The sequence below is a fragment of the Triticum aestivum genome, chromosome 7D (genome assembly GCF_018294505.1).
Source record: "Triticum aestivum cultivar Chinese Spring chromosome 7D, IWGSC CS RefSeq v2.1, whole genome shotgun sequence".
NCBI lineage: Eukaryota > Viridiplantae > Streptophyta > Magnoliopsida > Poales > Poaceae > Triticum > Triticum aestivum.
Window position 1 is genome coordinate 194,406,141 of NC_057814.1, and position 72,089 is coordinate 194,478,229.

Genomic DNA, 72,089 nt, shown 5'->3' on the forward strand with positions numbered 1-72,089 from the left:
TTACCGGCAAGTCTCTTTACTCGTTTCGTAATGCATCATCCCGTAACTAACTCATTAGTCACATTGCTTGCAAGGCTCATAGTGATGTGCATTATCGAGAGGGCCCAGAGATACATCTCCGATACTCGGAGTGACAAATCCTAATCTTGATCTATGTCAAATCAACAAACACCATCGGAGACACCTGTAGAGCATCTTTATAATCACCCAGTTACGTTGTGATGTTTGATAGCACACTAAGTGTTCCTCCGGCATTCGGGAGTTGCATAAGCTCATAGTCATAGGAACATGTATAAGTCATGAAGAAAACAATAGCAATAAAACTTAACGATCAATATACTAAGCTAACGAATGGGTTGATACGTCTCCAATGTATTTATAATTTTTGATTGTTCCATGCTATTATATTATCAGTTTTGGATGTTTAGTGGGCTTTAATATGCTCTTTTATATTATTTTTGGGACTAACCTATTAATCGAAGGCCCAGTGCCAGTTTCTTTTTTTTTGCCTATTTTAGTGTTTTGCGGAAAAGGAATACCAAACGGAATCCAAACGGAATGAAACCTTCGCAATGATCTTTCTTGGAACGAAAGCAATCCAGAAGACTTGAAGTTGAAGTCTGGAACTCCGCGAGGCGGCCACGAGGCAGGAGGGCGCGCTTAGGGGGTAGGCGCGCCCCCACCCTCGCAGGCCCCACGGAGCAGCACCGACGTACTTCTTTCGCCTATATATACTCTTATACCCTAACAACATCAGGGGGAGCCACGAAAACACTTTTCCACCGCCGCAAATTTCTGTACCCGTGAGATCCCATCTTGGGGCCTTTTCCGGCGCTCTGCCGGAAGGGGAATCGATCACGGAGGGCTTCTACATCAACACCATAGCCTCTCCGATGAAGTGTGAGTAGTTTACCACAGACCTTCGGGTCCATAGTTATTAGCTAGATGGCTTCTTCTCTCTCTTTGGTTCTCAATACAAAGTTCTCCTCGATGCTCTTGGAGATCTATTCGATGTAATACTCTTTTGCGGTATGTTTGCCGAAATCCGATGAATTGTGGATTTATGATCAAGATTATCTATGAATATTATTTGATTCTTCTCTGAATTCTTATATGCATGATTTGATATCTTTGCAAGTCTCTTCGAATTATCGGTTTAGTTTGGCCTACTAAATTGATCTTTCTTGCAATGGGAGAAGTGCTTAGCTTTGGGATCAGTCTTGCGGTGTCCTTTCCAAGTGACAGTAGGGGCAGCAAGGCACGTATTGTATTGTTGCCATCGAGGATAAAAACATGGGGTTTATATCATATTGCTTGAGTTTATCCCCCTACATCATGTCATCTTGCTTAATGTGTTACTCTGTTCTTATGAACTTAATACTCTAGATGCATGCTGGATAGCGGTCGATGTGTGGAGTAATAGTAGTAGATGCAGAATTATTTCAGTCTACTTGACACGAACGTGATGCCCATATTCATGATCATTGTCTTAGATATTCTCAGAACTATGCGCTTTTCTATCAATTGCTCGGCAGTAATTTGTTCACCCACTGTAATACATGCTATCTAAAGAGAAGCCACTAGTGAAACCTATGGCCCCCGGGTCTCTTTCTTATTATATTGCATCTCTTTTATTTACATCGCATCTCGTTTACTATTTTGCAATCTTTACTTTCCAATCTATAAAACAAAAATACCAAAAAAAATTACTTTACTATCTTTATTAGATCTCACTTTTGCGAGTGACCGTGAAGGGATTGACAACCCCTTTATCGCGTGGGTTGCAAGGTTCTTGATTGTTTGTGCCGGTACTAGGTGACTTGTGCGTTGTCTCCTACTGGATTGATACCTTGGTTCTCAAAAACTGAGGGAAATACTTACGCTACTTTGCTGCATCACCCTTTCCTCTTCAAGGGCAAACCAACAGATGCTCAAGAGGTAGCAAGAAGAATTTCTGGCGCCGTTGCCGAGGAGATCTACGCTCATGTCAAGACATACCAAGTACCCATCATAAACTCTTCTCCCTCTCATTACATTATTTGCCATTTGCCTCTCGTTTTCCTCTCCCCCACTTCTAAAACGATTTTCGAAAACCTTTGCCTTTTCTTCGCCCTCCTTTAGTTCGATCTTGTGTTACCATGTGCCTTCTTTTTGCTTGCATCTTCGCTTGCTAAAAGTTTATGGATCCTCATCCCCTTGCTAATCTTCTTAAGAGATCCAATTATGATGAACCAATTTCTAGTGATTTGAGTGCACTAGATTATCTCTATGAGGTTTTGCTTGAAATTTGTGAATCTGAAAATTGTGATGAAGAAATTTATGAAGAGATTCACGATAGCTCCTTGAATAAAAAGCATGATTGCAATGATTTTACTATAAATTCTCTTGATGTCAATTGTGCTAATAATATACAAAACCCTAAGCTTGGTGGTGATAGTTTTGCTATGTCTACTACTTGTTGCAATGATCATGATTGGGGTGATTCTTCTTATGATCTTGAAAATTTATTTAACCCCATGATGAATATGAGATTGGTAATAGTGTTTGCAATAATATTGAAAGTGGGTTTGTAAGAGTGTCAACTTTAGATCCCACATATTTGGAGAATGTTCAATCTTACGGTATTTGATAAAAGTGGGTTTAGAGAGGTCATGACTTTAGCTAATGATAATCCCACTATTTTGGAAGAGTGTCAACTTCGCATGCATGTGGATCGTGTTGAGAATATGTTATGTGATAGCTATTTTGTTGAATTTGCCTATGATCCTACATGTAATTATTATGAGAGAGGAAAATATGGTTGTAGAAATTTTTATCTTACTAAATTACCTCTCGTCATGTTGAGATTGCTATCGTCTCTTTCTCCTTCCTTGCATATGCTAAATTTTGCTTGCTATGATAATTTGTTTGCTTATAAAATGCCTATGCATAGGAAGTATGTTAGACTTAGATGTGTTTATCACGTGTTCTATGATGCTCTCTTTGTGCTTTAATTCTTGTCTTTGATGTGAGCATCATTAAAATTATCAATGCCTAGCTAGGGGCGTTAAACGATAGCGCTTGTTGGGAGGCAACCCAATTTTATTTCTGTTCTTTACTTTTTGCTCCTGTTTAGTAATAAATAATTCATATAGCCTGTGGTTAGATGTGGTTTTATGTTTTAATTAGTGTTTGTGCCAAGTAAAACCTATAGGATCTTCTTGGGTGATAATTATTTGATCTTGCTGAAAAAGACAGAAACTTTGTGCTCACGAAAACAATTGTTAAAAATCACCAGAGAGTGATAAAATACCAATTCCAACTGCAGTAGATCAATAAAAAAATTACCTAGGTCTTCCTATTGTTTCAGAATTTTTGGAGTTACAGAAGTATTCGTATGAATCAGATTGCTACAGACTGTTCTGTTTTAACAGATTCTGTTTTTCATGTGTTGTTTGCTTATTTTAATGAATCTATGGGTAGTATCGGGGGGTATGAACCATAGATAAGTTGGAATACAGTAGGTTTAATACCAATATAAATAAAGAATGAGTTCATTACAGTACCTTAAATTAGTGGTTTATTTTCTTATACTAACGGAGCTCATGAGATTTTCTATTAAGTTCTGTGTTGTGAAGTTTTCAAGTTTTTGGGTAAAGATTTGACGGATTTTGGAATAAGGAGTGGCAAGAGCCTAAGCTTGGGGATTCCCAAGGCACCCCAAGGTAAAATTCAAGGACAACCAAATGCCTAATCTTGGGGATGCCCCGGAAGGTATCCCCTCTTTCGTCTTCGTCTATCGGTAACTTTACTTGAGGCTATAGTTTTATTCACTACATGATATGTGTTTTGCTTGGAGCGTCTTGTATGATTTGAGTCTTTGCTTTTTAGTTTACCACAATCATCCTTGCTGTACACACCTATTGGGAGAGACACGCATGAATCGGAATTTAATTAGAATACTCTATGTGCTTCACTTATATCTTTTGAGCTAGATAATTTTGCTCTAGTGCTTCACTTATATCTTTTAAGAGCACGGTGGTGGTTTTATTTTACTATTGATCTCTCATGCTTCACTTATATTATTTTGAGAGTCTTTTAGAACAACATGGTGATTTGCTTTGGCTATAAAATTAGTCCTAATATGATGGGCATCCAAGATGGGTATAATAAAAACTTTTATATAGAGTGCATTGAATACTATGAGAAGTTTGATACTTGATGATTGTTTTGAGATATGAAGATGGTGATATTAGAGTCATGCTAGTTGAGTATTTGTGAAGTTAAGAAATACTTGTGTTGAGGTTTGCAAGTCCCGTAGCATGCACGTATGGTAACAGTTGTGTAACAAATTTGAAGCATGAGGCGTTTCTTTGATTGTCTTCCTTATGAGTGGCGGTCGGGGACGAGCGATGGTATTTTCCTACCAATCTATACCCCTAGGAGCATGCGCATAGTGCTTGGTTTTGATGACTTGTAGATTTTTGCAATAAGTGAGTTCTTTATGACTAATGTTGAGTCCATGGATTATACACACTCTCATCCTTCCACCATTGCTAGCCTCTCTAGTACCGCGCAACTTTCGCTAGTACCATAAACCCACCATTTACCTTCCTCAAAACAGCCACCATATGTACCTATTATGGCATTTCCATAGCCATTCCGAGATATATTTCCATGCAACTTTCCACCGCTTCGTTTATTATGACACGCTTCATCGTTGTCATATTGCCTTGCATGATCATGTAGTTGACATCGTATTTGTGGCAAGGCCACCATTCATAATTTTTCATACATGTCACTCTTGATTCATTGCCCATCCCGGTACACCATCGGAGGCACTCATATAGAGTCATATTTTGTATCGAGTTGTAATCCTTGAGTTGTAAATAAATAGAAGTGTGATGATCATCATTATTAGACATTGTCCCGTGTGAGGAAACAAAAAAGAAGAGAGAAAGGCCAGAAAAAAGAGAAGGCCCAAAAAATGAGAGAAAAAGAGAGAAGGGGCAATGTTAATATCCTTTTTCCACACTTGTGCTTCAAAGTAGCACCATGATCTTCATTATAGAGAGTCTCTTATTTAGTCACTTCCATATACTAGTGGGAATTTTTGTTATAGAACTTGGCTTGTATATTCCAACAATGGGCTTCCTCAAAGTGCCCTAGGTCTTCGTGAGCAAGCAAGTTGGATGCACACCCACTTAGTTTCTTTTGTTGAGCTTTCATACATTTATAGCTCAAGTGCATCCGTTGCATGGCAATCCCTACTCACTGTGACGCCCCCGATTTGACCGTACACTAATCATGCACGCAAATGTGTACGACCAAGATCAGGGACTCACGGGAAGATATCACAACACAACTCTAAAACATAAATAAGTCATACAAGCATCATAATACAAGCCTGGGGCCTCGAGGGCTCGAATACAAGTGCTCGATCACAGACGAGTCAGCGGAAGCAACAATATCTGAGTACAGACATAAGTTAAACAAGTTTGCCTTAAGAAGGCTAGCACAAACTGGGATACAGATCGAACGAGGCGCAGGCCTCCTGCCTGGGATCCTCCTAACTACTCCTGGTCGTCGTCAGCGAGCTGCACGTAGTAGTAGGCACCTCCAGTGTCGTAGGTGTCGTCGTCGACGGTGGCGTCTGGCTCCTGGACTCCAACATCTGGTTACGACAACCAGATAGGAAGGAAAGGGGGAAAAGAGGGAGAAAGGCAACCGTGAGTACTCATCCAAAGTACTCGCAAGCAAGGAGCTACACTACATATGCATGGGTATATGGGTAAAGGGGCATATCAGTGGACTGAACTGCAGAATGCCAGAATAAAAGGGGGATAGCTAGTCCTGTCGAAGACTACGCTTCTGGTCATCTCCATCTTGCAGCATGTAGAAGAGAGTAGATTGAAGTCCTCCAAGTAGCATCGCATAGCATAATCCTACCCGGCGATCCCCTCCTCGTCGCCCTGTTAGAGAGCGATCATCGGGTTGTATCTGGCACTTGGAAGGGTGTATTTTATTTAGTATCCAGTTCTAGTTGTCATCAGGTCAAGGTACAACTCCGGGTCGTCCTTTTACCGAGGGACACGGCTATTCGAATAGATAAACTTCCCTGCAGGGGTGCACCACATAACCCAACACGCTCGATCCCATTTGGCCGGACACACTTTGCTGGGTCATGCCCGGCCTCGTAAGATCAACGCGTCGCAGCCCCACCTAAGCACAACAGAGAGGTCAGCACGCCGGTCTAACCCTATGCGCGCAGGGGTCTGGGCCCATCGCCCTATGCACACCTGCACGTTGCGTACGCGGCCGGAAGCAGACCTAGCCTAGTGGCATTCCAGTCCAATCCGGCGTGCGCCACTCAGTCGCTGACGTCACGAAGGCTTCGGCTGATACCACGACTCCGGGATACCCATAACTACTCCCGCGTAGATGGTTAGTGCGTATAGACCAAATGGCCAGATTCAGATCAAATACCAAGAACTCATTATGCGTGTTATGTCGAAGTAACCGCGGACGCCGTCCAGGGCCAGGCCCACCTCTCGCCTAGGTGGTCTCAACCTGCCCTGTCGCTCCGCCACAAAGATCCACTTGCGGGTACTCCTACGAGCCGACCCAACTTTAGTCATCACATGTGTCATGTATATAGTATATAAGTATATACCCGTGATCACCGCCCAGGTGATCACGGCCCGATAGTATAGCACAGCAGACGGACAAGAATGTAGGGCCACTGATGGAAAACTAGCATCCTATACTAAGCATGTAGGACTGCAGGTAAAGGTAACAACAGTAGTAGCAAGGATAGGCTATGCATCAGTATAGGATTAACGGAAAGCAGTAACATGCTACACTACTCTAATGCAAGCAGTATAGAGGAGAATAGGCGATATCTGGTGATCAAAGGGGGGGGGGCTTGCCTGGTTGCTCTGGCAAGTAGGAGGGGTCGTCAACTCCGTAGTCGAACTGGGCAGCAACAGTGTCGGTCTCGTAGTCTACCGGAGAGAAGAGGGGGAAGAAACAGTAAATACAATGCAAACATAAACACGACGATGCGTGACATGACAATGAGCAGTGCGAGGTGTGTCCTAACGCGACAGTAGGTGGTACCGGCGAAGGGGGGAACATCCGGGAAAGTATTCCCGATGTTTTGCGTTTTCGGACAGATGGACCGGAGGGGGAAAGTTGCGAGTTCGATAGGTTAGGGAGGTGTGGTGGACGAACGGACTGCGTATCCGGATTCGTCTCGTCGTTCTGAGCAACTTTCATGTTGAAAATATTTTAATCCGAGTTACGGATTAAAAGATATGATTTTCTAAAGATTTTATTAATTTCTGGAATTTAATTAATTATTTAATTTAATTCGAAATTTAGATTTATGACATCAGCATGATGTCATGCTGACATCAGCAGTCAACTGGGGTTGACTAAGTCAAACTGACATGTGGGTCCAGTGGGACCCACCTGTCATTCTCTGTTTAGGTTAATTAGGGTTTAGCTAAATAATTATTGTTTAATTAAATTAACTAATTAATTAGATTAATTTAAACAGGATTAATTAACTTAATTAATTTAGTTAATTAATTAATTAAATTTATTTTATTATTTTTTATTATTAATTTTATTTTTATTTATTTATTAATTTTTATTAACTAGTTTATTATTATAATTATTACTATTATTATTTTTTTATCATTTCATTTTATCATTTTTTTCTTTTTCTTTTCTTTTTTCTTTTTTTGTTCTGTGGGCTGGGCCCCGGCTGTCATTGGGCCACGGGGTTCGGGCCCAAGGGGGCAGTGGCTCAGGGGGGGGGCGAGGCCCACCTGGCAGTGGCCCAGGGGCCGTAGCGGGGGCGCGAGTGGCCGGTGCGGGCGAAGGGTGCCCGCACGCCCGAGGCGACCAGGGGAGGAGGCGCGGCCGCGGTGGCTGCCGGAGCAGGGCGGCGCGACGGGGCCAGGCGAGCACTGGGGCGGCGCTGGAGGGCGCGGGGAGAGGCGGTCGACGTCCGGCGGAGCACAGCCGCGCGTGGAGAGAGAGGGGGCGAGTGGCCGTGGCCGAGCCACTCGGGCACGGCCCCGACGCTCTGGTCGCGGCGGTGGCGGACGGGCGTGGTGCGGGCGCGGGCACGGCGAGCAGGGGCCCGAGGCGTCGGCGGGGGTTAGCGCGACGAGGGGGGCAGGCGGGGCGTGGCCGAAGCGGGCGCGCGGTCGGGGCGCGCGCGGGCGACGGCCGTGCGGGCGCGCGTGTGTGCGGTCGGGGGCGTGACCAGGGCGAGCCCAGGCGCGGCCAACGGGCGCGAGGACCACGGTGAGCGCGGGGGCGAGGGAGAGAGGAGGACGAGGCCGTGGCCTCACCGGGGGTGTAGGGTCACGCCAGTGGGGCTCGGGGAGGAGGTCGAGGACGTCGCGGCGGAGGGGAAGAAGGCTGGCAGGGGAAGGAGGAAGCAGGCCGGTGGGGGGGGTGCTCCGGCGAGGGCGAGCTCCGGGCGGCGACGGCAACGGGGCGGTCGGCGACGGTGGTCTCTTCTCGATCCCGTTCTGGATCGGGGGAGGGAGGAGGAGATATTTGGGGGGTGGCTGTCGGTGAGTGGGTGGGGTGAGGGGATAAGGTGAGAGGGGTGGGCCGGCCGGCTGGGCCTGGGGGGTCGGCCCAGTTGGGCCAGCGTCCAGTAGGGGGGGCGGCTTCTTCCTCCTTTTGTTTTTTTTGTTTGTTCTGTTTTCTTTTGTATTTTCTTTTCTGTTTTAATTCATTTAAACATATTTAGGCATTTTATAAAAATGTGTTTACTTCACCATAATTACCGATGCAATAATTGACATAGCCCGAACATTTTTATTTTAATATTTGAAAACTTTTGTCGTTTGACTTATCTAGGGTTTAAACTTGAAACGGTTTTGATTTAACCCGAGATTAATTACAGTGACAGAGGTGACGTGGCATCATTAACGTGAGATTACTGTAGCATGATTATCCGGGCGTTACAAATCTCCTCCACTACAAGAAATCTCGTCCCGAGATTTAGGAGGTAGAAGGAAAAAATGCGGGGTATTCTTCGCGCAGACGATCCTCTCGTTCCCAAGTGGCCTCATCTTCAGAATGGTGCGACCACTGGACCTTGAGAAACTTGATCGCCTTCTGACGTGTGCGGCGTTCAGCTTGGTCGAGAATGCGGACCGGATGCTCCTTATAGGAGTGGTCCTGCTGCAATTCAAGCACTTCATGATCCACTGCTCGGATTGGGTCCTTGAAGCAACGGCGGAGCTGTGACACATGGAACACATCGTGAACCTGAGAAAGGTTCGGCGGAAGCTCCAGTTGGTATGCCACTTTTCCACGCCTTTCGAGAATAGTGAATGGGCCAATATAGCGAGGAGCTAGTTTGCCCTTGATTCCGAAACGGTGAGCACCCTTCATTGGTGTGACTCGAAGATAAGCCTTTTCGCCAGGTTGATAGACCATGTCTTTATGATGACGGTCATACTGACTCTTCTGACGTGATTGAGCAGTCTTGAGATTCTCACGAATAATGCGGACTTGTTCTTCGGCATCTTGGATAATATCCGGACCAAAGAGTGGACGTTCCCCAGTTTCTGACCAGTTCAGAGGGGTTCGGCACTTTCGTCCATATAACACTTCGAAGGGGGCCATCTTCAGACTAGCTTGATAGCTATTATTATAAGAGAACTCAGCATACGGGAGAGATTCCTCCCATTTCTTGCCGAAGGAAATAACACAAGCTCGAAGCATATCTTCGAGAACTTGGTTGACGCGTTCAACTTGCCCTTGCGACTGAGGATGAAACGCAGTACTGAATGACAGATGAGTTCCCATGGCTTCTTGGAAACTTGCCCAGAATCTTGAAGTGAATAAGCTGCCACGGTCTGAACTGATAACCAATGGAATACCGTGGAGTGAAACAATCCTGGACATATAGAGCGTTGCCAGCTGACTAGCAGTGATCGTTTCCTTAACCGCCAGAAAATGTGCAACTTTGGAAAGCCGGTCAATGACGACAAGAATAGCATCATTACCTTTCTGTGATTTGGGAAATCCAGTGACGAAGTCCATCTCAACATGGTCCCATTTCCATTCAGGAATAGAGATAGGTTGCAGAGTTCCAGCAGGCCTTTGATGTTCTGCTTTGATACGACGGCAAACGTCACACTCAGCAACATAACGAGCAATGTCTTGCTTCATATTAGACCACCAGAATCTCTGACGGATGTCTTGGTACATCTTTGTACTACCGGGATGGATACATAGAGGCGTATCATGAGCTTCTTTGATAACTTCCTGTGTCATATCCAGGTTTTTCTCTGCACATGGCACCACTAGGCGGCCCTTAAAGTATAGGGTGCCATCTTCAGCAATGGTGAAGAATGAGGGCTTTTCTTCTGCGAGGTAGCGCTTAATCTTGTGGGCTTCAGAGTCATACTTCTGTAGCCTTTTGATGCTGTCCACGAGATCTGGTTTAGCAACTAGGGTATTGAGGGAACCCTGGGTAACAACGTGGAGGTTCACCTTGCCAAACTCCTTAGGAGGGGGAGCGAGTGCACCCGGAGGAACAATATGGAGGTTCAGCTTCCTGAATTCTTCAACAAGCGAGGGCTGAACTTTGTGAACCTGGAGGTGGTTGCAGTAAGACTTGCGGCTCAAGGCATCAGCCATTACATTAGCCTTGCCTGGCGTATAGGAAATACCCAAGTCATAGTCTGCAACAAGCTCCATCCATCTCTGCTGACGGAGGTTCAGATCTGGCTGAGTAAACAGATACTTCAGACTTTGGTGGTCAGTGAAGATCTCGCAACGATTACCGAGAAGGTAATGTCGCCACTGCTTCAGCGCATGAATGACAGCAGCAAGGTCGAGGTCGTGAACTGGGTAGTTCTCTTCGTGAGGGCGCAATTGCCGAGAGGCATAAGCAATCACTTTGCGGTCTTGCATTAGGACACAGCCTAATCCTTGACGGGAAGCGTCGCAGTAAATGACGAAGTCCTTCTTAGTATCAGGTGGAGCTAGAACTGGGGCAGAAGTCAACTTGTCTTTGAGTGCCTGGAAACTTTCCTGACATTTGTCTGTCCATTGGAACTTGACGCCCTTATGCAACAGATTAGTCAGAGGCCTGGCGATCTTGGAGAAGTTCTCGACGAATCGACGGCAATAGCTGGCGAGACCGAGAAAACTTCTGACTTGCTTAACATTCTTGGGAGGAGTCCAATCAAGAATAGCCTGAACTCGCTCGGGGTTGATGGCAATACCATCCTTAGAGATCACATGCCCAAGATAGGTTACTTCCGGTAGCCAGAATTCACATTTGGAGAACTTGGCATATAGTTGATGCTCTCGTAGCTTTTCCAGCACAAGTCGAAGATGTTCAGCATGTTCTTCTTCGTTCTTGGAAAATACCAGGATATCATCCAGATAAACCACGACGAACTTGTCGAGGTAATCCATGAATATATAGTTCATCAGACGAGAGAAGGTGGCTGGAGCATTGGTTAAACCGAAAGACATGACGGTGTACTCGTATGAACCATAGCGAGTCACGAAGGCGGTCTTTGGGATATCCTCTTCGCGAACACGGATCTGGTGGTAACCCAACCTCAAGTCGAGCTTAGAGAACATTGACGAACCCGCCAGTTGATCATACAGATCATTGATCCGAGGAAGAGGGTATTTATTCTGAATGGTAGCTTGGTTTATAGGACGGTAGTCTTGAACTAACCGGTTTGTCCCATCCTTCTTCTTGACAAAGAGAGAAGGTGCTCCCCAAGGAGAGCAACTTGGGCGAATGAATCCTTTGCGAAGAGATTTGTCGATTTCCTCCTTAAGCTCAAGGAGTTCATGCGGCGGCATTTTGTAGGGTCGCTTGGCTATAGGAGTGGTGCCTGGTTTCAAGTCGATGATGAATTCGACAGCTCTAGCAGGGGGAATCCCTGGAAGTTCTTCAGGGAAGACGTCGAGGAATTCACGCACGACGGGAATGTTTTCAATGCCCTCGAGTGGTGCAGCGTTCAATGCATTCAATGCATAGAGCCTGGCCTCGGCATTTTGCACCAGATGAGCTTGGTAAGCAACTATTTCATCTGAAGGGTGTAGCAGATGGACGGTTTTAGTGGCGCAAACAATAGAAGCAGTATGCGCTTTCAACCAATCCATACCCAAAATGAGGTCGATGTTAGACGACTTCAGGATAATGGGAAAGGCATAGAATTCCAGCCCTTCGATTTCCACGGGGACATCGATGCCAACCAAGGAGGTTTGACACTGTCCCACGGGGGTTTTGACCAGTACCGAGGTGTTCATCTCCTCACATTTAACGTCGTGCTTGTATGCAAAATCTTCTGACATGAATGAATGCGATGCACCTGTATCAAATAGAACGGAAGCTGGTACTGAATTTACGAGGAGTGTACCCATCACAGTAGCAGGCTGGTCTTGAGCTTCGTTGAGATCAACGTGGTTGGCATGAGCACGACCATAAGACTTAGCATTGTTGTTGCGGGGCTGGTTGTTACCACGGCCAGTTGCTGGAAGGGCTAGTTGATTCTGGTTCTGGTTGCATTCTCTAGCACGGTGTCCTGGTTGACCACACCTGAAGCACAAGCCATTATTGGGAGTGGGAACAGGAGCTTGGGACGGTGGAGCTGGAAGTCTTGACTGCCTAGATGGTGGTGGAGGCAGACGAGGTGCAGCATAGGTCTGCCTTGGGGCAGATGCATTTGGACGGTACATGCTGTTCGGGATCCATATCTTACGCTTCTGGGAGGGCGAGCCCGAAGATGAGCCCGTGTCACGGTTGCGCCTGTGAGAGCTCTGGTATTCTTGCAGACCAGTTTCAACATTGATGGCCTTATTCACCAAGGTGGAGAAATCAGCAAAGTCATGCACTAGAAGTGCGAGCTTGATGTCAGCTTGAAGGCCATCATGGAACTTCTCATGTCTGCGTGCATCAGCTGCAATGTCTTCTTCAGCATAGCGGGACAGGTCCAGAAACTCCCGTTGATAAGCTTCAACAGTTTTGTTGCCTTGGGTGAGGTTGCGGCACTCACGCTTCTTCCGGTCCATGACTCCTTGAGGAATGAAGCGGGCACGGAAAGCATCTTGGAAGTCTGGCCAGGTGATGATTGTCCCAGCTGGCAGAGTACGCCTGTGGCTGTCCCACCATTGAGCTGCGGGTCCCTTCAGAAAGAAGGAAGCAAAGTTGACGTAGCTGGCAGGGGCTACATTGGCAGACTCCATCTCATAGGTGATGTCACGGAGCCAGTCATCAGCATCCAGAGGCTGAGTTGAGCTGCGGTACACAGTTGGATTGAGGCGCATGAATTCCTGCAGAGTTACTGGGGTTGGTTGCTGGTCCATATTGGGGCGAGGAAACTGAGCCATCATATTTCCATGAATTGGCGGTTCCGTTCGAACTGTTGGATCATACCAGCCATGTACTCAGGTGGTGGTGGGGCATTGCCACCACTACCACGACCACCTGGTCTAACCATCCTGCTAATATATAACAGGGGGTTCAGCATTGAGAAATTTGCAAAGACAAGGATCATTCATGATGAAACATGCATAATGAAAGGAGCACGATAGCTACTACATAGTAGTCGGCATAACTTACAACAGGGGTCATGCATAGAGTTCAGTACACAGAGTTCAGTACATAGACTAAAACATCATAGGCGGCACACAGGCTCGCGGCGAATGCATCTAATACTAACTAAGCAAGACTACATCAGTCCCAAGAGGTACTGTGGAGGTAATTGTAGCCCGACAGCTGGTAGTGAGGCAACGGATAGCCCTCCACGTCAGCAGACTGGGGGCCGCGGATACTCAGGTGTAGAGCCCGACGCTCAGGTGGCAGAAGAGGACCAAGTGCGGGAGAGTAGCCTCCCACCTCTGGCCAACCGACACCGTGGGGCATCACGGTCCTGGCTGGGTAGATCGCAGTACGCGGTAGCTGTCCAGATCGGACAAAGGGGTGCAGCAGCGTCAGAGCACGGTAAAGGTGCTGACGGGTGGTGTACATCTCGTGGCGAAGAGCTCGGTTAGCTCGATCCAGCCCATCAGCATGCAGAACCAGGTTCTGATGGTAGAAGGGCTCTCGGGTGACAGTGGAGTAGGCAGCAGTATAGTATCCCTCCGCACCAACATCAGATGCGATAGCAATGTGCCTGAAAGGGGAGGTGTCCAACTCCCGATACTCTCCACGAAGACGTGTCAGAGCAGCATAGGCAGCATCGTGGACAGCCATATCGATGGTGACACCAACACCATGTGCGGTGTGCAGCACAGTAGTGGAGTCATACTCCCGTGAGTAGAGGTGGACGATGGCACGGTACTGCTCCTGGTTAAAGTCCTGGTACTCCTCGTAGACTGTGTACTCAGGGTGCCAGCAATAACCCAGATAGGTCATCATCTCGGCTAGCACCGCCGGTGATCCCGAGGCACCAATGGCCGTCGTGTGGCGAACGACCTGCCTTGTGGGTTCCATCTGAAAGCAAAGACGTTTCAAAGGAGTCAAATGACAGTGTGTGAATTGTTCAAAATACTATTCTAAGAAACAACTATGGCTTATCCAACTTTGGGGTGAATGCGGTCACGGGATCCTAGTGTTAGAGTTAGTAAATTCGTTAACCCGAGTAGAAGAGAGTTCATAGTCCCAGAGAAAAGGTCGAGGAGTAAAAGATCCTATTACCACCCAATGGCGACGTGGGCCCGTAAGACACACAACCATCTTAGTAAAAAGTTTTGTAATGTCTAGACTCGACTTCGGCCAAGGAGTGTGGAAAGGGGGATTCCTACAGGCAGTCGGCTCTGATACCAACTTGTGACGCCCCCGATTTGACCGTACACTAATCATGCACGCAAATGTGTACGACCAAGATCAGGGACTCACGGGAAGATATCACAACACAACTCTAAAACATAAATAAGTCATACAAGCATCATAATACAAGCCTGGGGCCTCGAGGGCTCGAATACAAGTGCTCGATCACAGACGAGTCAGCGGAAGCAACAATATCTGAGTACAGACATAAGTTAAACAAGTTTGCCTTAAGAAGGCTAGCACAAACTGGGATACAGATCGAACGAGGCGCAGGCCTCCTGCCTGGGATCCTCCTAACTACTCCTGGTCGTCGTCAGCGGGCTGCACGTAGTAGTAGGCACCTCCAGTGTCGTAGGTGTCGTCGTCGACGGTGGCGTCTGGCTCCTGGACTCCAACATCTGGTTGCGACAACCAGATAGAAAGGAAAGGGGGAAAAGAGGGAGAGAAGCAACCGTGAGTACTCATCCAAAGTACTCGCAAGCAAGGAGCTACACTACATATGCATGGGTATATGTGTAAAGGGGCATATCAGTGGACTGAACTGCAGAATGCCAGAATAAAAGGGGGATAGCTAGTCCTGTCGAAGACTACGCTTCTGGTCATCTCCATCTTGCAGCATGTAGAAGAGAGTAGATTGAAGTCCTCCAAGTAGCATCGCATAGCATAATCCTACCCGGCGATCCCCTCCTCGTCGCCCTGTTAGAGAGCGATCACCGGGTTGTATCTGGCACTTGGAAGGGTGTATTTTATTCAGTATCCAGTTCTAGTTGTCATAAGGTCAAGGTACAACTCCGGGTCGTCCTTTTACCGAGGGACACGGCTATTCGAATAGATAAACTTCCCTGCAGGGGTGCACCACATAACCCAACACGCTCGATCCCATTTGGCCGGACACACTTTCTGGGTCATGCCCGGCCTCGTAAGATCAACGCGTCGCAGCCCCACCTAAGCACAACAGAGAGGTCAGCACGCCGGTCTAACCCTATGCGCGCAGGGGTCTGGGCCCATCACCCTATGCACACCTGCACGTTGCGTACACGGCCGGAAGCAGACCTAGCCTAGTGGCGTTCCAGTCCAATCCGGCGCGCGCCACTCAGTCGCTGACGTCACGAAGGCTTCGGCTGATACAACGACGCCGGGATACCCATAACTACTCCCGCGTAGATGGTTAGTGCGTATAGACCAAATGGCCAGACTCAGATCAAATACCAAGAACTCGTTATGCGTGTTATGTCGAAGTAACCGCGGACGCCGTCCAGGGCCAGGCCCACCTCTCGCCTAACCTGCCCTGTCGCTCCGCCACAAAGATCCACTTGCGGGTACTCCTACGAGCCGACCCGACTTTAGTCATCACATGTGTCATGTATATAGTATATAAGTATATACCCGTGATCACCGCCCAGGTGATCACGGCCCGATAGTATAGCACAGCAGACGGACAAGAATGTAGGGCCATTGATGGAAAACTAGCATCCTTTACTAAGCATGTAGGATTGCAGGTAAAGGTAACAACAGTAGTAGCAAGGATAGGATATGCATCAGTATAGGATTAACGGAAAGCAGTAACATGCTACACTACTCTAATGCAAGCAGTATAGAGGAGAATAGGCGATATCTGGTGATCAAAGGGGGGCTTGCCTGGTTGCTCTGGCAAGTAGGAGGGGTCGTCAACTCCGTAGTCGAACTGGGCAGCAGCAGTGTCGGTCTCGTAGTCTACCGGAGAGAAGAGGGGGAAGAAACAGTAAATACAATACAAACATAAACATGACGATGCGTGACATGACAATGAGCAGTGCGAGGTGTGTCCTAACGCGACAGTAGGTGGTACCGGCGAAGGGGGGGGACATCCGGGAAAGTATTCCCGATGTTTTGCGTTTTCGGACAGATGGACCGGAGGGGGGAAGTTGCGAGTTCGATAGGTTAGGGAGGTGTGGTGGACGAACGGACTGCGTATCCGGATTCGTCTCGTCGTTCTAAGCAACTTTCATGTTGAAAATATTTTAATCCGAGTTACGGATTAAAAGATATGATTTTCTAAAGATTTTATTAATTTCTAGAATTTAATTAATTATTTAATTTAATTCAAAATTTAGATTTATGACATCAGCATGATGTCATGCTGACATCAGCAGTCAACTGGGGTTGACTAAGTCAAACTGACATGTGGGTCCAGTGGGACCCACCTGTCATTCTCTGTTTAGGTTAATTAGGGTTTAGCTAAATAATTATTGTTTAATTAAATTAACTAATTAATTAGATTAATTTAAAGAGGATTAATTAACTTAATTAATTTAGTTAATTAATTAATTAAATTTATTTTTATTATCTGTTTTATTATTAATTTTATTTTTATTTATTTATTTATTTATGAATTTTTTTAACTAGTTTATTATTTTTATTATTATTACTATTTTTTTATCATTTCATTTTTTCTTTTCTTTTTTCTTTTTTTGTTCTATGGGCTGGGCCCCGGCTATCATTGGGCCACGGGGTTCGGGCCCAAGGGGGCAGTGGCTCAGGGGGGGGGGGCGAGGCCCACCTGGCAGTGGCCCAGGGGCCGTAGCGGGGGCGCGGGTGGCCGGTGCGGGCGAAGGGTGCCCGCACGCCCGAGGCGACCAGGGGAGGAGGCGCGGCCGCGGTGGCTGCCGGAGCAGGGCGGCGCGACGGGGCCAGGGGAGCACTGGGGCGGCGCCGGAGGGCGCGGGGAGAGGCGGTCGACGTCCGGTGGAGCACAGCCGCGCGTGGAGAGAGAGGGGGCGAGTGGCCGTGGCCGAGCCACTCGGGCACGGCCCCGATGCTCTGGTCGCGGCGGTGGCGGACGGGCGTGGTGCGGGCGCGGGCACGGCGGGCAGGGGCCCGAGGCGACGGCGGGGGTTAGCGCAACGAGGGGGGCAGGCGGGGCGTGGCCGACGCGGGCGCGCGGTCGGGGCGCGCGCGGGCGATGGCCGTGCGGGCGCGCGTGTGTGCGGTCGGGGGCGTGACCAGGGCGAGCCCAGGCGCGGCCAACGGGCGCGAGGACCACGGTGAGCGCGGGGGCGAGGGAGAGAGGAGGACGAGGCCGTGGCCTCACCGGGGGTGTAGGGTCACGACAGTGGGGCACGGGGAGGAGGTCGAGGACGTCGCGGCGGAGGGGAAGAAAGCCGGCGGGGGAAGGAGGAAGCAGGCCGGCGGGGGGGTGCTCCGGCGAGGGCGAGCTCCGGGCGGCGACGGCAACGGGGCGGTCGGCGACGGTGGTCTCCTCTCGATCCCGTTCTGGATCGGGGGAGGGAGGAGGAGATATTTCGGGGGGAGTGGGGGGTGGCTGTCGGTGAGTGGGTGGGGGTGAGGGGATAAGGTGAGAGGGGTGGGCCGGCCGGCTGGGCCTGGGGGGTCGGCCCAGTTGGGCCAGCATCCAGTAGGGGGGGGACTTCTTCCTCCTTTTGTTTTTTTGTTTGTTCTGTTTTCTTTTGTATTTTCTTTTCTGTTTTAATTCATTTAAACGTATTTAGGCATTTTATAAAAATGTGTTTACTTCACCATAATTACCGATGCAATAATTGACATAGCCCGAACATTTTTATTTTAATATTTGAAAACTTTTGTCGTTTGACTTATCTAGGGTTTAAACTTGAAACGGTTTTGATTTAACCTGAGATTAATTACAGTGACAGAGGTGACGTGGCATCATTAACGTGAGATTACTGTAGCATGATTATCCGGGCGTTACACTCACTCACATTGATATCTACTGATGGTCATCTCCATAGCTTATTAATACACCTAGTTGATGTGAGACCATCTTCCTCTCTTTTGTCTTCTCGACAACCACCATTCTATTCCACCTATAGTGCTATGTCCATGGCTCCTGCTCATGTATTGCGTGAAAGTTGAAAAAGTTTGAGAATACTAAAGTATGAAACAATTGCTTGGCTTGTCATCGGGGTTGTGCATGATTTGAACATTCTGTGTGACAAAGATGGAGCATAGCCAAACTATATGATTTTGTAGGGATGAACTTTCTTTGGCCATGATATTCTGAGAAGACATGATTACTTTATTAGTATGTTTGAAGTATTATTATTTTTATGTCAATATTAAACTTTTGTCTTGAATCTTTCGGATCTGAACATTCATGCCACAATAAAAAAATTACATTGATAATTATGTTAGGTAGCATTCCACATCAAAAATTCTGTTTTTATCATTTACCTACTCGAGGACGAGCAGGAATTAAGCTTGGGGATGCTTGATACGTCTTCAACCTATCTATAATTTTTTATTGTTCCATACTATTATATTATCTGTTTTGGGTGTTTAATGGGCTTTAATATGCTCTTTTATATTATTTTTGGGACTAACCTATTAACCGAAGGCCCAGTGTCAGTTTCTGTTTTTTTGCCTATTTTAGTGTTTTGCAGAAAAGGAATACCAAACGGAATCCAAACGGAACGGAACCTTCGCGATGATCTTTCTTGGAATGAAAGCAATCCAGCAGACTTGGAGTTGAAGTCTGGAAATCCGCAAGGCGGCCACGAGGCAGGAGGGCGGGCCCAGGGGTAGGCGTGCCCCCCACCCTTGTGGGCCCCACGGAGCTCCACCGACGTACTTCTTTCGCCTATATATACCCTTATACCCTAAAAACATCAGGTGGAGCCACGAAACCACTTTTCCACCGCGGCAACTTTCTGTACCTGTGATATCCCATCTTGGGGCCTTTTCCGGCGCTCTGCCGGAAGGGGAATCGATCACGGAGGGCTTCTACATCAACACCATAGCCTCTCCGATGAAGTGTGGGTAGTTTACCACAGACCTTTGGGTCCATAGTTATTACCTAGATGGTTTTTTCTCTCTCTTTGGTTCTCAATACAAAGTGCTCCTCGATGTTCTTGGAGATCTATTCGATGTAATACTCCTCTGCGGTGTGTTTTCCGAGATCCGATGAATTATGGATTTATGATCAAGATTATCTATGAATATTATTTGATTCTTCTCTGAATTCTTATATGCATGATTTGATATCTTTGCAAGTCTCTTCGAATTATCGGTTTAGTTTGGCCTACTAGATTGATCTTTCTTGCAATGGGAGAAGTGCTTAGCTTTGGGTCAATCTTGCGGTGTCCTTTCCCAGTGACAATAGGGGCGGCAAGGCACGTATTGTATTGTTAACATCGAGGATAAAAAGATGAGGTTTATATCATATTGCTTGAGATTATCCCTCTACATCATGTCATCTTGCTTAATGCGTTACTCTGTTCTTATGAACTTAATACTCTAGATGCATGTTGGATAGCGGTCGATGTGTGGAGTAATAGATGCAGAATCGTTTCAGTCTACTTGACACGGACGTGATGCCCATATTCATGATCATTGCCTTAGATATTCTCATAACTATGCACTTTTCTATCAATTGCTCGGCAGTAATTTGTTCACCCACCGTAATACATGCTATCTTGAGAGAAGCCACTAGTGAAACCTATGGCCCCCGGGTCTCTTTCTTATTATATTGCGTCTCTCTTTTATTTATATCACATCTCGTTTACTATTTTGCAATATTTACTTTCCAATCTATACAACAAAATACCAAAAATATTTACTTTACTATCTTTATTAGATCTCACTTTTGCGAGTGGCCGTGAAGGGATTGACAACCCTTTTATCGCGTTGTTTGCAAGGTTCTTGATTGTTTGTGCATGTACTAGGTGACTTGTGCGTTGTCTCCTACTGGATTGATACCTTGGTTCTCAAAAACTGAGGGAAATACTCACGCTACTTTGCTGCATCACCATTTTCTCTTCAAGGAAAAACCAACGCATGCTCAAGAGGTAGCATGGGTCATGTCCATCACTTCATTCTCCTAATGATGTGATCCCATTTATCAAATGACAACACATGTCTATGGTCAGGAAACTTAACCATTTTCGATTAACGAGCTAGTCAAGTAGAGAAATACTAGGGACACTTTGTTTTGTCTATGTATTCACACATGTATCAAGTTTCCGGTTAATACAATTCTAGCATGAATAATAAACATTTATCATGATATAAGGAAATATAAAATAACAACTTTATTATTGCCTCTAGGGCATATTTTCTTCAGTGAACATATTCTTTAAATGTCTGAACACTTTTTCAGATCACATGAACAAATTTGGAAAACCATGCAAATTTTTTTAAATTACATGAACTTTTTTTTAAATGTATGAACATTTTCAGATTGCCTAAACATTAAAAAAGTATGTGAACATCTCTTCAATCACATGGGTTTAAAAAATGGATGAACATTTCAAAAAGTGGACGAACACTTTATTAAAATCGAAAAGCACTTAAAAATATATCCGTCGTCTATATAAAAATGTACACCATGTACTAAAATGGTTCACGGTGTGATTCTTGTTACAATGTTCGTATACAAAAGCAAGGTATTTTTCACTAATGAAAAAACACAAACAGATATGAAAAACCAAAAGAAAAAGAATGACCATATGGCGAAAGAAGAAACAGGGAGAAAAACAAAAAAAACAAGAAGAAAACAAAACGAAAAGAGAAAAAGACCATAAGCGGAAAGAAATGACGTAAAAACTAGAACCGAGAAAAAAAATCGGCCATCATGGTCTGACCCATAACAAGGCCTAAGGTGTGCCATATCTAAAATGCCCCAATAAGCAATAAATAGGGAAAATCTCCAAGGCTCCATCCCTGGCCCGGTCATGTACAATTAAGTCATGTATTTTTTTTACCCCGCAAAAGAAATCATGTATTTGTTGTGGCATAAAAATGTATTTCTTTGTTATTCTAAAAAAAGTCACGTGGTGTTTATATGTTCATGAGTTTGGTTGCTCTCGACACGGGTGGAAACTGTGTAACAATCACTACCTCGCCAAAAAAAAACTGTGTAACAATCACTACCATCGCTCGCATCAAGCCATGAAATCCAAAAAAAATGAGACCAACCCAAGGGCTAACCCTTGTTGGCATTTTTTATAGGAGAAACTCCGCGAGCACCGCGCGTCCGAGTCGGGATTCGAACTCGGATGGACTGGCAGCAACCCCAGCTGCCCAGCCAACAGGTCGATGCCCCGTCCTCATCAAGCCATGAAATCCACCAAGGTGGCATTTGGTCAGAGGGATAACCAACCAGTGGATAGGGATAGCCAGTTTTGGAAGGGATAACACTCGTTTGGTTTGGTGGTGAAGAAGACCGGGGATAACCAGATACCCAGGAATATTCCTTCAAAAGCTGGCTAAAGGGAGCCGCGAAATTCTCGCGGATGGTGGCCGCCACCCACGGTCGGTGACCTCCCGAGGCAGGGAAACATTTTCTTTTTTTCTCTCACTCCTCCCGAAAGAGAACAAACACCCTGTCCACACGGACAAGGCAGCGGCGGCAGAAGCAAAAGGAAATCACACAGTCAAGAGTGCATATAAACTGCATGTTCAGTTGGAGAAGAACGAGCGTGATGGCAATGCGGGCAGCAGCACGGGTCTACCTGGGAACCTCGATAATTGTACTGATGACTCATGGAAGAGGTTGTGGAAGCTACCCTGCCCAAGGAATATCCAGCATGGCGAATAAAGCATGAGTCTCTGGCTCTGCGAACTAACCTTGTGCAGGGGCGGAGCTTCGTTGGGGCAGACCTGGGCCATGGCCCGCCCAGGATTTTGGCCGACTTCTTGCATATGCTTTGTAGCCAGTCACCCCCTTCACGATCGACCCAAAGCCATCCAGCAGCGAGGCACAATACCTGGCAGTTGTGGGCTTGTGGCCGGCGACCCGTGCTACTGTCCTCTGAACCTACAAGTGCTCCTCTCCTCTGAACCTCTCGTCCTCCCGTAGTCGCGTAGCTCCACCTCCAGTACACTACACCATGAGAAGGCCGGCAAGGCCACCCGAACTCGCGCACTCCCGGCCGCATGACTTCTCCGGCGCGCGCATGTTGTCCGTGTGGTCGTGCGACATCCGGGTGTGCTCATGGCATGCTCTAGCAGTGTTGCACGTGATCTGTTCGACGAAATGTCTGAAGTAGGGAAGAAAATTTGAGGGGTGTAATTGGGTGCATAGCTAAGTAGAGGTTTGAAATGAACACGCCCCGTCACCGTTGGACGCGTCAGCGCGCATATAAGAAGCCAGTTTAGCTAATAGTGGTTGTAGATGCTCTAAGAAACTAGGGTAGTTGCAGACTCGATATTTGTGCTCTCCTTTGAGCTGGCCCGCCCAACCTTTTCTTCCAAGCTCCACCACTGACCTTGTGAGAAGAGGTGTGCAAGTTGAGGATAAAACGTGCTTATTCTGTGGAAGAGTGGAGGAGGACGGGGCTCACTTGTTCGTCATGTGCAAAACAGTCAAGGAAGTCTGGAGGGATCTCTCGCTGGAGAAGGAAAGAATGGCGCTGGAACGTATCACGTCTGTGCATGTGATGTTGGATTTTCTTTGGGGGCTAGATGAGAAAAAGCGCATCCTAATCCTTACATTCTGGTGGCTGTGGTGGAGTAACCGGAATAAGGTGAGGGAAGGGGAGCTGCCGGACACACCCGCGGACGTGGCGAGGAGAACGAGGAGCAGCGCCTTGGAGTACCACCAGGTCTATGCACAAGCAGGGGCTACTCCAGAGAAAATTTCATGGAAACCCCCACCGGATGACAAGATCAAGCTCAACGTCGACGGGTTGCACGTGCCAGGCGAGACACATGCTGGATGGGGTGTGGTGGCGAGAGATGCGGCGGGCACAGTCCTATGCGCAAGAGCAGGCCGGAAGGAATACGTTGCCGATGCCTTTGCGGCCGAGGTCCACGCAATGGCAGAAGCTGTCTCCTTTGCTGCGGACATGGGCATGCTACGAGTTATCTTCGAGACGGACTGCCAATTGCTAGCGGAGGCCATGGACTTGGGAAAGGTAGATTCCTCGGCGTACTCAGCAATCATCGAAGATACAAAGCTCCAACTCAAGCTGTGGTTCTCACACCATGAAATAATGTTCTGTAAGAGACATGTAAACTCTATAGCTGATGAGCTTGCCAAACTTGGTCGTTTATGTGATGTAAACCACTCTGTGCAGTGGGAGTCGGATGTTCCAGCCAATGTGGCTGCATGTGCTTTGGGTGATTTGCCCGGGCACCAGTAATATACAAGCTATGCTTGACCCTCAAAAAAAAGGCAGCGGCGGCAGCTACGATTTGGATCGGCGGCGGTCTTTTGAGCAAGTGTGCACGGCGACGGCGGATGTATGGCTTCGGGCAAGAAAGGTCCAGTCTCGGTGGTGCGCGTCGAGTTGCGCCTATGCCGAACACTCACGCTCGCCGGCCGCGGCTGCTGATGTCCTACGCAGTGCGGACTCCGGGGCAACTGCCTCCACACCTCCGGCGATCCCAAGTTCATGAGCACGTCGAGGCTGGCCTGTGTTGGAAGACGTCGTCTACCGCGACTCCAGGTTTACCAGAACGTCCGGGTCCTCCGTCCCACGCCCGCCAACACGCACGTAGGCACGTAGCACATTTGTACGCATGTAGCATATTCTCCAACTGCCAGATTATACATTCTTCAGGGTAGCATATTTGCATCAGGCAGCAAGATTGGCTTCGACTCGCTATCTGATGAATCATCTAATCTGCTAATGTATGTGATGTGTTTTTAGACACTTCTTTTGACATTAGATTATACCCATTTGACTGTACGCAGGATGTGTTTGGATCATGAGATTACGATACATTTTTTGGATGCTGTTGTTGACCTATTCCACATTATATATATCTTGTATATAATTAGTTGACTAAATTTTTTCAGATTACACACATATGGGGCAATCTTACCATTTCGTGACAAAGAGGTCATCACAACATGATATCCATCTCTCATCCTTCTTACCAAACATAAAATCGGCTATTCGTAACCACCTCCCAGTTTACAACCAAACACAAGAGCGAAGATATCCGCAACCACGTGGTTAGGTATATGCCATCCTACCTGCCCTCTGTTTTTTGTTTTTTGTTTTTTGCGGAAACCTGCATGCCCTCCGTTACGTGGTGATTTTTTTTTGACACAATTACGCGGCGAACTAACAAGGGTCGCTACTAGTCGTGCTCACCAGCTTTGCGTTCTCGCCTCCATGGCCGATCGAGTTACCAAACTTCAAGAAATGTGACATCTACATCTACTGGAACTTATTAATTTGAATCCTTCAGCTACGGTTGATCGATATGCTTTGGCAGTCTGACTGTTCAAGGTTCCACAATTTCATCTAGCAACCTTATCGAGTGCATCTGTTTAACGATTCCATGATGCCTCTCGAGCCTATTCACTGGCCAGCATGCAACTACACCATACTGTGTCGTGTACCCGAAAAAAAAGCATGTGGTGTTGTTTGTATGCCATCATGTTCCTGGCACTTGCACTCGTGAGTTTGTTCCCTTTGCAAATGCATCGACTTCAGTAGCCTCTCGGTTCTTCAGTTTTATAGATGCTGCATCCCTAGCCGTACGTATCTCACACATAAAGAAAAGTACAGTTGTTCCGATTTGTCATCATAATTAGGTGAACAATTAATTGAAGAATAAAAAACCTGATGAGGGCGGGTCTGGATCTTTTTTTCTTTCTCATTTGTACCACCTTATCTTACTCTAGCAGTCTAGCTGCCGAAACCACTATGTCTAGGCAATTGGCCGATGCTCCTTGCATGGATAGTTATCAGTATATCACACCATAAACTGATCTGAAGCCAGTCATTTCCGAGCAGATATTTTATGGAAATGGCTTTTATAGATATCATGTGTATTTTCCTTTTATACCTGCTAATGTTTATTTGCACGGAAAATGAGGTTTTATTCAATGATAACAGTGTTACAATCAAGAGGCAAAAGTTTCTCAATACACGGAGGACCTCTTTGCATCCATACAACAGTAAAGGCAGCAGGGTGTGAACGATACACACAGACCCGAGCACGTGCACGTGCCCCTTTGCCACGGGCGGACCCGGGCTGGGCAGGCAGGCGAGCGCGCCAGCGCGTGAGACCTTACAGACTGGCGTGACTGAACAACCACATGATGGTGGCGTCAGCCGCGCACGCGGTCCACCCGTCATGGACCCTTGAGGCAGGCCGCCTGGGTGTGCGCCGTATGGTACTTGCTTCGTCTGGTTTTTACTTTTGCAAGGGCCGCCATGTGCCCAAGACCCTCCACCATGAGATCGGCACAGTCCAGGCTCGTTTTTTCTAGGCCGGCGAGGGGGATAAGCAGAAATACCACATGGTGCATTGGACTGAGATCTGTAAGCCTCAGGACTAGGTTGGGCTAGGCATCATGTCATCGAAACGGATGAACATTGCCCTCCTGACTCGATGGCTCTGGCGGATCGCCAATGGTGATGGTGGTCTGTGGCTTCACATTATCCGGAATAAGTATCTCCGTGGCCAGCCGCTTGCTTTCTGCCAACGGTCCGGAGGCTCCCAGTTCTGGCAGTCCATCATCCAGTTGCTTCCGGTCCTCCGCATCGGATCCTCCATCTCCATGGGAACGGGCACAAACACCCTCTTCTGGTTCGCTAGGTGGGCTGGCGATGCCCCCTTCGTGGCTCGCTTCTCGGACTTGTTCTCTATCGCGGTAGACCCTCAGGTCTCCGTTGAGGCGGCCCTTATTGATTTACGGCGCTTCGCATTCCGTCGGCCTTTTGGGCCTCTAGAACTTCTAGCCTGGAAAGAGATCCGAGACAACATTGCTCTCCATGAGCCGGACCTCGACTCGCCACATGACCGCTTATCCTGGCACCTAGAGCCTTCGGGCAGATTCTCCACGAAGTCGCTATAGCGGGCCATCGTGCCCACACCCAGACCGGCGCCCCTAGAACAGATTTGGTCGATCGGGCTTCCCCTGAAGACCAGAATCTTCTTATGGCAATGGATCCGCGGGTGCGTCCCCTCCGGTGTGGAGGTGTTAAAACGTAACGGCCCGGGTGATGGGACATGCCCTTTGTGTGGGTTTGAAGAAGACTCGAATCGTATTTTCTTATCGTGCATTTCCGCCCAGTTTCTCTGGAGCTGCCTGAGGGAGGTGATTGGTGGCTATTGGTGCAACACCAACTTCCCCGACCTCTTCGCTGAGATTCAGGCATTGCCTCCTCCGGGCCGCCACATTAGGTGGCTGATCATTGGAGTGCTTGCGTGGACTCTTTGGACGGTTCAGAATAAGCTTGTGATCCAGCGTGTCCCTCTTCAACGTGCTACTGACGCGGTGTTCAAAATGTGTGGCTACTTGCAGCTTTGGCGGCCGCTTAGCCGTCTCCAGGACCGGGATGCCATCAACATCATAATTGCCCACCATCGTGCGATGGCTCTACGCTTGGCGCCGCCGCTCCCTCTGCCACCAGCTGAGCTAGACTAGCCCCCGCTCCATGGGGCCGTGGTGTTACCGCCTTTGTTGTTCTTCTTCTTCCTTTTTATAGGGCTTGTTGAGCTGTGCCCTCAGCTGCACCTTATGTACTATTTGTGCGACTTGGGTGTGTGTGGATCTTTGTGGTACGCTATGGCTGTGGTGGTTTCCTTTATTTATAAAGCGGGGCGAAAGCTTTTTTTATAACGAACACAACGGTCATATTCATTAGCATCGTGTTTTGTGAACGATTCTGGAAAAAAACAAGGTTCGGGTGGCTGACCTGGCTTCGTGAGTGGCCGACTCCACGATTTGCTCAATTGTTGGTGTGTGCAAGGCTTGGTTATATCTGCTCTGTTGCTGGCCCGGTAGTTGGTTGTTAATTTATAGTTCGGATCCCAATCACTTTTGTTGTGTTGTGAGTGGTCGGTTAGATCGTCGTTGGGAGGGCAAATTTAACAATTTTGACCTCGAAACGAAATCAATTCACAGAATGAACTGCCCGTAAAACTATTTCACACCCCTGACCCTTTTGTGTAGCGCCCGCCACGCCGGCGCCGCACCCTACGGTGCAGCGCCTAGCTCTGGGGCGTTGCACCTCTGTCCACCGTGGCAGCCCATGGGCCCGCACCCAGCAGTGCAACGCCTCCGAGCTAGGCGCCGCACATTACATGTGCGGCGCCTAGTGCTCGGGCGTTGCACATTGACTTAGATGCAACCGCGCCAGCCCTCTCCTCCCCCACCCACCCCATTGCCAGTTACAGAACAAACAGGGCAGCGGCCCTCTCCACTCCCCCTCTCAATCCCCTCTCCCAAATCCTTCCGATCCGACGATTTGGTCCGTGCATTTCTTCACCAATCCATTGTAGAAGGTACTCTCCTCCGATCCCCTTCTTTCTATCCATAGAAAATATGATATTTTGAAGATTTGGGGAACCCTTGTTTGAATCTTGCATGTATTAGATTTGGGGGACTTTTGTTTGAATCTTGCATATATTAGATTTGGGGAACCCTTGTTAGATTAGAATGTGGTTTGGATAGATAGGTTGGCATGTTATTTATATAGTTTGGATACATAGATTGACATGTTATTTCTATGGAAAAGTTATTTGTATGAAGTAGGCCTAGTTTAGTTTATTTGTACTCAAATTATACTCGTATTGAGAAAAATGCTTTGGATACATATGCTTTGAATCTTGCATGTAGTAGGCCTACTTTAGTTTTTTTGAATTGAAAAGATAATCGTGTTGACAAGAATGCTTTGTTGAAATTGTTAGGATGGTTTGGCTTCTCGATGATCATTGGGACAAACAACACCGGTCGTACGCTATGTCGGTGCAGCAGCGGGTAATACTGAAAGTGGCCGGTGTTATGAATTTCGTATTTTTTTTCAAACACAAATGCCCCATATGTAATGTTATGATTTGTTTGTTTGTAGGAGCTTGCACCTCTGAAGCTTCGGTCTCACGGGATCAGCCTTGGAGGGATGCGCTATGATGAGCGGTACACACCGTATGTAAGGGAGGCAGGACTTCTCCCTTTCATTCAGTTGGTTCGCCGGTCGACGCCACCCAACAATGCTGCAGCACTCACCGCGCTTACTGATCATTGGAGGCCGGAGACACACACTTTCCATCTTCGGACCGGGGAGATGACCGTGACGCTGCAGGATATTGCTATGATCACCGGTCTGTTGGAAATATGCCCTAGAGGCAATAATAAATGGTTATTATTATATTTCTTTGTTCATGGTAATTGTCTATTATTCATGCTATAATTGTATTGTCCGGAAATCGTAATACATGTGTGAATACATAGACCACAACCTGTCCCTAGTAAGCCTCTAGTTGACTAGCTCGTTGATCAATAGATAGTCATGGTTTCCTGACTATGGACATTGGATGTCATTGATAACGGGATCACATCATTAGGAGAATGATGTGATGGACAAGACCCAACTTAAGCATAGCATAAAAGATCGTGTAGTTTCGTTTGCTAGAGCTTTTCCAATGTCAAGTATCTTTTCCTTAGACCATGAGATCGTGCAACTCCCGGATACCGTAGGAGTGCTTTGGGTGTGCCAAACGTCACAACGTAACTGGGTGACTATAAAGGTGCACTACGGGTATCTTCGAAAGTGTCTGTTGGGTTGGCACGGATCAAGACTGGGATTTGTCACTCCGTGTGACGGAGAGGTATCTCTGGGCCCACTCGGTAATGCATCATCACAATGAGCTCAATGTGACTAAGGAGTTAGTCACGGGATCATGCATTGCGGTACGAGTAAAGAGACTTGCCGGTAACGAGATTGAACAAGGTATTGGGATACCGACGATCGAATCTCGGGCAAGTAACATACCGATTGACAAAGGGAATTGCATACGGATTGATTGAATCCTCGACACCGTGGTTCATCCGATGAGATCATCGTGGAGCATGTGGGAGCCAACATGGGTATCCAGATCCCGCTGTTGGTTATTGACCGGAGAGGCGTCTCGGTCATGTCTGCATGTCTCCCGAACCTGTAGGGTCTACACACTTAAGGTCTGGTGACGCTAGGGTTGTAGAGATATATGTATGCGGAAACCCGAAAGTTGTTCGGAGTCCCGGATGAGATCCCGGACGTCACGAGAGGTTCCGGAATGGTCCGGAGGTGAAGAATTATATATAGGAAGTCCAGTTTCGGCCACCGGGAAAGTTTCGGGGGTTATCGGTATTGTACCGGGACCACCGGAAAGGTCTCGGGGGTCCACCGGGTGGGGCCACCTGTCCCGGAGGGCCCCGTGGGCTGAAAGTGGAAGGGAACCAGCCCCTAGTGGGCTGGGGCGCCCCCCTTGGGCCTCCCCCCTGCGCCTAGGGTTGGGAACCCTAAGGGGGGGGGGGAGTTCCCCCTTGCCTTGGGGGGCAAGGCAACCCCTTCCCCCCTTGTGGCCGCCGCCCCCCTTGAGATCCCATCTCTTGGGGCTGGCGCACCCCCCCAGGGGCCTATATAAGGGGGGGGAGGGAGGGCAGCACACAACAGCCTTGGGCGCCTCCCTCCTCCCCTGCAACACCTCTCTCTCTCTCTCGTAGAAGCTCGGCGTAGCCCTGCGGAGACCCGCTACATCCACCACCACGCCGTCGTGCTGCTGGATCTCCATCAACCTCTCCTTCCCCCCTTGCTGGATCAAGAAGGAGGAGACGTCGCTGCACCGTACGTGTGTTGAGCGCGGAGGTGCCGTCCATTCGGCACTCGGTCATCGGTGATTTGGATCACGGCGAGTACGACTCCGTCATCCACGTTCATTGGAACGCTTCCGCTCGCGATCTACAAGGGTATGTAGATGCACTCCTTTCCCCTCGTTGCTAGTATACTCCATAGATGCATCTTGGTGAACGTAGGAAAATTTTAAAATTATGCTACGATTACCAACAGTGGCATCATGAGCCAGGCCTATGCGTAGTTACTATGCACGAGTAGAACACAAAGCAGTTGTGGGCGTTGAGTTTGCCAATTCTTCTTGCCGCTACTAGTCGTTTCTTGTTTCGGTGGCATTGTAGGATGAAGCGGCCCGGACCGACCTTACACGTACGCTTACGTGAGACAGGTTCCACCGACTGACATGCACTAGTTGCATAAGGTGGCTAGCGGGTGTCTGTCTCTCCTACTTTAGTCGGAACGGATTCGATGAAAAGGGTCCTTATGAAGGGTAAATAGAAATTGGCAAATCACGTTGTGGTCATACGTAGGTAAGAAACGTTCTTGCTAGAAACCTACAAACCACGTAAAACTTGCAACAACAATTAGAGGACGTCTAACTTGTTTTTGCAGCAAGTGCTATGTGATGTGATATGGCCAGAAGATGTGATGAATGATATATGTGATGTATGAGATTGATCATATTCTTGTAATAGGAATCACGACTTGCATGTCGATGAGTATGACAACCGGCAGGAGCCATAGGAGTTGTCTTTATTATTTTGTATGACCTGCGTGTCATTAAGTAGACGCCATGTAAATTACTTTACTTTATTGCTAAACGCGTTAGCCATAGAAGTAGAAGTAATCGTTGGCGTGACGACTTCATGAAGACACAATGATGGAGATCATGGTGTCATGCCGGTGACAAAGATGATCATGGTGCCCCGAAGATGGAGATCAAAGGAGCATGATGATATTGGCCATATCATGTCACTATTTGATTGCATGTGATGTTTATCATGTTTTTGCATCTTATTTGCTTAGAACGACGGTAGCAAGTAGGATGATCCCTTATAATAATTTCAAGAAAGTGTTCACCCTAACTGTGCACCGTTGCGAAGGTTCATTGTTTCGAAGCACCACGTGATGATCGGGTGTGATAGATTCTAACGTTCGAATACAACGGGTGTTGACGAGCCTAGCATGTACAGACATGGCCTCGGAACACACGCAATACACTTAGGTTCACTTGACGAGCCTAGCATGTACAGACATGGCCTCGGAACACGGAGGACCGAAAGGTCGAGCATGAGTCGTATAGAAGATACGATCAACATGGAGATGTTCACCGATCTTGACTAGTCCGTCTCACGTGATGATCGGACATGGCCTAGTCGAATTCGGATCATGTTTCACTTAGATGACTAGAGGGATGTCTATCTGAGTGGGAGTTCATTAAATAATTTGATTATATGAACTTAATTATCATGAACTTAGTCTAAATCTTTACACTATGTATTGTAGATCAAATGGCCCACGTTGTCCTCAATTTCAACGCGTTCCTAGAGAAAACCAAGCTGAAAGATGATGGCAGCAACTATACGGACTGGGTCCGGAACCTGAGGATCATCCTCATAGCAGCCAAGAAAGATTATGTCCTAGAAGCACCGCTAGGTGAAGCACCAATCCCTGAGAACCAAGACGTTATGAACGCTTGGCAGCAGCGTGCTGATGATTACTCCCTCGTTCAGTGCGGCATGCTTTACAGCTTAGAACCGGGTCTCCAAAAGCGTTTTGAGAAACATGGAGCATATGAGATGTTCGAGGAGCTGAAACTGGTTTTTCAAGCTCATGCCCGGGTTGAGAGATATGATGTCTCCGACAAGTTCTTCAGCTGTAAAATGGAGGAGAACAGTTCTGTTAGTGAGCACATACTCAGAATGTCTGGGTTGCACAACCGCTTGTCTCAGCTGGGAGTTAATCTCCCGGATGACGCGGTTATTGACAGAATCCTCCAGTCGCTTCCACCAAGCTACAAGAGCTTTGTGATGAACTACAATATGCAGGGGATGGAAAAGACCATTCCCGAGGTATATTCAATGCTGAAATCAGCTGAGGCAGAGATCAGAAAAGAACATCAAGTGTTGATGGTGAATAAAACCACTAAGTTCAAGAAGGGCAAGGGTGAGAAGAACTTCAAGAAGGACGGCAAGGGAGTTGCCGCGCCCGGTAAGCCAGTTACCGGGAAGAAGTCAAAGAATGGACCCAAGCCCGAGACTGAGTGCTTTTATTGCAAGGGAAGTGGTCACTGGAAGCGGAACTGCCCCAAATACTTAGCAGACAAGAAGAAGGCCGGCAACACCCAAGGTATATGTGATATACTAGTAATTGATGTGTACCTTACCAGTACTCGTAGTAGCTCCTGGGTATTTGATACCGGTGCAGTTGCTCATATTTGTAACTCAAAACAGGAACTACAGAATAAACGGAGACTGGCGAAGGACGAGGTGACGATGCGCGTCGGGAATGGTTCCAAGGTCGATGTGATCGTCGTCGGCACGCTACCTCTGCATCTCCCTACGGGATTAGTTTTAAACCTCAATAATTGTTATTTAGTGCCAGCTTTGAGCATGAACATTGTATCTGGATCTCGTTTAATTCGAGATGGCTACTCATTTAAATCCGAGAATAATGGCTGTTCTATTTATTTGAGAGAAATGTTCTATGGTCATGCCCCGCTGGTCAATGGTTTATTTTTGATGAATCTCGAACGTGATGTTACACATGTTCATAGTGTGAATACCAAAAGATGTAAGGTTGATAACGATAGTCCCACATACTTGTGGCACTGCCGCCTTGGTCACATTGGTGTCAAGCGCATGAAGAAGCTCCAGGCAGATGGACTTTTGGAGTCTCTTGATTACGAACCATTTGACACGTGCGAACCATGCCTCATGGGTAAGATGACCAAGACTCCGTTCTCCGGAACAATGGAGCGAGCAACCAACTTATTGGAAATCATACATACCGATGTGTGTGGTCCAATGAGTGTTGAGGCTCGCGGAGGATATCGTTATGTTCTTACTCTCACTGATGATTTAAGTAGATATGGGTATGTCTACCTAATGAAACACAAGTCTGAAACCTTTGAAAAGTTCAAGGAATTTCAGAGTGAAGTTGAGAATCAACGTGACAGGAAAATAAAATTCTTACGATCAGATCGTGGTGGAGAATATTTAAGTCACGAATTTGGTACACACTTAAGGAAATGTGGAATAGTTTCACAACTCACGCCGCCTGGAACACCTCAGAGAAATGGTGTGTCCGAACGTCGTAATCGCACTCTATTGGATATGGTGCGATCTATGATGTCTCTTACCGACTTACCGCTCTCATTTTGGGGTTATGCTTTAGAGACTGCCGCATTCACTTTAAATAGGGCTCCGTCGAAATCCGTTGAAACGACACCGTATGAATTATGGTTTGGGAAGAAACCTAAGCTGTCGTTTCTAAAAGTTTGGGGATGCGATGCTTATGTCAAGAAACTTCAACCTGAAAAGCTCGAACCCAAATCGGAAAAATGCGTCTTCATAGGATACCCTAAGGAAACTATTGGGTATACCTTCTACCTCAGATCCGAAGGCAAGATCTTCGTTGCCAAGAACGGGTCCTTTCTGGAGAAGGAGTTTCTCTCGAAAGAATTGAGTGGGAGGAAAGTGGAACTTGATGAGGTGATAGTCACCCCTTCCGAACCGGAAAGTAGCGCAGCGCGGGAAAATGTTCCTGTGGTGCCTACACCGACTGGGGAGGAAGTTAATGATGATGATCATGAAGCTTCGGATCAAGTTACTACTGAACTTCGTAGGTCCACAAGGACACGTTCCACACCAGAGTGGTACGGCAACCCTGTCCTGGAAATCATGTTGTTAGACAACGGTGAACCTTCGAACTATGAAGAAGCGATGGCGGGCCCGGATTTCGACAAATGGCTAGAAGCCATGAAATCCGAGATAGGATCCATGTATGAAAACGAAGTATGGACTTTGACTGACTTGCCCGATGATCGGCGAGCCATAGAAAACAAATGGATCTTTAAGAAGAAGACGGACGCGGATGGTAATGTGACCATCTACAAAGCTCGACTTGTCGCTAAGGGTTATCGACAAGTTCAAGGGGTTGACTACGATGAGACTTTCTCACCCGTAGCGAAGCTGAAGTCCGTCCGAATCATGTTAGCAATTGCCGCATACTATGATTATGAGATATGGCAGATGGACGTCAAAACGGCATTCCTTAACGGCTTCCTTAAGGAAGAGTTGTATATGATGCAGCCGGAAGGTTTTGTCGATCCTAAGAATGCTAACAAAGTGTGCAAGCATCTCGGAGTTGGAACATTCGCTTTGATGAGATGATCAAAGCGTTTGGGTTTACACAGACTTATGGAGAAGCCTGTGTTTACAAGAAAGTGAGTGGGAGCTCTGTAGCATTTCTCATATTATATGTGGATGCCATATTATTGATGGGAAATGATATAGAATTCTTGGAAAGTATAAAGGCCTATTTGAATAAGTGTTTTTCAATGAAGGACCTTGGAGAAGCTGCTTATATATTAGGCATCAAGATCTATAGAGATAGATCAAGACGCCTCATTGGTCTTTCACAGAGTACATACCTTGACAAGATATTGAAGAAGTTCAATATGGATCAGTCCAAGAAGGGGTTCTTGCCTGTATTGCAAGGTGTGCAATTGAGCACGGCTCAATGCCCGACCACGGCAGAAGATAGAGAAAAGATGAGTGTCATCCCCTATGCCTCGGCCATAGGGTCTATTATGTATGCCATGCTGTGTACCAGACCTGATGTAAACCTTGCCGTAAGTTTGGTAGGAAGGTACCAAAGTAATCCTGGCATGGAACACTGGACAGCGGTCAAGAATATCCTGAAGTACCTGAAGAGGACTAAGGATATGTTTCTCGTTTATGGAGGTGACGAAGAGCTCGTCGTAAAGGGTTACGTCGACGCAAGCTTCGACACAGATCTGGATGACTCGAAGTCACAAACCGGATACGTGTATATTTTGAATGGAGGAGCAGTAAGCTGGTGCAGTTGCAAGCAAAGCGTCGTGGCGGGATCTACATGTGAAGCGGAGTACATGGCAGCCTCGGAGGCAGCACAGGAAGCAGTCTGGATGAGGGAGTTCATTACCGACCTAGGGGTGATTCCCAATGCGTCGGGCCCGATGACTCTCTTCTGTGACAACACTGGAGCTATTGCCCTTGCGAAGGAGCCCAGGTTTCACAGGAAGACCAGGCATATCAAGCGTCGCTTCAACTCCATTCGTGAAAGTGTTCAAAATGGAGACATAGATATTTGTAAAGTACATACGGACTTGAATGTAGCAGATCCGTTGACTAAACCTCTCCCTAGAGCAAAACATGATCAACACCAGGACGCAATGGGTGTTCGATTCATCACAATGTAACCAGATTATTGACTCTAGTGCAGGTGGGAGACTGTTGGAAATATGCCCTAGAGGCAATAATAAACGGTTATTATTATATTTCTTTGTTCATGATAATTGTCTATTGTTCATGCTATAATTGTGTTATCCGGAAATCGTAATACATGTGTGAATACATAGACCACAACGTGTCCCTAGTAAGCCTCTAGTTGACTAGCTCGTTGATCAACCGATAGTCATGGTTTCCTGACTATGGACATTGGATGTCGTTGATAACGGGATCACATCATTAGGAGAATGATGTGATGGACAAGACCCAATCCTAAGCATAGCATAAAAGATCGTGTAGTTTCGTTTGCTAGAGCTTTTCCAATGTCAAGTATCTTTTCCTTAGACCATGAGATCGTGCAACTCCCGGATACCGTAGGAGTGCTTTGGGTGTGCCAAACGTCACAACGTAACTGGGTGACTATAAAGGTGCACTACGGATATCTCCGAAAGTGTCTGTTGGGTTGGCACGGATCGAGACTGGGATTTGTCACTCCGTGTGACGGAGAGGTATCTCTGGGCCCACTCGGTAATGCATCATCATAATGAGCTCAATGTGACTAAGGCGTTAGTCACGGGATCATGCATTGCGGTACGAGTAAAGAGACTTGCCGGTAACGAGATTGAACAAGGTATTGGGATACCGACGATCGAATCTCGGGCAAGTAACATACCGATTGACAAAGGGAATTGTATACTGGATTGATTGAATCCTCGACACCGTGGTTCATCCGATGAGATCATCGTGGAACATGTGGGAGCCAACATGGGTATCCAGATCCCGCTGTTGGTTATTGACCGGAGAGGCGTCTCGGTCATGTCTGCATGTCTCCCGAACCCGTAGGGTCTACACACTTAAGGTTCGGTGACGCTAGGGTTGTAGAGATATATGTATGCGGAAACCCGAAAGTTGTTCGGAGTCCCGGATGAGATCCCGGACGTCACGAGAGGTTCCGGAATGGTCCGGAGGTGAAGAATTATATATAGGAAGTCAAGTTTCGGCCATCGGGAAAGTTTCGGGGGTTACCGGTATTGTACCGGGACCACCGGAAGGGTCCCGGGGGTCCACCGGGTGGGGCCACCTATCCCGGAGGGCCCCGTGGGCTGAAAGTGGAAGGGAACCAGCCCTTAGTGGGCTGGGGCGCCCCCCTTGGGCCTCCCCCCCTGCGCCTAGGGTTGGGAACCCTAGGGGGGAGCTTCCCCCTTGCCTTGGGGGGCAAGGCACCCCTTCCCCCCCACTTGGCCGCCGCCCCCCCTTTGGATCTCATCTCCAGGGCCGGCGCCCCCCCAGGGGGCCTATATAAAGGGGGGAGGGAGGGCAGCAACCTACAGCCTTGGGCGCCTCCCTCCTCCCCTGCAACACCTCTCTCTCTCTCTCGCAGAAGCTCGGCGAAGCCCTGCAGGAGAACCGCTACATCCACCACCACGCCGTCGTGCTGCTGGATCTCCATCAACCTCTCCTTCCCCCTTGCTGGATCAAGAAGGAGGAGACGTCGCTGCACCGTACGTGTGTTGAACGCGGAGGTGCCGTCCGTTCGGCACTCGGTCATCGGTGATTTGGATCACGGCGAGTACGACTCCGTCATCCACGTTCATTGGAACGCTTCCGCTCGCGATCTACAAGGGTATGTAGATGCACTCCCTTCCCCTCGTTGCTAGTATACTCCATAGATGCATCTTGGTGAACGTAGGAAAATTTTAAAATTATGCTACGATTACCAACAGTGGCATCATGAGCCAGGCCTATGCGTAGTTACTATGCACGAGTAGAACACAAAGCAGTTGTGGGCGTTGAGTTTGCCAATTCTTCTTGCCGCTACTAGTCGTTTCTTGTTTCGGTGGCATTGTAGGATGAAGCGGCCCGGACCGACCTTACACGTACGCTTACGTGAGACAGGTTCCACCGACTGACATGCACTAGTTGCATAAGGTGGCTAGCGGGTGTCTGTCTCTCCTACTTTAGTCGGAACGGATTCGATGAAAAGGGTCCTTATGAAGGGTAAATAGAAATTGGCAAATCACGTTGTGGTCATACGTAGGTAAGAAACGTTCTTGCTAGAAACCTACAAACCACGTAAAAACTTGCAACAACAATTAGAGGACGTCTAACTTGTTTTTGCAGCAAGTGCTATGTGATGTGATATGGCCAGAAGATGTGATGAATGATATATGTGATGTATGAGATTGATCATATTCTTGTAATAGGAATCACGACTTGCATGTCGATGAGTATGACAACCGGCAGGAGCCACAGGAGTTGTCTTTATTATTTTGTATGACCTGCGTGTCATTAAATAAACGCCATGTAAATTACTTTACTTTATTGCTAAAAGCGTTAGCCATAGAAGTAGAAGTAATCGTTGGCGCGACGACTTCATGAAGACACAATGATGGAGATCATGATGATGGAGATCATGGTGTCATGCCGGTGACAAAGATGATCATGGTGCCCCGAAGATGGAGATCAAAGGAGCATGATGATATTGGCCATATCATGTCACTATTTGATTGCATGTGATGTTTATCATGTTTTTGCATCTTATTTGCTTAGAACGACGGTAGTAAGTAAGATGATCCCTTATAATAATTTCAAGAAAGTGTTCACCCTAACTGTGCACCGTTGCGAAGGTTCGTTGTTTCGAAGCACCACGTGATGATCGGGTGTGATAGATTCTAACGTTCGAATACAACGGGTGTTGACGAGCCTAGCATCTACAGACATGGCCTCAGAACACACGCAATACACTTAGGTTCACTTGACGAGCCTAGCATGTACAGACATGGCCTCGGAACACGGAGGACCGAAAGGTCGAGCATGAGTCGTATAGAAGATACGATCAACATGGAGATGTTCACCAATCTTGACTAGTCCGTCTCACGTGATGATCGGACACGGCCTAGTTGAATTCGGATCATGTTTCACTTAGATGACTAGAGGGATGTCTATCTGAGTGGGAGTTCATTAAATAATTTGATTATATGAACTTAATTATCATGAACTTAGTCTAAAATCTTTACACTATGTATTGTAGATCAAATGGCCCACGTTGTCCTCAATTTCAACGCGTTCCTAGAGAAAACCAAGCTGAAAGATGATGGCAGCAACTATACGGACTGGGTCCGGAACCTGAGGATCATCCTCATAGCAGCCAAGAAAGATTATGTCCTAGAAGCACCGCTAGGTGAAGCACCAATCCCTGAGAACCAAGACGTTATGAACGCTTGGCAGCAGCGTGCTGATGATTACTCCCTCGTTCAGTGCGGCATGCTTTACAGCTTAGAACCGGGTCTCCAAAAGCGTTTTGAGAAACATGGAGCATATGAGATGTTCGAGGAGCTGAAACTGGTTTTTCAAGCTCATGCCCGGGTCGAGAGATATGAAGTCTCCGACAAGTTCTTCAGCTGTAAAATGGAGGAGAACAGTTCTGTTAGTGAGCACATACTCAGAATGTCTGGGTTGCACAACCGCTTGTCTCAGCTGGGAGTTAATCTCCCGGATGACGCGGTCATTGACAGAATCCTCTAGTCGCTTCCACCAAGCTACAAGAGCTTTGTGATGAACTACAATATGCAGGGGATGGAAAAGACCATTCCCGAGGTATATTCAATGCTGAAATCAGCGGAAGGGGAGATCAGAAAAGAACATCAAGTGTTGATGGTGAATAAAACCACTAAGTTCAAGAAGGGCAAGGGTAAGAAGAACTTCAAGAAGGACGGCAAGGGAGTTGCCGCGCCCGGTAAACCAGTTACTGGGAAGAAGTCAAAGCATGGACCCAAGCCCGAGACTGAGTGCTTTTATTGCAAGGGAAGTGGTCACTGGAAGCGGAACTGCCCCAAATACTTAGCGGACAAGAAGGCCGGCAACGCCAAAGGTATATGTGATATACATGTAATTGATGTGTACCTTACCAGTACTCGTAGTAGCTCCTGGGTATTTGATACCGGTGCGGTTGCTCATATTTGTAACTCAAAACAGGAACTACGGAATAAACGGAGACTGGTGAAGGACGAGGTGACGATGCGCGTCGGGAATGGTTCCAAGGTCGATGTGATCGCCGTCGGCACGCTACCTCTGCATCTACCCACGGGATTAGTTTTAAACCTCAATAATTGTTATTTAGTGCCAGCTTTAAGCATGAACATTGTATCTGGATCTCGTTTAATTCGAGATGGCTACTCATTTAAATCCGAGAATAATGGTTGTTCTATTTATTTGAGAGATATGTTTTATGGTCATGCCCCGCTGGTCAATGGTTTATTTTTGATGAATCTCGAACGTGATGTTACACATATTCATAGTGTGAATACCAAAAGATGTAAAGTTGATAACGATAGTCCCACATACTTGTGGCACTGCCGCCTTGGTCACATTGGTGTCAAGCGCATGAAGAAGCTCCATGCAGATGGACTTTTGGAGTCTCTTGATTACGAATCATTTGACACGTGCAAACCATGCCTCATGGGTAAGATGACCAAGACTCCGTTCTCCGGAACAATGGAGCGAGCAACCAACTTATTGGAAATCATACATACCGATGTGTGTGGTCCAATGAGTGTTGAGGCTCGCGGAGGATATCGTTATGTTCTCACTCTCACTGATGATTTAAGTAGATATGGGTATGTCTACCTAATGAAACACAAGTCTGAAACCTTTGAAAAGTTCAAGGAATTTCAGAGTGAAGTTGAGAATCAACGTGACAGGAAAATAAAATTCTTACGATCAGATCGTGGTGGAGAATATTTAAGTCACGAATTTGGTACACACTTAAGGAAATGTGGAATAGTTTCACAACTCACGCCGCCTGGAACACCTCAGAGAAATGGTGTGTCCGAACGTCGTAATCGCACTCTATTGGATATGGTGCGATCTATGATGTCTCTTACCGACTTACCGCTCTCATTTTGGGGTTATGCTTTAGAGACTGCCGCATTCACTTTAAATAGGGCTCCGTCGAAATCCGTTGAAACGACACCGTATGAATTATGGTTTGGGAAGAAACCTAAGCTGTCGTTTCTAAAAGTTTGGGGATGCGATGCTTATGTCAAGAAACTTCAACCTGAAAAGCTCGAACCCAAATCGGAAAAATGCGTCTTCATAGGATACCCTAAGGAAACTATTGGGTATACCTTCTACCTCAGATCCGAAGGCAAGATCTTCGTTGCCAAGAACGGGTCCTTTCTGGAGAAGGAGTTTCTCTCGAAAGAATTGAGTGGGAGGAAAGTGGAACTTGATGAGGTGATAGTCACCCCTTCCGAACCGGAAAGTAGCGCAGCGCGGGAAAATGTTCCTGTGGTGCCTACACCGACTAGGGAGGAAGTTAATGATGATGATCATGAAGCTTCAGATCAAGTTACTGAACTTCGTAGGTCCACAAGGACACGTTCCGCGCCAGAGTGGTACGGCAACCCTGTCCTAGAAATCATGTTGTTAGACAACGGTGAACCTTCGAACTATGAAGAAGCGATGGCGGGCCCGGATTCCAACAAATGGCTAGAAGCCATGAAATCCGAGATAGAATCCATGTATGAAAACAAAGTATGGACTTTGACTGACTTGCCCGATGAGCGGCGAGCCATAGAAAACAAATGGATCTTTAAGAAGAAGACGGACGCAGATGGTAATGTGACCATCTACAAAGCTCAACTTGTCGCTAAGGGTTATCGACAAGTTCAAGGGGTTGACTACGATGAGACTTTCTCACCCGTAGCGAAGCTGAAGTCCGTCCGAATCATGTTAGCAATTGCCGCATACTATGATTATGAGATATGGCAGATGGACGTCAAAACGGCATTCCTTAACGGCTTCCTTAAGGAAGAGTTGTATATGATGCAGCCGGAAGGTTTTGTCGATCCTAAGAATGCTAACAAAGTATGCAAGCTCCAACGCTCAATTTATGGGCTGGTGCAAGCATCTCGGAGTTGGAACATTCGCTTTGATGAGATGATCAAAGCGTTTGGGTTTACACAGACTTATGGAGAAGCCTGTGTTTACAAGAAAGTGAGTGGGAGCTCCGTAGCAGTTCTCATATTATATGTGGATGACATACTATTGATGGGAAATGATATAGAATTCTTGGAAAGTATAAAGGCCTATTTGAATAAGTGTTTTTCAATGAAGGACCTTGGAGAAGCTGCTTATATATTAGGCATCAAAATCTATAGAGATAGATCAAGACGCCTCATTGGTCTTTCACAGAGTACATACCTTGACAAGATATTGAAGAAGTTCAGTATGGATCAGTCCAAGAAGGGGTTCTTGCCTGTATTGCAAGGTGTGCAATTGAGCACGGCTCAATGCCCGACCACGGCAGAAGATATAGAACAGATGAGTGTCATCCCCTATGCCTCGGCCATAGGGTCTATTATGTATGCCATGCTGTGTACCAGACCTGATGTAAACCTTGCCGTAAGTTTGGTAGGAAGGTACCAAAGTAATCCCGGCAAGGAACACTGGACAGCGGTCAAGAATATCCTGAAGTACCTGAAGAGGACTAAGGATATGTTTCTCGTTTATGGAGGTGACGAAGAGCTCGTCGTAAAGGGTTACGTCGACGCTAGCTTCGACACAGATCTGGATGACTCGAAGTCACAGACCGGATACGTGTATATTTTGAATAGAGGAGCAGTAAGCTGGTGCAGTTGCAAGCAAAGCGTCGTGGCGGGATCTACATGTGAAGCGGAGTACTTGGCAGCCTCAGAGGCAGCACAGGAAGCAGTTTGGATGAAGGAGTTCATTACCGACCTAGGGGTGATTCCCAATGCGTCGGGCCCAATGACTCTCTTCTGCGACAACACTGGAGCTATTGCCCTTGCGAAGGAGCCCAGGTTTCACAGGAAGACCAGGCATATCAAGCGTCGCTTCAACTCCATTCGTGAAAGTGTTCAAAATGGAGACATAGATATTTGTAAAGTACATACGGACCTGAATGTAGCAGATCCGTTGACTAAACCTCTCCCTAGGACAAAACATGATCAACACCAGGACGCAATGGGTGTTCGATTCATCACAATGTAACTAGATTATTGACTCTAGTGCAAGTGGGAGACTGTTGGAAATATGCCCTAGAGGCAATAATAAATGGTTATTATTATATTTCTTTGTTCATGGTAATTGTCTATTATTCATGCTATAATTGTATTGTCCGGAAATCGTAATACATGTGTGAATACATAGACCACAACCTGTCCCTAGTAAGCCTCTAGTTGACTAGCTCGTTGATCAATAGATAGTCATGGTTTCCTGACTATGGACATTGGATGTCATTGATAACGGGATCACATCATTAGGAGAATGATGTGATGGACAAGACCCAACTTAAGCATAGCATAAAAGATCGTGTAGTTTCGTTTGCTAGAGCTTTTCCAATGTCAAGTATCTTTTCCTTAGACCATGAGATCGTGCAACTCCCAGATACCGTAGGAGTGCTTTGGGTGTGCCAAACGTCACAACGTAACTGGGTGACTATAAAGGTGCACTACGGGTATCTCCGAAAGTGTCTGTTGGGTTGGCACGGATCGAGACTGGGATTTGTCACTCCGTGTGACGGAGAGGTATCTCTGGGCCCACTCGGTAATGCATCATCACAATGAGCTCAATGTGACTAAGGCGTTAGTCACGGGATCATGCATTGCGGTACGAGTAAAGAGACTTGCCGGTAACGAGATTGAACAAGGTATTGGGATACCGACGATCGAATCTCGGGCAAGTAACATACCGATTGACAAAGGGAATTGCGTACGGATTGATTGAATCCTCGACACCGTGGTTCATCCGATGAGATCATCGTGGAGCATGTGGGAGCCAACATGGGTATCCAGATCCCGCTGTTGGTTATTGACCGGAGAGGCGTCTCGGTCATGTCTGCATGTCTCCCGAACCCGTAGGGTCTACACACTTAAGGTCCGGTGACGCTAGGGTTGTAGAGATATATGTATGCGGAAACCCGAAAGTTGTTCGGAGTCCCGGATGAGATCCCGGACGTCACGAGAGGTTCCGGAATGGTCCGGAGGTGAAGAATTATATATAGGAAGTCCAGTTTCGGCCACCGGGAAAGTTTCGGGGGTTATCGGTATTGTACCGGGACCACCGGAAGGGTCCCGGGGGTCCACCGGGTGGGGCCACCTGTCCCGGAGGGCCCCGTGGGCTGAAAGTGGAAGGGAACCAGCCCCTAGTGGGCTGGGGCGCCCCCCTTGGGCCTCCCCCCTGCGCCTAGGGTTGGGAACCCTAAGGGGGGGGAGTTCCCCCTTGCCTTGGGGGGCAAGGCAACCCCTTCCCCCCCTTGTGGCCGCCGCCCCCTTGAGATCCCATCTCTTGGGGCTGGCGCACCCCCCCAGGGGCCTATATAAAGAGGGGGGGCAGCACACAACAGCCTTGGGCGCCTCCCTCCTCCCCTGCAACACCTCTCTCTCTCTCGTAGAAGCTCGGCGTAGCCCTGCGGAGACCCGCTACATCCACCACCACGCCGTCGTGCTGCTGGATCTCCATCAACCTCTCCTTCCCCCCTTGCTGGATCAAGAAGGAGGAGACGTCGCTGCACCGTACGTGTGTTGAGCGCGGAGGTGCCGTCCGTTCGGCACTCGGTCATCGGTGATTTGGATCACGGCGAGTACGACTCCGTCATCCACGTTCATTGGAACGCTTCCGCTCGCGATCTACAAGGGTATGTAGATGCACTCCTTTCCCCTCGTTGCTAGTATACTCCATAGATGCATCTTGGTGAACATAGGAAAATTTTAAAATTATGCTACGATTACCAACACGGTCTTCCTATCGATGGCAATCCTTTATGTATGAACACCGATACTGATGGGTGGCGCGCGCAGATGCAAGCCCTTATCGGTATGGTTCCTCCGGAGCCTCGGGAACCAGAAGCAGAAGATAAGAAGAAGGAAAGAGTCGCAGCGGGCGCTACTTTCACGTGGATATCATCGAACTTCTGTCATTGCCCTGATGATGCTAATGAGGACATGGTGAAGACATATGCTCGTGTCTACATGTGGTACGTGATATCCAGGACAATGTTTGCTGATGGCATAGGCAAGAATGCTCCATGGATGTGGCTGAAGGCATTGACCGTCTTCGATAGCAAATTGAGTTGGGGTTCGGCGACACTGGCTTACTTGTATCGACAGGTATGAAGTTGTTTCCTTTTCACTTCATTGATACATTATCAATGCACTCTTGCGGCAAATTTGACCATGCTCTCTTTTATGTGCAGTTGGACGAAGCCTGTTGTAGGCACACTGGAGGTATTGGTGGTTGTCTGCTCGCACTTTCCATATGGAGCTGGGAGCGTTTGCCGGTTGGACGACCGAAGACCGTGAAGTACGAGGATTGGGACGATAAAGACGACCCACTATGGCTCCCCACTTGGGCTTACAAGTGAGATGTGTTAAATGAGACGACGGATGATCCCTCGGTAATGTACAAGTTGTACAAGAGCGAGCTGGACGCGATCACGCCTGAGCAGGTGAACCGACATTGCATAAGTGATTCGGTTGTATGCTTCCTCCCATGTACCATACAACATCTTAAATGCGGCTTGCTTCGCCTTCCATGCCTTGCCGTATTTCACCTTGTAATGAAAGATGGCTTTCACAAGGTCAATGACATGTTGGACGCTCATTGTTGGAAGTGTGGATATTGAGTTGGAGAGCCTGTAAGCGATGAACTCGGACGTGAGTTGTTTGTGGTCTTCGGACACAATCTTGCCATCCACCCTTTTGCCTTGGCACATGTGAGTTGGCACACAACTCACTACATGCCAAGTTGGACCTTCTTTCCATGGTCTTGCACGCACAATCCACGGACAACCGCCACGGCGTCTTGCCACTCCTTGTTGGACCTCCTTTCCACGAGCTCTACCACCACCACGGCCTCTTGTAAGTCCAAGTTGGACCTCCTTTTCATCTTCACATGCACATGCAACCGTGTAGCGCACATTGACGTCCGAGTTCACCACCTTGTGTGGACGATAATGCGTAACTGAGTAGTTGTCGAGCCACATCTTCAAATCCAACAAGCTGTCGAACTTAGAACCTTTAGCAATCCGGTTCTTGTCGTCTACCAAATCACGGTGAGAGCTTGGCCTAACCCCAAGAGGTACACATTGGCCAGCATCTACCACGGCTTCATCCGCGAGACTAACATCCTTGAACAATGTAGTCCGATGATCCCGACCAAATACCTTCTCGAAAGCTTCGGCCTCCTTCACCATGAACCCCTCCGCATCAACTTGTTCATCGGGACCATCGTCATCCGAGTCCGATGCATATGCACGGGAAAAAGGGATGGAATGGTCCATTGTCTCTTGCAAATGATATTTGTCGAGATCACCCACATTGTTGTCATGGAGATCAACTTCATTGTCATCGTCCGCATACTCATCATTGTCCTCTTGCAAAGATTCATCTTGGTTGTTTGTATACGGGCTCAATGTTGGCCTCACTTCTTGGGTCAAAAGAGGTTCAATAATTTCATCTCGCTTCAAGGGTGGGGGGCTACTAGCAACCAAAGGGGAGGGGTTCCGGTTCAAGTCCAAATGCAAATAACTCAAGAGCCTTGTCTAGTGATTCGGCCACCGTCTCCTTGTATGCAACCCAACGTTGCTCCGAGTTGACACACATTGTCTTCCAACGGATGTGCATTCCAAAACCAACATTATGCCTTCCCTCCAACTCAATGATATCACTAGGTTCCATCCAATTCAAATCTTTCCTAACTTGTTGCAAGAGCTCCGCATAGCTAGGACTACTATCAAACACCATGTCAAGCTCATCCGGGTCCGGTTCTTTATTGCCTTTCAAAAAGGCGTCTTTGTCCCCATGATGAACAAACACACATGTTCTTCACATCCCTATAAGCATTCAAAGAACACAAGGTAACATTGCTTCCATGAGTACTAATCCATGGATTAACACGGAATACAAACCCTAATATATATATGAAACAACAACCCTAACCCTAACCATAACCCTAACCCTAACCATAACCATAACCCTAACCATAACCCTAGCCCTAAACCTAACCCTAGCACCAACATAAGAACACCCATAAGAATAACCCTAGCATACTAACAAAGCCTAATCATAGAAATTGGCTAACAAACATCTCACATCTCCATGCAAATCTCTAGATCCAAACAAAACTAGGGTTTCCCCAAACTAGCAACAAATGAGCAATGGGAGAACTTTACTTGGATCAAAACAAGGGGATCGGAGATTATTGCCTTGAGGGAGGGTTTGACTTCCAAATCCACGGACAAATTCTTCAAATTTGCAAGATTTGGAAGAAGATTTGAGAGGGGGAGAGAGTGGGAGAGGGGGCAAAGCTCGGGGAGAGAGTGAGAGAGTGTGTGGTGGGGGGGGTGGGGGAGGGGGGCCCAGCCAAGTGGCTGGATAAGTCACAGTGCAGCGCCTAGCCGCTAGGCGCTGCACATTACATGTGTGGCGCCTAGCACGCTGGCGCTGCACTGCTAGGTGCGGGCCCAGGGGTTGCCACGGTGGACAGGAGTGCAACGCCGCCGTGCTAGGCGCTGCACAGTAGGGTGTGGCGCCGGCGTGGCGGGCGCTACACAAAAAGGTCAGGGGAGTGAAATAGTTTCGCACCCAGTTCATTCTGTGAAATGATTTCGTCCCGAGATCAAGATTGTCAAATTTGCCGCTGGGGAGCCTGGTTCTCGGTTTGTTCGGGTCGAAGCCCTATTGCTCGGTTCGTACAGTTTGGTGTTGGCTTGCTCAACATGTGGTCATATGATGGTCCTCGACGGACTACCCCATAGGAGTGAGTTGTCGTTTACTCCTATGTACAACCAAGCAAAGCGTCCCACAGGCGTCAGCCGGCGAGGGACCGCATCAGCAAGGGTCCAGGTAGGCAAAGCCTAGGTAAAAGCGTAGTGGAGCGCCCGGGTATGCAGCACGTGGACCCAGGAATATGGAAGCAAAGCCAAACAACCAAGCTCCTCATAGTCCCACACGACAAGGCCATGCTCGGTGGAGCGACATTGGTGTTTATTGCCTTTGTTGCTCAACACTGCTCTGTCCTTGCCAACCAAATCAACGTTCACTCCTCACCTCTTCAACACCGAGTTCATGTCTAAGTGCGGCCAGTAAGAACAAGGGTTCAGAGATAGTTATCCCTGCTTCTTAGTCTCTCTAGTGCTTCTTGGAGTTCCCATATGTGGGGATAAATCATAAACTGAACATTTATTAAACTTGTTGGCCATATGAAAGGACCACGATGTCGCCTAGAGGGGGGTGAATAGCCGTTTTAAAATCTTTTACGGATTTGGCTATATTCTAATGCGTAAATAAACTAAGTGGATACGATTCAAGCACAAATCCTAAATATAAGAGGCTCACTAAGTGCACCAACAACTTAGGATAAGCCAGATGAGAACAACGAGGATATGAGTAAGCACAAGTAAATCACACAAACTTACTCAATGTATATCACGAGATATGGAAATGAAGAATACACACAACCACAAGTAAGCAATACAAGCTTACACAAATTGTATCACAATATATGGAATTGAATGATAGAAGCAAACTCAAGTAAGCACTACAAGCTTACACAAGTTATGTCACAAGATATGGAAATGAATGTTACAAGCTAGCAATTCACACTAAGCATAAGATAGAACAATAGTAGAAAGTATGAATTGCGAATATAAAGGGTAGGCCTAAATAATCTCTTCAAGGGAATGTCCAACACAATATAACGAGGACAACAAGATATAGTGAATGCACGGTCAAGTGAACAAAGTAAACCACAAGTAAGGAGTTAGGGTTAGGGATAACCAAAGTCACGAAGACGAGGATGTATCCCGATGTTCACTTCCTTGGAGGGAAGCTAGTCACCGTTAGAGAGGTGGATGTTACCCCGAAGGCACACCAACGCCACGAAGGCTCACCCTATTCTCCTTGAGATATCACCACGAAGGCGATTCTCAACCACTAGTGGTAGACCTTGAGGCGGCCTCCAAACCTTCACAAACTTTCCGGGGGACAAATCACAAGTTGATTCCTCACCGGAGCACTCCTACCGCCTAGGGGTCTTTGATATGTCTACTACACAACCTTCTTCTTGTAGACGTTGTTGGGCCTCCAAGTGCAGAGGTTTGTAGGACAGTAGCAAATTTCCCTCAAGTGGATGACCTAGGGTTTATCAATCCGTGGGAGGCGTAGGATGAAGATGGTCTCTCTCAAACAACCCTGCAACCAAATAACAAAAAGTCTCTTGTGTCCCCAACACACCCAATACAATGGTAAATTGTATAGGTGCACTAGTTCGGCGAAGAGATGGTGATACAAGTGCAATATGGATGATAGATATGAGTATTTGTAATCTGAAATATAAAAACAACAAGGTAGCAAGCGATAAAAGTGAGCGTAAACGGTATTCCAATGCTAGGAAACAAGGCCTAGGGTTCATACTCTCACCAGCGCAAGTTCTCTCAACAATAATAACATAATTGGATCATATAAATATCCCTCAACATGCAACAAAGAGTCACTCCAAAGTCACTAATAGCGGAGAACAAACGAAGAGATTATGGTAGGGTACGAAACCACCTCAAAGTTATTCTTTCTGATCGATCTATCATAGAGTTTCGTACTAAAATAACACGAAATTATTCTTTCCGTTCGATCGATCCTAGAGTTCGTACTAGAATAACACCTTAAGACACAAATCAACCAAAACCCTAATGTCACCTAGATACTCCAGTGTCACCTCAAGTATCCGTGGGTATGATTATACGATATGCATCACACAATCTCAGATTCATCTATTCAACCAACACAAAGAACTTCAAAGAGTGCCCCAAAGTTTCTACCGGAGAGTCAAGACAAAAACGTGTGCCAACCCCTATGCATAAGTTCACAAGGTCACTGAACCCGCAAGTTGATCATCAAAACATACATCAAGTAGATCACGAGAATATCCCATTGTCACCACAGATAAGCACATGCAAGACATACATCAAGTGTTCTCAAATCCTTAAAGACTCAATCCGATAAGATAACTTCAAAAGGAAAACTCAATTCATCACAAGGAGATAGAGGGGGAGAAACATCATAAGATCCAACTATAATAGCAAAGCCCGCGATACATCAAGATCGTGCCATATCAAGAACACGGGAGAGAGAGAGAGAGAAATCAAACACATAGCTACTAGTACATACCCTCAACCCCGAGGGTGAACTACTCCCTCCTCGTCATGGAGAGCGCCGGGATGATAAAGATGGCCACCGGTGAGGGATCCCCCCTCCGGCAGGGTGCCGGAACAGGGTCCCGATTGGTTTTTGGTGGCTACAGAGGCTTGCGGCGGCGGAACTCCCAATATTCTATTCCTCGATGTTTTTAGGGTATATGGATATATATAGGCGAAAGAAGTCGGTCAGGGGAGCCACTAGGGGCCAACGAGGGTGGGGACGCGCCCAGGGGGTAGGGCGCGCCTCCCTGCCTCGTGGCTTCCTCGAAGCTTCCCTGACGTCTACTCCAAGTCTCCTGGATTGCTTCCATTCCAAAAATAACTCTCCCGAAGGTTTCATTCCGTTTGGACTCCGTTTGATATTCCTTTTCTTCGAAACACTGAAATAGGCAAGAAAACAGCAATTTGGGATGGGCCTCCGGTTAATAGGTTAGTCCCAAAAATAATATAAAAGTGTTTAGTAAAGCCCATAAACATCCAAAACAGATAATATAATAGCATGAATACTTTATAAATTATAGATACGTTGGAGACGTATCAGCATCCCCAAGCTTAATTCCTGCTCGTCCTCGAGTAGGTAAATGATAAAAGAAAGAATTTATGAAGTGTGAATGCTTGCAGGTGCACAAGTTTGATCAATGGTAATTTCAATCACCTTTTCTAGCATCATCATATGTCATAACAGTAGCTCATCTCATAAAACTTTTCATGATCAAGTAACAAATTGTTCACATGTTAAAGTATAGATCATAAACTTTCTTGAAAACTAACAAACCGCGTTATTGAAGGAAATATGCCCTAGAGGCAATAATAAAGTTATTATTTATTTCCTTATATCATGATAAATGTTTATTATTCATGCTCTAATTCTATTAACCGGAAACATGACACATGGGTGAATACATAGACAAACAGTGTCACTAGTATGCCTCAACTTGACTAGCTCGGTAATCAAAGATGGTTATGTTTCCTAGCCATAGACAAAGAGTTGTCATTTGATTAACGGGATCACATCATTAGGAAAATGATGTGATTGACTTGACCCATTCCGTTAGCTTAGCACTTGATCGTTTAGTATGTTTCTATTGATTTCTTCATGACTTATACATGTTCCTATGACTATGAGATTATGCAACTCCCGTTTACCGGAGGAACACTTTGTGTGCTACCAAACATCACAACGTAACTGGGTGATTATAAAGGTGCTCTACAGGTGTCTCCGAAGGTACTTGTTGGGTTGGCGTATTTCGAGATTAGGATTTGTCACTCCGATTGTCGGAGAGGTATCTCTGGTCCCACTCGGTAATGCACATCACTTAAGCCTTGCAAGCATTGCAACTAATGAGTTAGTTGCGCGATGATGTATTACGGAACGAGTAAAGAGACTTGCCGATAACGAGATTGAACTAGGTATTGAGATACCGACGATCGAATCTCGGGCAAGTAACATACCGATGACAAAGGGAACAACGTATGTTGTTATGCGGTTTGACCGATAAAGATCTTCGTAGAATATGTAGGAGCCAATATGAGCATCCATGTTCTGCTATTGGTTATTGACCGAAGACGTGTCTCGGTCATGTCTACATAGTTCTTGAACCCGTAGGGTCCGCACGCTTAAAGTTAGATCACGATCGATATTATGAGTTTTGTGTTTTGATGTACCGAAGGTAGTTTGGAGTCCCGGATATGATCACGGACATGACGAGGAGTCTCGAAATGGTCGAGACATAAAGATTGATATATTGGACGACTATGTTCGGACACCGGAATGGTTTCGGGGAGTTTCAGACACATACCGGAGTACAGGGAGGTTACCGGAACCCCCCGGGGAGACTAATGGGCCTATTGGACCCTAGTGGAGAAGAGGAGGGGCGGCCAAGGGCAGCCGCGTGCCCCCTTCCCCTAGTCCGAATTGGACAAGGAGGGGGGGCACTCCCCCCTTTCCTTTCCCCCTCTTGCTCCTTCCCTCTCCTCTCCTACTCGCACTTGGAAGGGGGAGTCCTACTCCCGGTGGGAGTAGGACTCCTCATGGGGCGCGCCTAGGGTGGCCGGCCCCCTCCCCCTCCTCCACTCCTTTATATACGGGGGAGGGGAGCACCCCATAGACACAATAATTGATCTCTTGATCTCTTAGCCGTGTGCGGTGCCCCCCTCCACCATATTCCACCTCGATAATATTGTAGCGGTGCTTAGGCGAAGCCCTGCATCGGTAGCATCATCATCACCGTCAGCACGTCGTCGTGCTGACGGAACTCTCCCTCAAAGCTCGGCTGGATCAGAGTTCGAGGGACGTCATCGAGCTGAACATGTGCTGAACTCGGAGGTGCCGTACGTTCGGCACTCGGATCGGTCGGGTCGTGAAGACGTACGACTACATCAACCGCGTTGTGCTAACGCTTCCGCTTTCGGTCAACGAGGGTACGTGGACACACTCCCCCCTCTCGTTGCTATGCATCACCATGATCCTGTGTGTGCGTAGGAATTTTTTTGAAATTACTACGTTCCCCAACATTGGCATCCGAGCCTGGTTTTATGCGTTGATGTTATATGCACGAGTAGAACACAAGTGAGTTGTGGGCGATACAAGTCATACTGCTTACCAACATGTCATACTTTGGTTCGGCGGTATTGTTGGATGAAGCGGCCCGGACCGACATTACGCGTACGCTTACGCGAGACTGGTTCTACCGACGTGCTTTGCACACAGGTGGCTGGCGGGTGTCAGTTTCTCCAACTTTAGCTGAACCGAGTGTGGCTACGCCCGGTCCTTGAGAAGGTTAAAACAGCACTAACTTGACGAACTATCGTTGTGGTTTTGATGCGTAGGTAAGAACGGTTCTTGCTCAGCCCGTAGCAGCCACGTAAAACTTGCAACAACAAAGTAGAGGACGTCTAACTTGTTTTTGCAGGACATGTTGTGATGTGATATGGCCAAGGCATGATGCTATATTTTATTGTATGAGATGATCATGTTTTGTAACCGAGTTATCGGCAACTGGCAGGAGCCATATGGTTGTCGCTTTATTGTATGCAATGCAATCGCCCTGTAATTGCTTTACTTTATCACTAAGCGGTAGCGATAGTCGTAGAAGCAATAGTTGGCGAGACGACAACGATGCTACGATAGAGATCAAGGTGTCGCGCCGGTGACGATGGTGATCATGATGGTGCTTCGGAGATGGAGATCACAAGCACAAGATGATGATGGCCATATCATATCACTTATATTGATTGCATGTGATGTTTATCTTTTATGCATCTTATCTTGCTTTGATTGACGGTAGCATTATAAGATGATCTCTCACTAAATTTCAAGATAAAAGTGTTCACCCTGAGTATGCACCGTTGCCAAAGTTCGTCGTGCCCAGACACCACGTGATGATCGGGTGTGATAAGCTCTACATCCATCTACAACGGGTGCAAGCCAGTTTTGCACACGCAGAATACTCAGGTTAAACTTGACGAGCCTAGCATATGCAGATATGGCCTCGGAACACTGACACCGAAAGGTCGAGCGTGAATCATATAGTAGATATGATCAACATAGTGATATTCACCATTGAAAACTACTCCATTTCACGTGATGATCGGTTATGGTTTAGTTGATTTGGATCACGTGATCACTTAGATGATTAGAGGGATGTCTATCTAAGTGGGAGTTCTTAAGTAATATGATTAATTGAACTAAAATTTATCATGAACTTAGTACCTGATAGTATTTTGCATGTCTATGTTTGTTGAAGATAGATGGCTCGTGCTGTTGTTCCGTTGAATTTTAATGCGTTCCTTGAGAAAGCAAAGTTGAAATATGATGGTAGCAATTACACGGACTGGGTCTGTAACTTGAGGATTATCCTCATTGCTGCACAGAAGAATTACGTCCTGGAAGCACCGCTAGGTGCCAAACCTGCTGCAGGAGCAACACCAGATGTTATGAACGTCTGGCAGAGCAAAGCTGATGACTACTCGATAGTTCAGTGTGCCATGCTTTACGGCTTAGAACCGAGACTTCAACGACGTTTTGAACGTCATGGAGCATATGAGATGTTCTAGGAGTTGAAGTTAATATTTCAAGCAAATGCCCGGATTGAGAGATATGAAGTCTCCAATAAGTTCAACAGCTGCAAGATGGAGGAGAATAGTTCTGTCAGTGAGCATATACTCAGAATGTCTGGGTATAACAATCACTTGATTCAACTGGGAGTTAATCTTCCGGATGATAGCGTCATTGACAGAATTCTTCAATCACTGCCACCAAGCTACAAGAGCTTCGTCATGAACTATAACATGCAAGGGATGGATAAGACGATTCCCGAGCTCTTCGCAATGCTAAAAGCTGCAGAGGTAGAAAATCAAGAAAGAGCATCAAGTGTTGATGGTCAATAAGACCACCAGTTTCGCGAAAAAGGGCAAAGGGAAGAAGAAGGGGAACTTCAAGAAGAACAGCAAACAAGTTGCTGCTCAGGAGAAGAAACCTAAGTCTGGACCTAAGCCTGAGACTGAGTGCTTCTACTGCAAGCAGACTGGTCACTGGAAGTGGAACTGCCCCAAGTATTTGGCGGATAAGAAGGATGGCAAGGTGAACAAAGGTATATGTGATATACATGTTATTGATGTGTACCTTACCAGAGCTCGCAGTTGCACCTGGGTATTTGATACTGGTTCTGTTGCTAATATTTGCAACTCGAAACAGGGACTATGGATTAAGCGGACACTGGCTAAGGACGAGGTGACGATGCGCGTGGGAAACGGTTCCAAAGTCGATGTGATCACCGTCGGCACGCTACCTCTACATCTACCTTCGGGATTAGTATTAGACCTAAATAATTGTTATTTGGTGCCAGCGTTGAGCATGAACATTATATATGGATCTTGTTTGATGCGAGACGGTTATTCATTTAAATCAGAGAATAATGGTTGTTCTATTTATATGAGTAATATCTTTTATGGTCATGCACCCTTGAAGAGTGGTCTATTTTTGATGAATCTCGATAGTAGTGATACACATATTCATAATGTTGAAGCCAAAAGATGCAGAGTTGATAATGATAGTCCAACTTATTTGTGGCACTGCCGTTTGGGTCATATTGATGTAAAGCGCATGAAGAAACTCCATACTGATGGACTTTTGGAATCACTTGATTATGAATCACTTGGTACTTGCGAACCATGCCTCATGGGCAAGATGACTACAACGCCGTTCTCCGGAACTATGGAGCGAGCAACTGATTTATTGGAGATCATACATACTGATGTATGTGGCCCAATGAATGTTGAGGCTCGCGGCGGGTATCGTTATTTTCTCACCTTCACAGATGATTTAAGTAGATATGGGTATATCTACTTAATGTAACATAAGTCTGAAACATTTGAAAAGTTCAAAGAATTTCAGAGTGAAGTTGAAAATCATCGTAACAAGAAAATAAAGTTTCTACGATCTGATCGTGGAGGAGAATATTTGAGTTACGAGTTTGGTCTACATTTGAAACAATGCGGAATAGTTTCGCAACTCACGCCACCCGGAACACCACAGCGTAATGGTGTGTCCGAACGTCGTAATCGTACTTTACTAGATATGGTGCGATCTATGATGTCTCTTACTGATTTACCGCTATCGTTTTGGGGTTATGCTTTAGAGACGACCGCATTCACATTAAATAGGGCACCATCAAAATCCGTTGAGACAACGCCTTATGAACTGTGGTTTGGCAAGAAACCAAAGTTATCGTTTCTTAAAAGTTTGGGGCTGCGATGCTTATGTAAAAAAGCTTCAACCTGATAAGCTTGAACCCAAGTCGGAGAAATGTGTCTTCATAGGATACCCAAAGGAAACTATTGGGTACACCTTCTATCACAGATCCGAAGGCAAGACATTCGTTGCAAAGAATGGATCCTTTCTAGAGAAGGAGTTTCTCTTGAAAGAAGTGAGTGGGAGGAAAGTAGAACTTGATGAGATAACTGTACCTGCTCCCTTATTGGAAAGTAGTTCATCACAGAAACCGGTTCATGTGACGTCTATACCAATTAATGAGGAAGTTAATGATGATGATCATGAAACTTCAGATCAAGTTGTTACTGAACCTCGTAGGTCAACCAGAGTAAGATCCGCACCAGAGTGGTACGGTAATCCTATTCTGGGGGTTATGTTACTGGACCATGACGAACCTACAAACTATGAAGAAGCGATGGTGAGCCCAGATTCCGAAAAATGGCTTGAGGCCATGAAATCTGAGATGGGATCCATGTATGAGAACAAAGTGTGGACTTTGGTTGACTTGCCCGATGATCGGCAGGCCATCGAGAATAAATGGATCTTCAAGAAGAAGACAGACGCTGACGGTAATGTTACTGTCTATAAAGCTCGACTTGTTGGAAAAGGTTTTCGACAAGTTCAAGGGGTTGACTACGATGAGACTTTCTCACCCGTAGGGATGCTTAAGTCTGTCCGAATCATGTTAGCAATTGCCGCATTTTATGATTATGAAATTTGGCAAATGGATGTCAAAACTACATTCCTGAACGGATTTTTGGAAGAAGAGTTGTATATGATGCAACCAGAAGGTTTTGTCGATCCAAAGGGAGCTAACAAAGTGTGCAAGCTCCAGCGATCCATTTATGGATTGGTGCAAGCCTCTCGGAGTTGGAATAAACGTTTTGATAGTGTGATCAAAGCATATGGTATTATAGAGACTTTTGGAGAAGCCTGTATTTACAAGAAAGTGAGTGGGAGCTCTGTAGCATTTCTGATATTATATGTGGATGACATATTATTGATCGGAAATGATATAGAATTTCTGGATAGCATAAAGGGATATTTGAAAAAGAGTTTTTCAATGAAGGACCTCGGTGAAGCTGCTTATATATTGGGCATCAAGATCTATAGAGATAGATCAAGACGCTTAATAGGACTTTCACAAAGCACATACCTTGACAAAGTTTTGAAGAAGTTCAAAATGGATCAAGCAAAGAAAGGGTTCTTGCATGTGTTACAAGGTGTGAAGTTGAGTAAGACTAAATGCCCGACCACTGCAGAAGATAGAGAGAGAATGAAAGATGTTCCCTATGCTTCAGCCATAGGCTCTATCATGTATGCAATGCTGTGTACCAGACCTGATGTGTGCCTTGCTATTAGTTTAGCAGGGAGGTACCAAAGTAATCCAGGAGTGGATCACTGGACAGCGGTCAAGAACATCCTGAAATACTTGAGAAGGACTAAGGATATGTTTCTCGTTTATGGAGGTGACAAAGATCTCGTCGTAAATGGTTACGTCGATGCAAGCTTTGACACTGATCCGGACGATTCTAAATCGCAAACCGGATACGTGTTTATATTAAACGGTGGAGCTGTCAGTTGGTGCAGTTCTAAACAAAGCATCGTAGCGGGATCTACATGTGAAGCGGAGTACATAGCTGCTTCGGAAGCAGCAAATGAAGGAGTCTGGATGAAGGAGTTCATATCTGATCTAGGTGTCATACCTAGTGCATCGGGTCCAATGAAAATCTTTTGTGACAATACTGGTGCAATTGCTTTGGCAAATTAATCCAGATTTCACAAGAGAACCAAGCACATCAAGAGACGCTTCAACTCCATCCGGGATCAAGTCCAGGTGGGAGACATAGAGATTTGCAAGATACATACGGATCTGAATGTTGCAGACCCGTTGACTAAGCCTCTTCCACGAACAAAACATGCTCAGCACCAAGACTCCATGGGTGTTAGAATCATTACTGTGTAATCTAGATTATTGACTCTAGTGCAAGGGGAGACTGAAGGAAATATGCCCTAGAGGCAATAATAAAGTTATTATTTATTTCCTTATATCATGATAAATGTTTATTATTCATGCTAGAATTGTATTAACCGGAAACATGATACATGTGTGAATACATAGACAAACCGAGTGTCACTAGTATGCCTCTACTTGACTAGCTCCTTAATCAAAGATGGTTATGTTTCCTAGCCATAGACAAAGAGTTGTCATTTGATTAACGGGGTCACATCATTAGGAAAATGATGTGATTGACTTGACCCATTCCGTCAGCTTAGCACTTGATTGTTAAGTATGTTGCTATTGCTTTCTTCATGACTTATACATGTTCCTATGAATATGAGATTATGGAACTCCCGTTTACCGGAGGAACACTTTGTGTGCTACCAAACGTCACAACGTAACTGGGTGATTATAAAGGTGCTCTACAGGTGTCTCCGAAGGTACTTGTTGGGTTGGCGTATTTCAAGATTAGGATTTGTCACTCCGATTGTCGGAGAGGTATCTATGGGCCCACTCGGTAATGCACATCACTTAAGCCTTGCAAGCAATGCAACTAATGAGTTAGTTGCGGGATGATGTATTACGGAACGAGTAAAGAGACTTGCCGGTAATGAGATTGAACTATGTATTGAGATACCGACGATCGAATCTCGGGCAAGTAACATACCGATGACAAAGGGAACAACGTATGTTGTTGTGCGGTTTGACCGATAAAGATCTTCGTAGAATATGTGGGAGCCAATATGAGCATCCAGGTTCCGCTATTGGTTATTGACCAGAGACGTGTCTCGGTCATGTCTGCATAGTTCTCGAACCCGTAGGGTCCGCACGCTTAAAGTTCGATGACGGTTATATTATGAGTTTATGTGTTTTGATGTACCGAAGGTAGTTCGGAGTCCCGTATGTGATCACGGACTTGACGGGGAGTCTCGAAATGGTCGAGACATGAAGATTGATATATTGGACGACTATATTCGGACATCGGAATGGTTCCGGGGGTTATCGGATATATACCGGAGTACCGGGGGGTTACCGGAACCCCCCTGGAGATTATTGGGCCTCATGGGCCCAAGTGGTGGAAGAGGAGAGGCGGCCAAGGGGCAGCCACGCGCCCCTCCCCCACAAGTCCGAATTGGACAAGGAGGGGGGCGGCGCCCCCCATTTCCTTTCCCCCTCTCTCTCCTTCCCTCTCCTCTCCTACTCCAACATGGAAGGGGGGAGTCCTACTCCCGATGGGAGTAGGACTCCTCATGGGGCGCGCCAAGGGTGGCCGGCCCCCTCCCCCTCCTCCACTCCTTTATATACGGGGAGGGAGGCACCCCCAAGAGACACAAAATTGATCCCTTGGATCTCTTAGCCGTGTGCGGTGCCCCCCTCCACCATAATCCACCTCGGTCATATCGTAGCGGTGCTTAGGCGAAGCCCTGCGTCGGTAGAACATCATCATCGTCACCACGCCGTCGTGCTGACGGAACTCTCCCTCAAAGCTCGGCTGGATTAGAGTTCGAGGGACGTCATCGAGCTGAACGTGTGCTGAACTCGGAGGTGCCGTACGTTCGGTACTTGGATCGGTCGGATCGTGAAGACGTATGACTACATCAACCGCGTTGTGCTAACGCTTCCGCTTTCGGTGTACGAGGGTACGTGGACAACACTCTCCCCTCTCGTTGCTATGCATCACCATGATCCTGTGTGTGCGTAGGAATTTTTTTGAAATTACAACGTTCCCCAACAGTTATTAGTCACCAAACAATTAATATTCATCTTATTTTCAGGAAGTGTCTATGTCAGAGCTTTGATTCAGCAAACTTCACATACTCAACTATCATTTAGTCTTTCACAATTGCTAACACTCATGCGATATTTATGGGTTCAAAGTTTTAATCAGACACAGAGAAAGATAGGGGCTTATAGATTCGCCTCCCAACCTTTTACCTCAAGGGTAATGTCAACAATAATAGTTCATGATGCCTTACATCCAATTGGATATATATATATATATATATATATATATATATATATATATATATATAAGGATCTTTCCAACACCATGTGCTTGCCAAAGAATGAAATGTAAAAAGGAAAGGTGAAGATCACCATGACTCTTGCATAAGGTATAAAACAAGAATAAAAGATAGGCCCTTCGCAGAGGGAAGCAGAGGTTGTCATTTGCTTTTATAGTTGGATGCACAAAATCTTAGTGCGAAAGAACGTCACTTTATATTGCCACTTGTGATAGGGACCTTTATTATGCAGTCCGTCGCTTTTATTGCTTCCACATCACAAGATCGTATAAAGCTTATTTTCTCCACACTAATAGATCATACATATTTAGAGAGCAGTTTTTATTGCATGCACCGATGACAACTTACTTGAAGGATCTTACTCAATCCATAGGTAGGTATGGTGGACTCTCATGGCAATACTGGTTTAGGGGATGTTTGGAAGCACAAGTAGTATCTCTACTTGGTGCAAAGAATTTGGCTAGCATGAGGGGGAAAGGGAAGCTCAGCATGTTGAATGATCCATGACAATATACTTTATTTCGGATATAAGAAAACATAACCCATTACGTTGTCTTCCTTGTCCAACATCAACCTTTTAGCATGTCATATTTTAATGAGTGCTCACAATCATAAAAGATGTCCAAGATAGTATATTTATATGTGAAATCTCTCTTCCCTCAATATTCTTTCATGAATTGTTTAAGTGACCAATACAATGTCTACTAACCTTCAATAAATTTACCACCTCTACTTCTTATATGTGAAGGCATTACTCCCCATGGGAAAGGCATATGAAACATATATAATTTCAGATTTATGACATTCAAATCATTCAACCATTTACTCATAGGATATAAGTGAAGCACACGGGTAAATGACAAACTACTCCAAAAAGATATAAGTGAAGATCAATGAGTAGTTAAATAATTATGTAGCTATGTGAAGACTCTCTCTCATTTAAGAATTTCAGGGATATTATTCAAACAGCAAGCAAAACAAAATAAAATGACATTTCAAGGATAGCACTCATCATGTGAAGAAGCAAAAACTTAGGCTCAACCGATACTAACCGATAATTATTGAAGAAGAAAGGTGGGATGCCTACTGGGGCATCCCCAAGCTTAGATGCTTGAGACTTCATGAAATATTATCTTGGGGTGCTTTGGGCATCCCCAAGCTTGAGCTTTTGTGTCTCCTTAATTCCTCTCATATCACGGTCTCCCTAAATTTCAAAAGCTTCATCCACACAAAACTCAACAAGGACTCGTAAGTTAGTAAAAACCAATGCAAAAACCTTATCATACTCTACTGTAGCAAATCACTAAAATTATTATTCAACATTTCATACTAAATGCCTCTGCATATTTAATAGTCCTATCCTCAAATAGAATCATTAAAGAAGCAAACGTATGCAAACAATGCAAACATAACAGCAATCTGCCTAAACAGGACAGTCTGTAAAGAATGCAGTAAGACGAAAGTCATCTTTTGATCCCGAGCTCATATGCTCCCGCATGAACAGTAAAATCGAAAAAATATAAAAAAAATTCAAAAAATTCCAAATTTTTTTTGAGAGAAACATTGACGAAAGTTCTAAGTGCCTGCAAAAATTCATCATGAAATCACATTCCTGTAAGGCGTGACAAAAAAAACAAATTCAGTGCTTCAAAATGCTTTTGAAAGTAGCTTTTTCAGAGTACTGTTTTTGTTTTTTTTTGCCACGCCTTCTAGGAATGTGATTTAACGACGAATTTTTGCAGGCACTTAGAACTTTTGTCAATGTTTCTCCCAAAAAAAATTTGGAATTTTTTGAAAAAAATTCGATATTTTTTTGATTTTACTGTTCATGCGGGAGCATATGAGCTCGGGATCAATTCCTCCGCGTCCGCAGTAAGATCCTTACTTCCCTAGCTCCAAAAATTATGAAAGAAAATTCCCACTGTAGTTAATTTATCAGAGCTTACTATGCAAAAGTTTTCAACATTTATCACATTCTGACTTTTCTAGGGAATTTTTGCAACAGCGGTAAACTTTTTGTTTTCAAACAGTAACATGTAGACTTGTAAAATAAGCATAGTAAAGGCTATCAATGCCACTTTTGTTGAAATAAAAGATGCAAAACATTGTACTAAATAACAGCAAGAAAATCCTAACAAAATAAATTGACGCTCCAAGCAAAACGCATATCATGTGGTGAATAAAAATATAGCTCCAAGTAAAGTTACCGATGAACGAAGACGAAAGAGGGGATGCCTTCCCGGGCATCCCCAAGCTTAGGCTCTTGGTTTTCCTTGAATATTACCTTGGGGTGCCTTGGGCATCCCCAAGCTTAGGCTCTTGCCACTCCTTATTCCATAGTCCATCGAATCTTTACCCAAAACTTAAAAACTTCACAACATAAAACTCAACAGAAAACTCGTAAGCTCCGTTAGTATAAGAAAATAAAACCACCAATTAGGTACTGTTGTGAACTCATTCTAAATTCATATTCGTGCACTATCTACTGTATTCCAACTTCTGTATGGTTCATACCCTCCGATACTATTCATAGATTCATCAAAATAAGCAAACAACACATAGAAAACAGAATCTGTCAAAAACAGAACAGTCTGTAGTAATATGTATCAGACGTATACTTCTGGAACTCCAAAAATTCTGAAATAAACTGGTGGACCTGAAGAATTTGTCTATTAATCATCTGCAAAAAGAATCAACTTAAAAGCACTCTCCAGTAAAAAAATGGCAGCTAAACTCGTGAGCGCTAAAGTTTCTGTTTTTTACAGCAAGATCATAAAGACTTCATCCAAGTCTTCCCAAAGGTTCTACTTGGCACAAACACTAATTAAAACATAAAACCACATCTAACCAGAGGCTATATGAATTATTTATTACTAAACAGGAGCAAAAAGTAAAGAACAAAAAGAAAATTGGGTTCTCTCCCAACAAGCGCTAACGTTTAATGCCCCTAGCTAGGCGTGATGATTTCAATGATGCTCGCATAAATGATAAGAATTGAAACATAAAGAGAGCATCATGAAGAATATGACTAGCACATTTAAGTCTAACCCACTTCCTATGCATAGGGATTTTGTGAGCAAACAACTTATGGGAACAATAATCAACTAGCATAGGAAGGCAAAACAGGCATAACTTCAAAACTTTAAGCACATAGAGAGGAAACTTGATATTATTGCAATATGTAGAAGCATGTGATCCTCTCTCATAATAATTTTCAATAGAATCATGAATGAATTCAACCATATAACCAGCACATAAAGCATTCTTTTCATGATCTACTTGCATAGAAATTTTACTACTCTCCACATAAGCAAATTTATACTCATCAATAGTAGTGGGAGCAAACTCAACAAAATAACTATCATGTGAAGCATAATCCAATTGAAAACTAAAATCACGATGACAAGTTTCATGGTTATCATTATTCTTTATAGCATACATGTCATCACAATAATCATCATAGATAGCAACTTTATTCTCATAATCGCTTGGAACCTCTTCCGAAATAGTGGATTCATCACTAAATAAAGTCATGACCTCTCAAAATCCACTTTCATCAATATAATCATCATAAATAGGAGGCATGCTTTCATCATAATAAATTTGCTCATCAAAACTTGGGGGACAAATAATATCATCTTCATCAAACATAGCTTCCCCAAGCTTGTGGCTTTGCATATCATTAGCATCATGGATATTCAAGGAATTCATACTAACAGCATTGCAATCATGCTCATCATACAAAGATTTAGTGCCAAACATTCTAATGCATTCTTCTTCTAACACTTGAGCACAATTTTCCTTTCCATCATTTTCACGAAAGACATTAAAAAGATGAAGCATATGAGGCACAATTAATTCCATGTGTTTGTAGTTTTATTTTATAAACTAAACTAGTGATAAAACAAGAAACTAAAAGATTCGATTGCAAGATCTAAAGATATACCTTCAAGCACTAACCTCCCCGGCAACGGTGCCAGAAACTGCTTGATGTCTACTACACAACCTTCTTCTTGTAGACGTTGTTGGGCCTCCAAGTGTAGAGGTTTGTAGGACAGCAGCAAATTTCCCTCAAGTGGATGACCTAAGGTTTATCAATCCGTGGGAGGCGTAGGTTCAAGATGGTCTCTCTCAAACAACCTTGCAACCAAATAACAAAGAGTCTCTTGTCCCCAACACACCCAATACAATGGTAACTTGTATAGGTGGACTAGTTCAGCGAAGAGATGGTGATACAAGTGCAATATGGATGGTAGATATAGGTTTTTGTAATCTGAAAATATAAAAACAGCAAGGTAACTAATGATAAAAGTGAGCACAAACGGTATTGCAATGCGTTGAAATAAGGCCTAGGGTTCATACTTTCACTAGTGCAAGTTCTCTGATACGTTTCCAACTTATCTATAATTTTTTTATTGTTCCATGCTATTATATATTCTGTTTTGGATGTTTAATGGGCTTTATTATACACTTTTATATTATTTTTGAGACTAACCTATTAACTGGAGGCCCAGCCCAAATTGCTGTTTTTTTGCCTATTTCAGTGTTTCGCAGAAAAGGAATATCAAACGGAGTCCAAACGGAATGAAACCTTCGGGAGAGTTATTTTCGGAACAAACGTGATCCAGCGGACTTGGAGTGGACGTCAAGAAACGAACGAGGAGGCCACGAGACAGGGGGGCGCGCCTACCCCCCTGGGCGTGCCCTCCACCCTCGTGGGCTCCTCGTAGCTCCACCGACCTACTTCTTCTTCCTATATATACCTACGTACCCCCAAACCATCAGCGACGGAGCCAAAACCCTATTTCCACCGCCGCAACCTTCTGTACCCGTGAGATCCCATCTTGAGGCCTTTTTCCGGCGCTCCGCCGGAGGGGACATTGATCACGGAGGGCTTCTACATCAACACCATAGCCTCTCCGATGATGTGTGAGTAGTTTACCATAGTCCTTCGGGTCCATAGTTATTAGCTAGATGGCTTCTTCTCTCTCTTTGGATCTCAATACAAAGTTCTCCTCGATTTTCTTGGAGATCTATTTGATGTAACTCTTCTTTTTGCGGTGTGTTTGTCGAGATCCGATGAATTGTGGGTTTATGATCAAGATTATCTATGAACAATATTTGAATCTCCTCTGAATTCTTTTATGTATGATTGGTTATCTTTGCAAGTCTCTTCGAATTATCAGTTTGGTTTGGCCTACTAGATTGATCTTTCTTGCAATGGGAGAAGTGCTTAGCTTTGGGTTCAATCTTGCGGTGCTCGATCCCAGTGACAGCAGGGGAAACGACACGTATTGTATTGTTGCCATCGAGGATAAAAAGATGGGGTTTATATCATATTGCATGAGTTTATCCCTCTACATCATGTCATCTTGCTTAAAGCGTTAATCCGTTCTTATGAACTTAATACTCTAGATGCATGATGTATAGCGGTCGATGTGTGGAGTAATAGTAGTAGATGCAGGCAGGAGTCGGTCTACTTGTCACGGACGTGATGCCCATATACATGATCATACCTAGATACTCTCATAACTATGCTCAGTTCTATCAATTGCTCGACAGTAATTTGTTCACCCACCGTAATACTTACGCTATCTTGAGAGAAGCCACTAATGAAACCTATGGCCCCCGGGTCTATTTTCCACCATATTAATCTCCCATCAACGAGCTATTTCTGGCACCGTTTATTTTGCAATCTTTACTTTTTAGTCTTTATCACAAAAATACCAAAAATATTATCTTATTATCTCTATCAGATCTCACTCTCGTAAGTGACCGTGAAGGGATTGACAACCCCTTTATTGCGTTGGTTGCGAGGTTCTTATTTGTTTGTGTAGGTGCGTGGGACTTGAGCGTGGCCTCCTACTGGATTGATACCTTGGTTCTCAAAAACTGAGGGAAATACTTACGCTACTTTACTGCATCACCCTTTCCTCTTCAAGGGAAAACAAACGCAGTGCTCAAGAGGTAGCATTCTCTCAACAATAATAACATAATTGGATCATATAAATATCCCTCAACATGCAACAAAGAGTCACTCCAAAGTCACTAATAGCGGAGAACAAACGAAGAGATTATGGTAGGGTACGAAACCACCTCAAAGTTATCCTTTCTGCTTGATCTATTCAAGAGTCCGTAGTAAAATAACACGAAGCTATTCTTTCCGTTCGATCTATCCTAGAGTTCGTACTATAATAACACCTTAAGACACAAATCAACCAAAACCCTAATGTCACCTAGATACTCGTGTCACCTCAAGTATCCGTGGGTATGATTATACGATATGCATCACACAATCTCAGATTCATCTATTCAACCAACACAAAGAAATTCAAAGAGTGCCCCAAAGTTTCTACCGGAGAGTCAAGACGAAAACGTGTGCCAACCCCTATGCATAAGTGCACAAGGTCACTGAACCCGCAAGTTGATCACCAAAACATACATCAAGTAGATCACGTGAATATCCCATTGTCACCACAGATAAGCACATGCAAGACATACATAAAGTGTTCTCAAATCCTTAAAAACTCAATCCGATAAGATAACTTCAAAGGGAAAACTCAATTCATCACAAGGAGATAGAGGGGGAGAAACATCATAAGATCCAACTATAATAGCAAAGCTCGCGATACATCAAGATCGTGCCATATCAAGAACACGAGAAAGAGAGAGAGAGAGAGAGAGAGAGAGAGAGAGAGAGATCAAACACATAGCTACTGGTACATACCCTCAGCCCCGAGGGTGAACTACTCCCTCCTCGTCTTGGAGCGCCGGGATGATAAATATGGCCACTGGTGAGGGATCCCCCCTCCGGCAGGGTGCCGAAACAGGGTCCCGATTGGTTTTTGGTGGCTACAGAGGCTTGCGGCGGCGGAACTCTCGGTCTATTCTGTTCCCTGATGTTTTTAGGGTATATGGATATCTATATATATAGGCGAAAGAAGTCGGTCAGGGGAGCCACGAGGGGCCCACGAGGGTGGGGGCGCGCCCAGGGGGTAGGGCGCGCCTCCCTGCCTCGTGGCTTCCTCGAAGCTTCCCTGACGTCTACTCCATGTCTCTTGGATTGCTTCCGTTCCAAAAACAACTCTCCCGAAGGTTTCATTCTGTTTGGACTCCGTTTGATATTCCTTTTCTTCGAAACACTGAAATAGGCAAGAAAACAGCAATTTGGGCTGGGCCTCCGGTTAATAGGTTAGTCCCAAAAATAATATAAAAGTGTTTAGTAAAGCCCATAAACATCCAAAACAGATAATATAATAGCATGAATACTTCGTAAATTATAGATACGTTGGAGACGTATCAGTCTCCAACCTCCAAGAGTAACAAGAACAAAGGGGAAATGCTCAAGACTTGCTCAAATCACGAATTCATTTGGTCAAGAGAGGGAGAGGGAGTGGATCTATCACTTGATTGGAAAAACTCTCAAGAACTCTCACGGATCACTCCAGGATCTAAGATTTGGTGGAGGAGAAGTGAGACCCACTTGTGTTCCTGGGGCGATTTTGGATGAAGTGGTCAACCCTCTACCGGATGGGTAGAGGGATATATATAGTAGTAGTGCAAATATGGCCGTTGGAGTGTAAGTGGTTGTGCCGGGCCGGACATCTGGGCCTGGGGCCGGACATCCGGCTGCTGTGAAGTGTGCACACACGCACACAGAAAAACAGGTTACAGGGCCCGGACATCTGGACAAACTTGGGGCCTCGGACATCCGGCCAAGTACCGGACATCCGGCGTATACAAACAACATTTCGGTAAGTTTCTGGACATCTATGGCCGGACATCCGGGCCAGGGGCCGGACATCCGGCGATTTCACACAAATCAGACACCCTCTGGATAGCAGTGGCCGGACATCCAGGGAAAAGCCCGGACATCCGGCCAACACAAAAACGGCAGCCGCCCCAAAAGTAAAACATGCATGACTTTCTCATCCGGACTCCGGTTTTGATGATCTTGGGCTCGTTTTGAAGCTATGGAAAAGCTCCAGGTCCTCACATAGAGAACCACCCAAGATAAACCAAAATGGAGGGTGCAAAGTATGGAAAGGTAAGATCATATACTTTAGGGAACCTATTTGGCTATGGATTTACTCTGGTAGATGTATAGACATATTGTATTTGTATTGGATAGGAGTGAAATATGCCTATGTTGGAATATGATGTGAGGAAGTAGAAATAGAAGATATTAACTTCAGCAAATCTATCACTAACCCCTTTGATTCCCTCTTAATACTGCGGGATCACTATAACTCAAGAAACATAAAAGAGCTATACTACATAGCTATCGAGAATCCATTCTTGAGTGTATATGTTTCTTTGGTGGTCATCTCTCCACAACACTAACGCCAAAGGAACTAATACCTTTGACTCAAGCCTTTCACTTGAGCTTGATGTTGATGTTTCTTCTTGGCTCAAGTTGAAGGCAATACATTGGTGAAGTCTTGAAGTAGCTCCCCCATACACAATATGGGAAGCTTTGCTTTGTATTCATCTTCACTTGTCCATCATGTGATCATCCACAAGCATCAAGCATGTAATTCCTCAGGATGGTTATCTTGAACTTGCCCTTATCAACCATGATCACAAACACTTGATATGTCATCCTCTCATAGACACTTGAAATCTCTCTCTCGATGCGAACCCATGAGAATCACCTAATCCTCAAAAACATAGACAACACATAGTATGGGTTAGTACACAGAGTGCAATTGATAATTTCTTATCATACCACAAGATCTTATGTGGTGCATCATTTGCGCTCGTGTGTTGACCATTTAGAGTTCGAGCTTCATCTTGGTCAACCGATATCTCTACTCCATGCTCAATCTTGATGTCTTGAAGGGTATATTGAATTCTTCACTTGAATAGCTTGCTTGAATACTTGATCAATCATGACTCAACACATGAGTCCATTATGATCATATCTTTAAGCCACTCCTAGAATTCATCATTCAAATCATCCTTTTAAGATCTTGATCCATTATGGCTCAAACCATAGCCCTAAGCATGACAACCCTTAAGATACTCCAATGAACTTCATTTTGATCATCTCGATGTAATTGTTGGCTCAACGGAGTTGTCTTCCGGTATTCTTCAATCATTTTTCCAATGGGACTAACCTTGAAATGCATCTCAATGCAAACATTAGTCCATAAGGATTGTCATTAGTTAATTACCAAAACCACACATGGGGACTACATGTACTTTCAATCTCCCCCATTTTGGTAATTTATGACAATCTCAACAAGAGGGTTTATATAATGAATTTTTAAACAAGCATGCAATTTATCCAAGGATAAACTGTATACTTGGGACGGTTGTACTATCATCAAGACACTACACAAGCCTTTGATGATAGTACACCCATAGTATATAGAGCAAACTCCCCCACAATACATGCATGTGTGAATGAACTTTGAATGTCATTGCATATATTGGTTGGCATAAACTAGGAGAAGATTTCTCTATATACAATACTCATCCATGCAACAAGAATATATAACAAGGGTAGATATGCATGAGTGACAACAAGCACTACAAAAATACTTATCTTAAACCCTCTAAACTTCTCCCCCATTGGCAACAAATGCCAAAATTGATGGAAAAATCTAGAAGACTAATATAGTATGAGTTCCTCCTTAATGTGTGCATATCGTGAAAATGTGAGTGAACTCAAATGCACATATTCAATGATGAAAATTTGAGGAGCTCAACCCATATTCAGGATCTAGAATGCAACAAGATAGTATGATATGAAAATAAGATTAAACATGGGAGGAAAACATTCAAAAGATCCAAAGAACATATTTTGGACAAGATAAAATAGGAATATCCAATGTGATCATCATGTCAAGTATGGGTCCAAAATACATCCAAAACACATGAGTGAGCAAGGATATATGCAATGCATACAAGCACTCACGACACAACCTCTTACCGAAGCCACTATACGAATAAAAGGAACACACAAAGTGGCCAGCAAGGAATAAATGATATCAAGGAAAGATATGAACTTTCTTATGTATAAAAATTTCTAAGTGGCCAATAATAATCATGATTTGTATCCACAAAGAAACCCGTATACACAAAAAAGGTTGTAATTGATAAAAACATGATATCCACAAGTGACTCCACTTTTATACAACTTTGTGCCTAGCATAAGAGCAAGGCACATGGCACAAATCACATGGCACAAATTGATCTCATTTGCATAACACAAAGTGACGCAAGCAATCAAAAGATCCGACAAGCCAGAAAGATAAAAGAATATTATGATTTGGGCAAAGGAGTGTTCTAAGGAAAATAGAGAAGCTCCCCATGATTTTGTGCATTATTTAGATTTTTTTATTTGTATACGAGTGCACAAAATAGGATCATCACTCCCCCAATATCAATAGGAAAACACAACAATTGCAAGCAAGCATAGATAAGAAAAGAAGCCTAGCATTTGCAACAAACATATGGTTGAGCAACATGTATGTGAGTCAACCTAAGAATAGGCACAACCAAAATGATGTGTGTGAGTCACGTCAAAGCACTTGAGAAGACTAATATAAGGATGAGAATTAAGCATCAACATAGTCTTGAGTAAATGAGATACAAGGTGCAAGACATGTCCTTCCCACTCACACGAAGTTAAGAAGGTCACACACACATCAAGCAAATGGGTTCACAAGCTCACTAATAGCAAATTAAAAATCAAAGCTTGTGACAACCCATGATGAAGATAGGAAATAATAGGCTTGTCAAGACAAGCACGAGGACAATAATCTTCACCAAACATGAGTGGACTATGATGAAAAGAGTTAAGACACGCACTCATACAACCACTACTTCCACGGAGCCACCAAAGATATAAAAAGAGAATGAAACGGTGGACATGAAAGAATAGGGATATCAACTAGAGATGTAACTTCTCTCACATGTATAAGATTCTAGGTAGATGACAATCATGGTGATATATATCCACAAAGAAGGATGTACACATGAAATAGTTACAATAGGAAAGAATAAGATATCTAAACGGGAGTCATAAAATATACCAATGAGATCTTTGCTTGAAAGCATAGCACATGGCTTAATATTATCTTATTGTATATTAATGAACTCCAAACACACAACCATCAAAGACATCACAACTAGCAACAAGAGATCATTGTTGGGATGCTTTGAGAAAGGAAACAAGTATCACAGGAATGAGTCAAGAAATTCATGCCATGATGCAACCTACACAAGGTTGACCCCATTTCTATATATATGCATGAAGTAAATACTTGTTACCGAGATAGCATTGGTATGAAGTCGTAGATCAATAAAATGTCCAAGCTTGGCTCTAATTTCCTCATAGTGCCACCACCTTCATGAATAAGCCAAGCACCCAATGCTTCTCAAATGTACCTAAAACATTTTAAGTACAATATGGTCCCAAACTGATTGGGTCCGAAGTAGTTAGCATAACTACAACACATAGGGTAAAACCACTTAAGTATGTGCATATCGATATGAATTTGAATTTCATGCACATCTTAGCTATTAAGAATTTGATGGATTTACCATATATATGGGATAAATTAAAGCAAACAAGGCATGCGAATTTACACATAGTAACTATGCATGCACATGCCTACCAAAATCCAGCGAGATACAAAATGGACAAATGAACACATAACCGTTAATACTTCCAATAACATCACTAGTCATTCATGTTGTCCAAAATAAATCAAAGTGAAAAATCAACATATGATAGCACACAAAGTTCAACATATGAACCAAGGAAACCCAATGAGCATATAAGATATGCATTGCACACATACTCATAGGAATATCTCACTCAAGTAGATATAGGATACTATAAACAATGGGATAACAAACTCCCATAACTCCATACAAACCAATAAGATGAACTCAAAAAATGGTATTTCGAGTTATCATTCGGCGTAGAGACCACATAAGTACATGATAATCTATACTAACACAAGCATAACATGAGAGATTAGAAATAAACACAATGTTTGGATAGCATATTATTAACATACCAATTGGATAGATCATCATGCAAAGCAACAACTGGAATAGCTTTAATCAAACGATTTTCCAAATATGATTTTTAAGATAACCAAGGGAAAAACCGCACAAGAATGCCATACGTAAATAAGGCATTGCAAGCCACGGCAATATAAGATAATCTCAAATATAAATTCTAAGTGGCATCCCTCAATTGTTCATATTAACA